General features: G+C 35.8%; 1 long non-coding RNA gene across 1 annotated transcript; it reads left to right on the top strand.

Moving 5' to 3' along the window:
- The first annotated feature begins 11661 nt into the window (after window positions 1–11661).
- Window positions 11662–39995, top strand: LOC141423857 (uncharacterized). Its single transcript, XR_012448627.1, has 4 exons — window positions 11662–11712; window positions 32734–32821; window positions 39237–39326; window positions 39753–39995. It is a non-coding gene; the product is annotated as an uncharacterized lncRNA (long non-coding RNA).
- Window positions 39996–72089: the final 32094 nt, after the last annotated feature.

Here is a 72089-nt window from a genome sequence, read left to right as displayed (position 1 = left end):
GGATTTGGGAAAAAAAATGGAAGGGATTTTGTTTGTGAGAAAGTGGGTAGGATACCAATTAATGAACTTTTGCACTAAGGACTTGTGAGCTGAGGAAGAAAAAATAAAATATAATTAGAAAGGAAAAAAAAGACTGAGAAAAGGAGGGGCTCCAAAGACTGGCCATCTTGAAAAAGGATTTTCTTATCTGAATTTACACATTAAATGGAAAGGGGAAATAGTAAATTGGTGAGATAAAATTAACAAGATTTGGGAAGTGATTGAAAGAAGCAAATGAAAAATAGGGAGAAATTCAAAATGACTTTCAGATTCTCATGTAGGATAGTAGGCAGCAATCAATAGGACATGGGAAAGCTTTTATTTTTTTCCTTTTTCTTTCTCCCCCAAGTCTAGTGTTGCATGATGCTTTCCCTAAAGTAGATGTAGCCTGGGAGAGGTGATTAGGATTAAGAACCAGGTTGGATAATAAGTGTCAAGGGGTAGAATTTATAGAGTAGGGACAATTGCCCTAGAGGGCAGAGTTCAATGATACACCATCATTTCAGGGAGAATTTCACTGTTTTTGATCTCACATCAAAGGAGGCAATTCTTCCCTCCTTAGCTCAAGTCTCTATTGTCATGGAGCCATCATGTGTGTTGGTAAGAATCTCTACCCACAGGCAGTTTTTGTTACTTGGCTAGAGAAATTTCCAACTCTACAGTGCAAACTCAGAGTGGAGACTGACACTTTTGGACCCTGAAGGTCTAACCTCTATCAACTGGATATGACTCATTTTAACGCTGGGCAATTTGACTGTTATCACAAATACCAGGGCAAAAGATTGGACCCAAACACCATGCAGCTGACTTTCAAAGATTGTAATTAACTAGTCTGACTTAACACTCCCAACAACATAACTAACAAAGCATGATCAACCTCCTAAAGGTAGTTTAATTTATATATTTTACTAAGAGTTTGAAGCTTTGACAACCTTGATGCCTCCAGCAACCATACATAAGCCCATGGCACTGTATAGAAGGAGAAACCGTACCTGGAGTCTAGACCAAGGACACAGGCTGGAGCAGAACTGCATTTCCTAACCTCCTTCCTCAAGTTCTTGGTTTCTGATTTCTAGAGGTATTGAATGAAAGTCACATCTGTGATGCATCCAGCACAGTGAATACGCAGTGCGTACTCAGTGAATATAATGTCTTCTTTCCTTTTCCTTTCTCTCTCTACCACTTTTAAACATCATTTCTATAATACATGTACACATATTAAATTTGCTAACTAATATCTCAGCTCTTTTGTTCATATTTACTGTTTAGGAAATGTTCATAACTAATATGTATACTATAGTGAGGAATGCTCACATGCGTATGTATACATGCATACAAATGTATGGCTTTATGCAGAGTGAATACTTCTTCGTTATAGCTATGGGCTTTTAGATGGTAAACTGCTGTGTAAATCCAAGACAATATTTCTATTGAATGTAGTTTTGCTTTTAATTTGATTTGTAGTTGCTGATTTTTTTTCTTGAACTATTGATAAATAAGAATCATTAAGAGATTTATACCTAAATACTCACTATGCTCTTTTTATTACTACAATATATTTTAGAATTGAAGATTTTTTATTTTAATATAGTTTCTTGTGTCTTATGCAGTAGCATACAGTTAAAATCTTTAGCTCGACCATTAGGGATCCTCTCTTTCCAGAGGCAACTCAATTTCTGATTTCCTCTCCAAATACACCTTCTATTTCTCTGTTTTGTGTTTCAGATTTTGCTCTTTCCTAGTACATGAAGTTTTCTCCTCTCACTTTCTGTCTTTCTGAAACTATCATTCTGCTACCTTCCTATTGGCAGCCATAAATTCTATCACTTAGCTGTCTACTAATTTGCTGTTATGGTTAATTCATACTCTGGAGATAATTAGAAATTTCCCATACAGAGAATGAGCTATAGTTTTGAATGATAATGTCCTGTTCTTTATGTGACTCCTTACACATAGTAGGTACTTAATAAACATTGTGGATTATCTTTCTTTCAAATGATAAAAGGTAAAAATAATCTCAAAACAGATCATTTCAAGGATACTTAAAAATGGTAGTAGCTGATAGAAGAAAAATTGGCAATGTGAAAAGCTACTTAAATATTGATTAAAAGTAGTAGTAAAACAAACTTGCTAGACTAGATCTACTTAGTATATTATATTTCATATTACTAATGTGTTTGTTATACATCTCAAAAATCCAAAAGCAGATTAGGAGGTCACTAACTACAGTAGTTCCTCTATATCTAAGGGGGATATGTTGCAAGATCCCCCAATGGATGCCCAAAATCATGGAAAAAACTAAATCATATGTATATCATATGTATATCATATGGTTGACCCCAGGTAACTGAAAGTGTGGAATGTAAAACTGTGGATAAAGCAGGAATGTTCTTTCTGAGCCTGGTGGTACATACCTGTGCTCCCAGTATCTGGGAAGCCAAGGCAGAAAAATCATGAGTTGTAGGCCATCACGAACTACATAGTGAGACACTTTCTCAAAATGAGCAACAAAAGAAAACAAAAGTGGTATTATTGGAATTCATTTTCCCCAAACTTATTAATATTAATGTATTTATGCAAATTTACTCTGTAAATGTTGTTTAGTGCATGAATTAATCTGTACCCTTCTTAGTTAGGACAACTGTATAGGTATGAACATTTTGAGAAAAACATTTACCATCTATTGTTACTAACAAGACTGGCCAACTACACGTTAAAAATTACTTAAAAATTGTATTCTGAAATTCCTTCCATCATGATTTCAATTCCAGTAGGTTCTGTCACTTGAAGTTAAATACAGTCTAAAAATGTGGAAGGGGAATTCCCAGAAATAAACAATTCATAGTTATTTCATGCTGTTACAAAGGGCATGATGAAATCTGGTGCCATCCTGCTCAGGACCTAGGGTCATTTATTGCATGCCACTCACCTCTTAGTCATTTAGTAGACACTTTAGTTATCAGATTGACTGATATTGACAGTGGTATTCCAGTGTTTGTGGTCAAGCAACCCTTATAATAAAGGCCCCAAAACACTAGGGCATTGGTCCTGGCAATTAGGATATGGCAAAGGGATGCTATAAACTGCTTTCTTTAACTGAAAAGGTAAAAGTTATAAACTTGATAAAGTACAGAAGATGTTGTTTGTCGAGGTTGTTATGGTCCATGATCAGAATGAAATACTAGAGGGTTTGGTAATGTGGTTTCAGGCATCCACTGAGCATCTTGGAACATATATCCTTGTGGATGAAGGGGAAGATTACACTTTCACTGACGTCTTGAGCAAATTTCAACATAGTTTACAAAGAATATATGTCTCCTAAGACAGGTATGTTGTTGACTTTTTGTTCTTATAGCTCTTCTTCCCTCCTCCCTCCCTCTATCCCTCCATCCCTCCATCCCTCCCTCCCTCCCTTCCTTCCTTCCTTCCTTCCTTCCTTCCTCCCTTTCTTCCTTCCTTCTTTCCATCTCTCCCCTTTATTTTATCCTTCCAGATGCATTCCTACTGTGTGCAAAGCTCTTAGAGCCTAGGGTTTAACGTAGACAGGACCCATTCTCTCATAATACTTCCAGGAACACAAATATTCTAATACACATGTAAAAAGTGAAGACAGAGATAATTTCAGATTTTGATGAGAAATATGAAGGAACAAGATATGGGGATGTAGCAGAGCTGTTCATACTCTTAGCATCCAATGAATTCTCCACGATTTAAACAAGGAAGTAGAGGAGAAAAGGGGTATCCCAGAACTTGACAGTAACATGAATTGAGCCTGGTCATTCTTTGCCTGATAGGCAGTAAATAATCAAAAAAGAAGAAGAAACAAGTGATTTTGGGTGGTGGCATCTTAATTATATATTAATATATATGATTTATAAAAATAAAAATTAGGCTATAAATAGATTATTATATCGAGTATATAAAATATAACAATTTTCAGAAAAATAATTAATGGTGATGAGAAACTGGGTTGGAGGAAGAATTACTGTGTTTGTGTCTATGTGGTTCATTTTTTTTCTTTTCCTTTCTTTTCTCTTTGTTGCTTTTTATGAACTTTTAATATGGCAGGCCCTGGGACAAATTTTGAGGATAGAGAGTGTGAATAAGACATAGTTCCCAGCATCAAGGAGTTTATAGTTGACAGAATTTATATATTACTTCACATATCTAATTTTAGCTCTCTTGAGAGAAAAGAACTGAACTTGAGAGAAAAGAAATGTCTTTGGGTAAAGTAACTTTGAATAATGTAATCATAAATAAATAAATAAATAAATAAATAATCTGCCTGTCATCCTGTTCTCTAGGGAACTTACTGGGTCTTTCTCTTATCTCCATCATATCTGTGATCAATGTTACCTTCTCAGTAAGTTCTTTCTTTGCCTATCCTTAACAATGCATCACACGTTCCCCAAATCACACTGTTGTGTCCCTTTCCTGCTTCATTTTTCCTCCCTCAGCACTCATCACCTTACTAAATACCCTGTGATTTACTTATTTATTTATCCTTAAAAAATAGCTGTCTTCCTCCTTTAAAATGTAAGTTCCAAGAAATAAGAAGTTTGGGTTCATTTTGTTCACTCATGCATTTACAGTACCTAGAAAAGTAGCTGTTATATGCAAAATGTTCTATTTCATTTGATATTTATCAAATGGAAGAATGAAGGAATAAATAAATGAATGAATATTGGCATAATGGAAAAACAAAATGTGCTTTGTTTTTTGGATGATTTAGCAGACAAGAAGCAGAACCTGTTATAATTAAGGTGTTATTCTAAACCCTTCAAAGGTAGCTCTGTTTATCTAGGTACCCATTTGCTATTTATTTCTTCCTAAACCTTGGGAAAGTGTTTTCTACTCAAAGAAAAAAAATGAATAATTTACCACCAATAAATAAAGGGCAATTATCTAGCTACAGCTCAAACTCATTATGGACAATTCTATCAAGTCATTTCTTTATGCTCTGGAAGATAGCTGACTAAGATACCCAGTTTTTCTCAAAAAATTGCTATTTAAACATTTATTATACACATACAATGTAATTTATAATTCATCAATTAATAAAATAAGCTTTTTCTTTACCTTATCTTCAGGAAAATAGCATTACTCTTCTTAGAAAGGGGGATGCAGTTTGGATCCTAAAGGATATTGCACTGTTTTAAAAATAACACTTAACAGATTTTAAATTTTCCCAAAATGTACTTACAAAAATAAGGACTTTCTAGCATCAAAAAAGTCCAAAGGACTTTATATTAAAGTGCAGCCAGTTGATTATCATGTCCTATTTTCCAAAAAAAAAGTACAATTTGAGGTCTTGAATACTCTTAAAGGCTAGCGTAGCTTGTACATCTACAATAATATTGAAACTAATTATTACCTTTAAGCAAAATTTGCAATAACATAATAGTAGGAGTTTAAAAGTGGTGAACTTTCCTCCCGCAGGGCAGACATATTTTCACAGAACAGGTTTGAACATATAGGAGAAAATGACAGTGGTTGAAGCCATGCAACACCTGGTGGTCAGAGTCCATAAGAATGGAGCTGGGTGTGTTGTCTCATACCTGTAATCCTAGCTACTCAGAAGGCATTGATCAGAAGGATCATAGGTCAAGGCCAATTGGGCCTCAAGGTTGCTATGACCCCCCATCTCAATCCATGAGCCAGGCCTGGTGGTGCATACCTAGCATACCACCTATGCAGGTAGTGTAAATAGAAGAATCACAGTTCAGACATCCCTGAGCATGAAAGTGAGATTCAATTCAATAAATAAATAAAGGAAAAATGGCTTTGCAGTGTGGCTTAAGTTGTGGATCACCTGCCTAGCATGTGCAAGGTCCTCAGTTCAAATCTCAATACTGCCAAAAAAAAAGGATGGAACTGAGTAGGCTTAGTTTGGTGGCACATATCTATAATTCCAGCAGCTACTTGAGGAGAAAGAACTGGGAGGATATCAGTTTCAGGCTAACTGGAGCAAAGTGAAGTTATTCTGAGACCCTATAAGTAAAAAAAACTAAAACCCAAAAGATTGGGAGCACAGCTCAAATGATAGAGTTCTTGCTAGGTGAGGTTCTGAGTTCATCCAGGATACCATATAATAAAAACAAAACAAAAAACAAAAAGAATGGAACCCTGAGTGGCTTGATCAGGGGTTTTTCAAACAAACCAAGACACACAAAAGTACAGCATCACTTCAGGCTTAAGATAAGAAGTATAGTTTGTAGGCATAAACGTAAAGGAAAAAGATGTTCTTATTTCACAAACTTTTACAACTAGAGTTCTGGGGAGAAATGTTTCATTAGAAAGTTACTGTAATTATTTCCTCTTAGCTTGACTAGCATAAAGCATTTAATCAAATTACATTTGGTACACAAGTGATTCAAAACATTTGAATGATAAACCGATTTGGCTAGCAAGAAAGTAGGTGAAGTTAGGGGCCTGTATGTTAAATCCCTTAGGCATCAAGGCTAATTCCACCATGTGGGTGACTTGGAAAATCATAAATCTATTCCATTAAATTTACAATCCATGTAACATTTCTTAATGTAATGCATGGTACATAAGGAAGGCAGAACAGGTCTTGCCTGGGGGGTTGGTATCAGTGGAAGGGAGAAGGATGTGGGGAAAGGGTGTAGTAGGGTGACTATGGTGCAAATACTGTGTACAGATGTATGTAAATGGAAAAATGAGAACTGTTGAAACTATTCCAGGAATGGGGATTGAATGGAGGACAAAGGAGAATGGTGGAAGGGGTGAATTCAAGTATGATATATTTAGTATATTGTAAGAACTTTTGTAAATGCCACAATGTACCCCCACCCAGCACAACAATTTTTTAAAAAGATACAATAACTATTAGCTATTGTCATCATCATTTTTCTTAGTCAAATTCATCCTAAAAATATGTGGCTTGTCCAAAACACTTAGAAATTTTAAAGGGGAATATTTTGAATTTTCTTACTTGCTATTATAAGATATTTTAAGCAGAGAAATCTTGTGAAAGGGTTTATTTGTTGTTGTTATTGATGTTTGGAAGATTCATTGATGAATGCATTTTCAGCATTACTTGTTTTTGCAATTTTGGTGGGAATGAGTTATTACAATATTGAGGACAAAATGTGGTTGGCCATGTAACTAAAGACTTCTGGTTATACTCAGGAACTAAAATAGAAAACAAAGCAAAGCAGAAAGAATGGTTGAGTTGTTTTGAAAATTTTTAGCTGTGCATTAAGATTGCAAAGGTATTTATAGCACAAAAGTGTTTCAGTTTTCAGACAGGTTACACTTTATATTTATGCTTATAACTTTAAATTATAGTCACCATTTGATTCCTGGGATTTTCACTACAAAGAAACAGAGGATGTAGTCTTCTTTCTTCTCCTCCTCCTCCTCCTCCTCCTCCTCTTCCTCCTCTTCCTCCTCTTCCTTCTCCTTCTGAACTCAGGGCTTTGTGCTTGCAAAGCAGGTGCTCTAATGCTTGAGCCATGCCTCCAGTCCATTTTGCTCTGGCTATTTTGGAGACGGGAGTCTCATGAACTACTTGCCTGGGCTGGTCTCAAACCATGATCTCCCCAGTCTCAGCCTCCAAAGTAATTAGGATTGCAGGTGTGAGCCACTGGTGCCCAGCTTGTCTATTTCTTTTTTAATAAGACTGAATATGCATGTAGCCTTTCTGCTTGAATTCTACTATATTTTCTAGGATAGACTCTTTCCTTTTTATTGGTGTTTTGTCTTGCTGATTTCATTTTGAACAGTAGAAAAATGTTTCCAAGTAAAATTTCATTACAATTAAATTTGAGGACCCTCTGGCACTGATTAGATCCCAACTGATCTTGTTAGGGAACACAGAGTCTTCAAAGCTTACAGTGGACCATTCTCAATGTAGAGTCCTTCACTACTTAAGCTTGTATTAAATCAGTTATTTCTGAAAAAAGATTTCCCTTGAGCAAGATAGCCCTTCATTAGATATATCCAAATGGTTCTAGGAATACATTATATTTCTTTAAATCATTGTAAAATCTGAAGATTAACAGATGTAGTAATAGATTAAAATTCCATACTGCCATTACCATAAAAGTTTGCCAAGGAGATTACCAATATTAGAATTTTAAATAGAAAACAAAATAAATCAAACATATTAAACAATGACAACACAGAATTAAGATCCATTTGTCTGTAATCTAGAATCTTTTTCTTCCTCCCTCCCTCCTTCTCTCCCTTCCTTCCTTTTCTCTCTCTCTCTCTTTCCCTCTCTCTCCCTCTTTTTCCTTAAACACTTAAACAGTTTTTTAGGCTGTTAAAAGGTGATCAGTATCAATAAAGGTGACCTCTATAAACCTTTGTTCAATATGGAAAGTTTTAGTTTCACTATAACACTTGCTATTACGAAAACACATTTGTCTATTGGAAAGATTGATCTTCAGAAATACAAATACAAAGTTCAGTGGTAATGATCTATAAACTAGAGCTCCCAGTGGACCTATGGTCCCAGACTTCCAGGATATAAGTACTGCACAGTTAAACTCACAAATGAGCTGGAGCCTTTGAGTCTTTGGAGACAATCCACCTGGGGTTCCTAGTAAGAGTTAAAATGCATTACAAGGGGTACCAATGGGCACTGCAGGCCTAGGCCAAGGCTAATTGGCTGATCTCCAAGCAGTGTCACTTGTAAGGCTCCTACATTCCTTTCTCACAAATACCCCTTAGACTTACTTCTACCTCTTTCTTTCTTTAATTGCAAAAATACATTGACAAATACAAAGAGCAATATGATAAGCATCTATTTTCCAAGAAGATCAATTCCCTTTTTCATACTTGCATCATTTCTCTACTTCTTGCACATCTCTCTCAACCTTGTATTTTGCTGATCTCAGTAAAGTGGGAATGTTTAGAAAAAATAGCCTGCATGTGCAATCGCAGACTATAATCGTCCTTATGGGGAAACTTCATGAAAGTGGACCGTGTCAGAATTATAGAAATGCTTGTATTTTCAGCATTTTTAAGGATGAAAATGTGGTATTTTTCCATTTATGACTTTGTCTCAGATAAATAATATGTTTATCTCAAAAAAATCAGCTTTGAAACATAATGTTCAGCTAAAATAATCCACACTAATCTCAACTGTCTTGATAAAAATATGTAGGCCTATTGAAGAGAAGAAATATCCTGGAGCTTGATGTAATCCTAAATTATAATGATTGAGAAGTAATACATAAGGTAGATGTATTCCTTGCCTGTAAAATGAAAGTTAGGACAACAATAAAACTTTATACACTTTACAAAGGACTTACTGATATAGGTGAGAGGTAAGCACTGAGCTTAAAATTTGAGTCAAGATGAATTCTCTTTTCTATTAGATACAGACTTGGATTTTTTTCCTGGAAAACAGGGTTTAATGATGTTTTCGCAATGTTGGAAATCCAATCAATTATATATTATCTTGAAACTTTAATAACTCATGTGTAAAGAAATCAACCTTACCTTGAGAATTGTTGTTGGGGCTATGTGGACTCATAGAGACTTTTAAATAAAGGAATTTCATTAATTATTGTTCTATAATGATATTACCAATTAAACCAAATTAAAAAATTTGGTCTCAATTTTCAACTTATTTTTGTTATTATTTGATTTTAGAAAGGCAACATTTTTTAAAGCAGTAACTCTCCATGTTTAGTTATGTAGAATAAAGTGAGAGAGGGGGAGAGAGAGAGAGAGAAAAGGAAAGAAGGAAAGAAGGAAGGAAGGAAGGGAAAGAATGGTGAAAACAGGAAAAGACAAGATTTCCTAATTCAATCAAGTGTCATAGACATATAATGTGCAAAATTACATGCTCCAACTTTACAATATAGAAAAATTTCAGGAACTACAACACTGAGCTTATTAGAAAATTAACTTTGTTCAGGAACTGATCTCTTTTCAACTGGGTTTCTTCTAAAAGGTCAAGAGATATGGAAACACTGAGTATGATCTGCTTTAATTTGTCAGTTTTTCTCATCAAGGCCCAGAATTTAGAAGATGTCAGTATTCACATCAGTGTCAGCAACTGCATGTGTGACTGCCCAAAATGCAAATATCCATATGGTCAATAATTTAGAAGTAAAACAATAGACACATACAAGCACAAAAGGAATAAGGACAAGAATAATAATTTGAGGAGTTTTAGTCTTTGTCAAGTGTACCGTAATATTCTATACCTATGACTTTTTTTGATGATACTGGGTTTAAAGTTAGGGCCTTGTGCTTGCTAGGCAGTCACTCTGACACTTGAGCCATGCCCCAGCCCCTTTTAACTAAGCTAACTTTTGAATAAGGTCTCATGTAGCTAGGATGACAGATGTATCCCACCAGACTCAATTTTATTGGATGTGATGGAGTCTCACTAGCTTTTTTCCTCCAATCTCAATCTTCCTGATCTTTGCCCTCCAAGTAGCTAGAATTAGAGGCATGAGCCACTGTACCTGGCTTCTATACCTTTTAAATATAAAAAAATTGAAAAAATAATCATTTAAATGAATGTATTTATTTTAGGCATAAATGATAATTAAGCTGATAGGAAGTTATGAATACTACATTTGTCAATAATAAGTGCGATTAGTCATGCCATCAAACTGAAACTTCTCCCAGGTCTGAGTTTGTGTCTGCAGGAGAAGTAAGATTCTTCTTAGTTTTCAAAGAAAATTTAAAGAAAGTGAAGTTTAAAAAATATATATGTTAATGATAAACACATATTTTCATTTCATTAGAGTGCAAAAGTGTTTTGTGTTTTAACATATTATATATTCACAAGCACATATTTATAAATAAATTAATACACAATAATTTATTTTATAAAAGTTATTTTACATTGGAAAAAATTGACCTTCTTGTGAAACACATTCTTAGCTGCTAATCAGATAAAAGTATCTGACCTCAATGTATTGGGAGATGTCACTCATGTGAAAATGATAATCTCATCAGGTAAACACTGCAATGAAGGTATACATAGCGTGGAAGAGAACTCAGATTTTCTGATGGTGCAACTGAGAGCTGAACAGGAGTCAGGTGGTAAACATGTCAGTATTTGTGTAAATGGGAGACAACTTTCCAAGCAGAGAGAAAAGCAAGTGTAAACTTTTATACTGTGTGAACACGCTTTTGATTTCTACTTACCTAGCTAAATGTGAACATTCCTGCCTTTAGACCTCAGCTGTGCAGGATTCGTTCTTTTTGAACACAGATTTCATTTCTGTGCTCCAATGCCCAGTACAGGGGTTGTCATTTGATACACAATAAAGAAGCAATCTGATATAATGGAACAAATATCCAGTTTAAATTTCATATCTGATACTGACTAGTATGACATAGGGTGAGTTATATAATATAGACTCATTTTTGTCATCTACAATGTAGATATGTTAGCTACTTTCTTCATAACTATGACAAAATACATGACATAAACAACTTCAGGGGAGGAAGGATTGATTTAAGTCATTGTTTCAGAGTTTTCAGTCCATCATGGTGGCAAGGGTGTGGAGGAATACAGCAGGTCCATCAGGGCAGTCAGTAAGGAGACAAAATCCTAGTGCTGTGGGCTTTCTTATTTTCCCCTTTTGTTCCATCTAGGCTCTCAACCTATGGAATCATGCTATCCACATCCATGGAAAATCTTTTCTGGAAACACCCTCAGAGACATACCCAGAGGTGGGTGTTTTTTTTTTTTATGACTTTCCTATGTGCTTCTCAATCAAATCAACTTGATGATCAAAATTATCCATTAGAGTGGGGATAATAGTACTGACTTTTGGAAGATGTTATGAGCACTAAATGGTATAATGAAAATTAAGTACTCATTAAAGTGCCAATTGTATACTAAGTATTCAATATGTAATAGCTGCAGGAGAGATTTCTACTTATCTATTAGTAAGGATAGATTGCTCCACAATTACCAGTTGAGCACAGTATTTACTGAAATTATGCTCACACTTCCCAGTCTACCTGGAGTAATAAAAAAGTTCTGGATAGTAAAAACTAGTGTAAAATTGTGTTTCTTTCTGCTCATTGAAATGTGAGCATGGTGCCTGGAAGTTGAGGAGGAATTTGAAATCAGGAGAAAGATGGTGGAGTGTTAAGAAAAGAAGGGCGTGGACCCTTCATTCCATGGTTCACCTGAGTAGTTCTGGAGCACTTACTTCTGAACTTATTGCATGACAGAACAAAGCTGTGCTAATCTGTCTTTTCTGACATGAAAACAGCACAGTGGTGACCATAAGGAACAGTAGTATTGGCAGCAATTGAAAGTTCAAGTTCATAGGATTCTGAAGAGTACAGTACATCTGGGTAACTGGATTTGCAAAGGCTAGAGTGAGGTAAGGAAAGAGGGAGAGAGTCAAATGAGGACTGGTCACTCATGTTAAGGACTGTGGATTTTAACTGTTGATTCATTTTTAGCAGAAGTGTGAGATGATTAGATTTCATTTTAGATACCTCACTCTGCCCAGGGATGAAAAAGATTAATAGGTGTTTTGATCTAGGATGGGGAGATTGGATTCAGGGAGTATAGATGAAGTCATACATAAGGCAGAAGCTGATGACTAACTAGAGACAGTGGGACATAGGCATGGATCTGAGCAGGACATCCCAGATGAGTTTAAAAAAAAACACTGTGGCCATTTGGACCCCAAGGACAAGTAAAGCAAAGGACACAAGAACAGTGTGCAGCTTCTGAGTTTGGCAATTATAGGCATTGTGTGTCAGAGATGGAAAATTATTTCTGCTTTGGAAATGACAAGTGATGGGCCCGAACAACACTCCTTTTAAGATGTCTAGCAGGCATGTATGCATTCATACTCCTCCTCATCCTCATTATGGCCAAACCAAATTATTAGGGGACTCTTGAGTGAATCTCTTGGATATATATAAGAAATAGAAATGTTTTCTAGAGACTTGTGCCATCATTATTTTTCTAGCACTACTTATAGTATGTTTGATTTGTTTTGGAAAGATAACATGCAACAATAACAGAATATACTATACTGTCAACATGCCTAGCATTGACTTATTTTATTCAGAGTTTTATTTCGTTAGAGAAAGGATTTCCATCTTTTGTACATATTAGCAATGTAATCTTGGGCAAAACACTTCATTTTCTCATCTGTAAAATATACATTTTGATGCCTACAGTAGTAAAGATATGAGTAAAACTCATTAAAATGTCTAATAAACTGCAAATCACCTATATACATTTGTAATATGATGTTTACCAAGTCATTTTAAGTATGTTTGTCATTTAAAAAATTTTATTGGAGTATATTAATTATACAAAGGATTTCATTGTGATATTTCCATTTATGCACATAATGTGATTTGTCACATTCTTTCCTGTTACCCTTTCTGATCCCCTTCCCCCTTTAGTTTTTGCAAATGTAAAATATTTCATGATTCTATTTTCACATGAGTAAAACGTATTTCAATCATATAAACTCATCCTCACCCGACCTTTGCAATCCCCCTCTCACTAGTCCTTCCCTGTACTAAACAGTCCCCTTTTTACAACCATATCATTTTGTTTAAGGTGCAGATTCTACATATAAAAGGATATATGTGATATTTATCTTTCTGAGTCTGGCTTATTTAACTTAATATGATGATCTCCAGTTCACTGTATTTTCCTGCAAAAACCCACAATTTTGTTCTGCTTTATAGTTGAATAACACTCTATTGTGTATATATACCACATTCTCCTTATTTATTCATTGGTTGGTGGGCACCTAGGCTGATTCCTTGTTTTTGCTATTGTGAATAGTGCTGCTATAAACATAGTGTGTGAGTATCTTTAGTGTGTATTTGCTCACCTTATTCAGACATGTGCCCAGGAGTGGTATAACTGGATCATGTGGTATTTTAGTTTTTTGAGGAACCTCCATACCGATTTCCATAGTGGCTACACTAATTTACAACAAAACTATGCTTATTAATGATTACTTATAACTTGAGATCAACAGCGTTTTCTTGCCATTTATGTAATTGGGCTACATGATTTTCCCAAAGAGCCCTCCAGAACTAATAACTTACACTTTGGAAATACCACATTGAAGAGTTATATAGTTAATTTGTTCAGAGATTAAAATTAAGTATCAGACACATCTCCAGTTACTTTCATTTCCCTTTCCTCCCTCTTAAGTGTTTGTAGTAAATCATTAAATAACACATTTTGTCTTTAAAAATCCAGTTAATATTTCAACAAAGATTTACATGTTTCGCTGGCATTTTGGTGGCTGCTTCTTAAGTTTATGGAGGTTAGAATTCAAGATGAAATTATTGCATATAGTAAACAACTGTATTATTCATCATTTTATTACATATTATCAGTAGCTTATTAGCCATTAATATGTCAGAATTCATCTCTTACTTAGAAATCCAACTTGTATGTAGCTTTAGAGTGACCTTTAGCCTAATACAGATTACTCAAAAAATCTAATCCAAGTCAACAGGAACAATAAAGAAAATCAGCACCAATGTACAACTAATAAATACATGACTCTTGCCATGTTAACAAAATGCAAAATATAAAAATCATAAAGAAAAATTTATTGGTTTTATTTTATAAAACTTAAGCTTCCAGAGGACAAGAATGTTGTCTAATGTGTGTAAAACATTGTGGACTGCTGGCACTTTGATATTAAAATTCAATATTTACAAGTGGAACATAATTTACTGAGCCATTCCAATGCAAAAGCAAATGGAATGCATCGAATATCTTGGGATTACTGAAATGCACTTTGATTTTATGCAACATCTTGTTAACTTTATCTCTTTTTCATAGCTCTTTTCCATTAGAGGGAGGGCAAGGGGAAAATTGGATCAAGGTCTTGGTTTTTAATACTAGGCATCAACACTATGAAAAAAAATCAAAGAGACATTAATAAACTAAATATTACCTCCCACTGCTCTCTGGCTACAAGGCACACACAGTTCTTTTCAGTTGACTCCTAAGAGGGCCTTCAATAAAGTAAAACTGTGAGTTTGACGTTTCTCAAGCTCACTGCCAGAAAATTCTAAATTGAGTCCCAGTTGTCCTTTAGATTAATCCATTGGAGAGAACAGAATCTGAACACAGTGTTTTATAACTTTTTAAAAAAATCACTTAGTCTAAATTTAGGTTTGGCTATATGTATATATATATAATTTTACATGTAGATACATATATATACAAATTTGTATATATGCATATATATGTATATGTACAAATATACAAATGTATATGTGTATGCATATATATAAATATATCCCTAATTACAAAATTCTCCTCTTGCTTCAATGACATGTAGCATGGTTGTTAAAAAAAATCTAGGTAAAGTATGTCTAATCTGTAAGAGCAAATTTTCTGTGAATAATAGGAACCCAATGTTTATTAAAAAGTATATTTCAACCATAATATATTTTTTAAAAAGTCAGATTTCAGAAATTGACCCATTTCTTCTACTAAAATCATGAAACAGAGCAGAAAACATCTCATAATTGCTTAGCTATTTGTGTTATCTCTGGGGGAAAAATAGTACTTTTCATGAAAATTTCCTCAATGAGTCTTGGTGTTTTGTTTGAGTTCTTCATTCTCACAACACACAAGAAGGCACATTTTAAAATCAAAAGATGCTAGTAATTTCCATATTTGCTTTCTGATCTTTTCCAACACACTATGGGAACAGCACTTGAGGAGGGACACCATCAAGCCATCAGTGGCTAAGAATTTGGTGGGCTCATCCCTGAATACGTACATTACACCTAGTGAGTCCTATTGATAGAAACTGAATGGAATTGCACTTCCAGGCTTTTCAAGAGCTTATTTGGAGTTTCACATGAGACTTTATTAAAAATAGCACAGCTTTCAAAAACCTTTTAAGGCCCTGCATGCTTTTTAAAAATCTAATAAATATGGATGGCTGATTAAGGAATGTATTTTATATACTATATGTTAATGCTGTTTTTTTCTCTTCATTTTGCATCTTTCTTTTCCCTTGCCTTCTCTGAGAGTCTCAAGTAATAAACTGACTTTCTTTTTTTATGAGGATCTACCATTTTCTAAATCACAAATTCTTTCATAGTAATGGCAATTGTAGTCTAACCTTGGTCCTACTCTAACCATAAATAAATAGCAGCTTTCCCAAAACAGTCAAATTCATTTCCCCAAAGTTAATTTCAAATCCCTAATAAAACAGATAATATCCCCACTTTACAGAGTAGAAAGTGAGCCTCAGAGAGAATTAGGAAGTTGCCTAATATCACAAATCTGATAAGTGGCAAGGTCAATATGTAAAATAGGGCTTTTGATTGTTTTGACTGTTATGGGATGTGGTACCCTATATCACTTCCTTCAATCCTGACTTGATTGTGTGAGTTTTATATTTTCACTCCAAAGTTGAATTCCCCTCTACACAGGAGCAAAGTTGACCAATGAAGTGTTTTTGTTGTGCAACCCTGATGGTACCTAAAAGTGGAGTAATTGATAGGGATTTTGACTACCCCCTGAGTGTTTTATTTCAGGCTCTAAAAACAAATTCTCCCCAAATAATAATTCCTGAAGATCTGACATCATTATTTACTGTAACTGCCATTTCCAAGTTTTAAAGTTTATAAAAAGAAAATTCCTTGGAAAACTATTGTCTTTAGAAAACATTTGTTTTTGTCTTTAACTCAGGAAACGTTAGCAGAAAATAGGAGTCTGTAATTTGTCTTGGGCAGATAGTCCCTGAGGTGCTTGGAAACCTATATTCTGGCAGTCCAGAGGGAGCCCATGCAGGCTCCCCAGTAGGGTTCAAGGCCTGATTACTAAAAGTGGCTTTCCTGTGGAGGGGCAATGGGAGCCCAGGAAGGAAGATTTCTCAGTTTTTCTGTTTATTATAGGGCTGTGGAGGCTGTTTCTTCAAAGTCTTAAAATGTCTACATAGGCGATGGACTAATTGTCTTAGAAAGCACTGAAACACAAACTTTACTATAATCCTTGATGATTTCTTCTTAACTGAAGATAATCAGGGATGATTTCCAAAGTGCTTCTGCTGTGGTCTTTTCTTCTCCTCAGTGTCTCTTCTCTTTTTCTACCAATGTGAAGAAGAGGCTCAATCATTCTCATCACTGTGTTACAGGCAAAAAGCAATGTATTTTTCCAGATCTCATCTGTTCAGACCCTCTCAGAAGATATACTCTTCACCTTTTGTTTTTATTTTATTTCATTTTGTTAAATACTATAGTTTCTTTTTTCCTTTCTTTCTTTCTGCTTCATATTTGTAGTGCTGGGGATGGAACCCAGGGCCATCTGCAGGCTAGGCAAGTGCTCTACCACTGGCCTACATCCCTACCCTATTGTCTAGTTTTTAATGTTCCTATAAATGTGGGTTCCAAAATCATAAAGTTTGTTTCACTTATATTCCATAGAAAAGTGATTATCTTTTAAAGAAATATTCTTTATAGATCACTATTTGGTAAACTAATAAATGTGGTTTAAACTAAAAGTTTATATTTTCCTGTTTAAAACAAAGCAAGAAAAAGAAAACTTAAATATTAGTCCTTTAAAAAGAGAAACGTTTTTGTAATTTTAGAAGCAATAGAACAACTCCTATAGAAAAATCCAAATTGCATAAGTTAGGATTTATGACTCAGTAAATTCTTTTCATAAATAGAATGAGCGTTTATTCAGAAAAGGCAATTAGTTTATTCTAAAATGAAAGGAATTAGCCATGAGTATATATATATAATTTGTTAAGTGATTCTTTATAGGTCACCCAAAAGTAGTTTAAAAGACCTTTCTGGAGAAAGATTTTTTTTTAAGATAGACTTTTTCATTCTGTGGTGACCCGGTCTCATGTGGTTGCAGAATTCATACCTCTTATGTCTTTGGCTATATCCATGGGATAAAAGGATGGTTTCTACATCTTACAAGGGATGCTCCATTAAATGCTTTACTGCCTCACAGAGGGACAATTGTATAAAGCAGGATGGTAACCTAATCTTTGGAAGATTGGACCTTGTTATCTGTTTTACAAAGGCCCTTTTGAAAATTATTTTGGTCAATTCTTTGTCCTTATTAGGTCACTGAATAAAAGGGTAACATCCTCTTGCTGTGCACATTTCTCATTATAAATGAAGGGTTTATGTAGATGACTATTTCATTAGAAGGATATACTAAAATGTGTTAAAATTTATTGATAAATTACTTTTCTAACTAGTTAAATTTAATTGTATTAAATTATTTTTATTTCCTGTTCTATTCCAGTATCATTTTTTTCACTGAGACCAATAAGAAAAGTAAAACTGTGTTAGCTATGTCATATCAGATAAATTTCTTCTAACTTTTTTTTGAACAACAAAAAGCCTTGCTAACATGTACCAATTTCAGAGACAATTGGAGAGAAACTTTTGAATTTGTGAAATATATGAATTATGGAATAATTTCAAAGACAGCACAATACCAAAAGCCATGGTGTACTCTAGAGAGAACAATGAGCAAATATCTGTATAATTTTATCAGGTATACTAGAAACAATGTAACCAGCAGAAATATTGCATTTATGCATACTAATAAAAACTGCATTTAAAACACAAGATTTCTCAACTTTTCTATTCCCGTTATTTCTCTAGTTTCTACATTATATCATCAGCTACTGGCAAATAAAATTTATAGGGAAAAGTCATAAAAATTAGGAAAGTATTTTACTTTTTCTGGGTATCGGAAAATTAAGAAACAATTATTTCAATTTTATGTCAGACTAATTCACTTCACTTCACTTCTTAGAAAATTTGTATCTCATGCCAGTATAGATTTAAAAGAATGAGGTCAAAAGTTAGTTATATTTATGTTGTAAAGTAGAAACTCCTTTGTGGATGAGATTTAAAGTATAGATAAAGAGAACCAGGAAATGTCTGAAGAATAGTCATTATGTTTACCTGAATGCTCACAGTTTAATTATAATATCTCAATATATCCATCCAATTATCCAGCAAGGTGGGCATTAGGGAAAAACATTTACAGTTAGGTAAACTGAGACACAAATAAATAAAAAAAATTTTTAAAGGTCACTCAAACACTAAGTGGCAGAAAGAGAATTTGAACAGATTTCAGGTAGGAAAAATGTGAAGATTGGCATATATTTTATAGGCAAAATAGAATTGATGGTGTTTCAAACAGGTAGAACTAAAAATTATTTATGGGCTGCATAAGTGAGAATTCCAGTGAATTTCCAAAATATCTGTTTAAAATCTCCCCACTGAAAACCTTCCTAACTGTAGTTGACAAAAAAAGATCCTTAGAGGTCTGGTGACACTATTAATGAAATGTTAACTGCTCATTCTCTGCTTCTAGCAGGTCAATTCATTTCCCATCTGAAACTGAATAGTTCGCCATTAAGTCTGGGATCAGACTTTTAGATTCTGGTTATCTTCTTAGTGTGGAGTTGTTGAAATGGCAATACTGTAGATTGGAACCACCACCCTGCTTTATATATTTCCTTTACCTATGATAATTTTAAAAGCAGGCAATAAGAGACACATTAAATTTTGAATAGAGGGAAAAAAGGAATTCGTTTCTTAGTTGCTTGGAATTCATTTGGGTGGCCAGTTAAAAACTTCCTTGATGTTATTCTTTTAACCCAGGTACTCACTAACAGACTATGTTCTGACAAAGACTTAATATAGCAATTAAAGTTGATTAAAATTTAAAGTGTTCCTTGTTATATTAAATTTTTTCATGGGTAGAAATACACTTTGAAGAGGCCATACAATGTTTGGATGAGCAAGTATATGTCACTCCATTACATTTCTGCATATCAAAAATAATCTTGGATTTTTTGTCCTTGGGATTTGAAATTAAATATGCAAATGAAAATGAAATTAGAGAAAGAAAATGGTAGGGATTACACAGTGACAAGAAAACTCTGCTTTTGGTCCAGTTGTCTAGAGATGAGTCTTAGGTCTCCGCTCTAGCTCCAGAGCAGTACTGAGTATGTGAAGCTTTTGAGATTCTACCAGCATCATATGAGTATAGGAAAGACAATTGTGTGGACACCCATATCATCAGAAGAATGCTTGCTGCCGTGACAAATAAATCCAGTGGCTCAGACATGATCAAAGCTTGTTTCTCGCTCATGAGAAATCAAAAGAGTTATTCTTTGCAAGTATTCAGCTCTCTTCCTAAGTAACAGTGCAGAGAACTGGGTTTTTTTCTTACTATGATTCATCTAATGTCAACCAGGTTCACTATACTGGTTTGTATTAAGTCAGCTGAAGGAGAAAATGTGGAGAAAAAATACTTGCTCAGGAAGGCTCCTAGCTTGGAAGTCATGCTTACCACTTTGAAATTAATTCCATTGGAATGAGCTCTCCACCCATATGTCAAGGAACCAAGAAATATAAGCAAGCCCTAACTAAACTGAACTTCCCAGCAGCAACCAAGAGACTATATGAACAGGGTAATCAAATTGTTTGGTGCTGGTTGATTGCATTTTAAGTGTTCTGATTATGAACACACTGTGACCCCAGAGGAATATTTCTAACAGGGTGATGCAGGCTACAGCTGGCTTCTAACTAAAAACTTCATCATGAACACATTGAAGGGCGGGCTGCAGGAGGTCCCAAAAGGTGATAATTGGCCACGCAGACACTCCTCCTTCCCAGGAAATGTCTGTTTGCACCTGAGAGACATCTCTGCCCTTGGGTAATACAAAAAAAGGCTATACAAACCCACAGGACATGGGACTACCGGTTTCCAGTCCTGCTGCATGCCCCCATGCAGCCTTTCTCTTCTCTTCTCTACAAATAAAATCTTTTTCACCTCTGTTGCTCGAGTCTACCTCTGCTTTCAATCTCAGAGCGGACCCAAGAACCTTCAACAGCTGAAAATTCCTGGCTGTCATCTGTGTATCAATATGTTAATCAAATTTCAGATAGCTTGAAGTTGAGAGGAAGAGCACAGACATTGATGAAAGTTCCATGATACTTCCAAAATCTTAGAAGATATGAATGAAGGGTCAAATTGGGGATGAAATTGCCAGGAATAAATATCAATTCCTGCTGTTAGGTTTACATATTCAAGCAGAACAATTTATTATTTAGCAAATACTTATCTATCTTCTTTTAGTTTCAGGTATGTTCCAGGATAAGTATAGAACACAAGAAATAAGGGCTAACAGCAAAACAAAGGAGAAATAAAAGGTCAGTCTTAGTTGATTGAAAAATGAATATAATCCTATTGTCATAGGATCTGTCCTGTTTCTCATCTCCCTGTGTGTGCACATGTGTGTATACATGTACATATACGGCCTAGGTTAAATCAGAAGATTTTAAATATGTAGAAAATCCTATATTCTTTGTTTTTCAGATATTTGTCTTGGGTTCTTGGTATAACAATTTTAGGAGAAAAATTGTTCTTGAGAGAACAATTAAGAAAAATAACAAATCTGGATTATTTCTATGAGAGTGTGACTAAGATGAAGTCATTCTATGTATTCACTCAGTCACTTATTTATTTATGACTAAGTTTCTATTAGTTTCTTTTCAAGGAAGTATGTTATGTGTATGAATAACTGTAGTATAAGGTGAATCACGAGCAATGAATATGAGAAAAGTGAGACACTTATTTCAGCAAAAGAGACAAAAATGAGATTTGTAGGATGGGAGATAGTTTGAGTTGTCCTTTAAAGCAGATAAACTGGTACATAGTCAAAAAGGAAGAGAGTTGGAATTGTATTCCAAGGAAGAAAAAAAACCTTGAAAACAGAGATGTCAGAACTGTAAACTATGTTTAGCTGCAGCTTGAATAGCTTGAGGGATACAATAGGGGAGAAGGCTGTCAAATTACTTTGAGATAAAATTGTGGGCGATCATTGATTCGGGTTGAAATGTTTGAATTGTTTTCAAGAGACAGGAAATCAACACATATTTATTAAATTCTTGTTATGTACAGCAATGGCCATATAAGCTATAAAAGTTTTACATATGTTCATATGAGGAACAAAACACCACCACCACCACCACAAAGACCTGAAGGCATTTAACCAACAGCAGAGAAATTTTATGGTCTGAAGGACTGTCATGGTGAGGAGGAATTGACCTTAACCTTACTCTATTCATCTTCTTTTAAAACTCCTATTCCATACTATTCAATACACTGAACAAGAAAAAAGAGAAATCGAAGGAAGGTTATTTTAGAAGCATGGGTCTCATTAAAGGGAAAAAAAATGCATTAGGTGTATAAGAAATTCACTTCAAAGTATTTAAAAGTAAATCTACGACCATTTGCATAGGAAATGTAGAGGGATTAAATCATATGGTACAAAGTGAGAACAGGATTGCTAATGTCTCAGTTCTAATACAGAAGAACTGCAATTTCATAAAATATTAAAATCATATCTTTAGTAAATTTAAATTTTCCTTCAAATTTAGCATTTATTCTATAAAAATGATTGATTGAATATTAGCTATGAACTGAGAGAAGTATCTTTAAAGAGTTAATAGGAATATGAATGAAGACCTTTATGGACTGTTTATGTGTTAACTTTCCAATATGAATTTAAAAATATCAATAATTATAAAACAAAACAGAAATATAGTATTCAAACCTAAGCTATACAGGACATTTTTATAGGGTAGAAAACAAACAGTCACCTTATTACAAATTTACTCAAGAAACAAATGTTTGGAATCATTTCATCGAACCATTCTTATTTTCATTCTAGCTCATTCATTGTTACTCCAAATCAAGACAAGCTTCACATGGCTCCTAAGTAGACACCTTAAAACTGGCCCCAGCTTATAAGACCAATTTTGAAATCTTCATTGTATTATTGAAGGAGCTCTATAACTGGAGATTTTTGTCTATCAAGTATTCTGTCAAGCAAATATTATTCCCTCAAACCCTCAAACATAAAATTCTCCTCTCACATCAAGGCTGCCCAACATTCATACATTTTTGCCTCTCAACGTATTCTTGGAATTTTTGTCCTCTTATTTCATAACTACAAGAATCTGCTCATCTTGGGCTGAGGGTGTGGCTCAGTGGTAGAGCACTGGCCTAGCATGCATGACATCCATGGCTCAATTCCCAGCACCACAAACCAAACAAAACATAATAAAAATGTACTGGACTGTAAATTTTCCCAGTCTTCCCAACTACTCTTATTTAGGCCAACTTTATCTGTCATAGACCTTGGTGCAGTAATTATTATTCATACTCAATACCTTGCATTTAATCATACCTAGACTTATGCCATTTTATTTGTTCCATATTGCTTTATTTTTCTTTCCACTGAAAATATATGATCTATAAGGACAGATGACACCTTACACATTAACTTTTCATTCCCTGGGATATGTAGATTGGTTTAAGGAGTTAAGGAAGTGACTTAGGAGTACTTATGAAGTAGAATTAGGTCAATTGGACTTTAATAAGGTCTCTAATATTTTTCATTTGAAAATAAATATTATCATCAAAAATTATTTTTATTACCAAGTTATTCAAACTAAAACACAGTTCAAGTTTTTTATTTGATATGTATATCAAATAATACAATATGCATGTATAATTTAGCTGTCATCACTGTTGCCTTACTGTATTCTTGCTTTTGTAGTAGATTACCTCATAGAATACTAGGATTTGTAAGAGGGAAGAAGGATGGGAATGTATTCCAAAAAAAGTGTATGATATATAAGTGATGTATATATAATATCAGGTATTTAATTTTTGAATATATTAGTAACATTCTCACTTATTTTATTTACACCTATAAAAACTACCAAAGAAATTGTTTTTCATGGATCTATCTAAAAATTGAATGTTAAACCTTTGTTCAGGTGTATCAAAAAAAGCTTTAAAATCATATAATGCAAGTCAATAGTTTGGCTCTGATAACTGAACTTAAGCTTCCATGACTTAAAACTCCCTGGCATTACATGAGAGCTATTTCAAACTTAATAGCAAGAGACTCGAACATCACTTTAACAACCTTGTTTCCTGAGAACAACAAGGTACTTACTGTATAGTAGTTTTTCAAAAGATGTATTTGTTGAGTGAGTAGTGTTTATTATTGCCATGATCATTGCAATTGATCTGTTAGATCATATTCTCTTTTCTTCCATTGGTTATTTGTCTTTCTCTTATTGGTTTTCTATTTGTTTCCCTATCAGAAAAATCTAAAACCTCCTTGTGGAAAGGTTTTGTGACTACCTTCAAAATCAAATTCTTAGTACATTCTTTGTACATTTCTTATAAATGTGACTGGATGGAGGATTCCTTGAAGACAATGACATAGATGTCATTCATTTTTTGCAGTTCCAGCTCCTAGTCTAGAATAAGGCATTAACTGGAGCCTCGTAATGGTATGGAGTGAAATAAATATTAAACAAGTCTCTATTTTCCCAACATTATCAATGAGAAGTAATAATGGATGGTGTGTCTATTTTACAATAGAAATATGATATTGTGGAAGGTGTAACCCCAAATATTATAATTCTTATCAGAAGATACATTGGACTGAGAGAAGATTTTACATTAAAATCCTGGCTCTGACACTACAAGCTATGTGACACTGGGTGAGTTACCTAACTTGTAGTTTCTCCAATTGTAAAATAAGGACAAGAACACCAACTTCATAGAATGCTTACAAACATCAAAGAAGGTAATGCATATAAAGCTTGTCACACACTTACAGTTTACTAAACCATAGTTATTTTTACTAGTGTTTAGTTCCTATAAAACAGACTCAAAGTGCAGAAAAAACATAGCATTTGAATTCATTCATGTACCAGTCACCTATAATCTGCGTATTTTCTCTACCCTCAGTGATGGAATTTGACCAAAAGATCCTTATCTCAGCTTTTTCAGGTTCTAATCTCTGTCTTGAAACATGCTAGTAGTAACATGATCAAACAACTTATTAAGCAACTAACATAAGTCAACCATTATTTTAAACACATTTTACCCATAGTCCCATGAACTTTTTCAACATGCTATGAGAGAAGCCCTATAATTCCAATTTTGGAGGTCATGATGCTTATCATTTTCTCATAACATATTATAGTTTTCCTCTTAGCCTACATGACATATACATATTTATTTAAGTAATTTTTGTGGTTTACAAAAGGCTTTTGTACTGTGACACAGGTTACTCCAGAGGCACCTGCACACCCATGTTTATTGTGGAACTATTCACAATAGCCAAGTTATGGAAACAGCCAAGATGCCCCACCACCGACGAATGGATTAAGAAAATGTGGTATCTTTACCATATGGAAATTTTATGCAGCCATGAAGAAGAATGAAATGTTATCATTCGCTGGTAAATGGATGGAATTGGAGAACATCATTCTGAGTGAGGTTAGCCTGGCCCAAAAGACCAGAAATCATATGTTCTCCCTCATATGTGGACATTAGATCAAGGGCAAACACAACAATGGGATTGGACTTTGAGCACACGATAAAAGTGAGAGCACACAAGGGAGGGGTGAGGATAGGTAAGACAACTAAAAAATTAGCTAGCATTTGTTGCCCTTAATGCAGAGAAACTAAAGCAGATACCTTAAAAGCAACTGAGGCCAATAGGAAAAGGGGACCAGGAACTAGAGAAAAGGTTAGATCAAAAAGAATTAACCTAGAAGTTAACACCCACGCACAGGAAATCAATGTGAGTCAACTCCCTGTATAGCTATCCTTATCTCAACCAGCAAAAACCCTTGTTCCTTCCTATTATTGCTTATACTCTCTCTACAACAAAATTCGAAATAAGGGCAAAATAGTTTCTGCTGGGTATTGAGGGTGTGGGGGGGAGAGAGAGGGGGCGGAGTGGGTGGTAAGGGAGGGGGGTGGGGGCAGGGGGGAGAAATGACCCAAGCCTTGTATGCACATATGAGTAATAAAATAAAAAAAATAAATAAAAGGCTTTTGTTTCACCATTAATGTCTAATATTAAGTGTGTATACACCACAGCTTACTATTTTTGTTTTTAAAATTACCATATCCCTAAAGTCTGCACAGTTGTTAGTATTAATCACTGAATTTTTGTTGAGCTAATGAATGAAAGAATAATATATCCAAGATGGTACAATACTACAGGGGTTGAAGACAGGTTCTAATCCAGAGCTGTCCGATTGTGGAGCCTGTGCTCTTCACTATACACTGATTCTTTATCTTAAATTTGATGGTTTAAGATGTACCCGTACTTTACCTATCTCTCTGAGAGAGGTACCTGGCCTAGTAGTAGTAGATTTTCTAACCTACCTCCCTGGCCATTACCTCTCAATTTGCTATGTAGGCCTTTTTCTACTCTTCTGATACCTTACTTTCATTGGAGTTTCTCCAGCGTCTGGTCCCAGTTTCATTTTAGTCATTATCATACCTCATCAAGATCCCTGGATTCATTTACCACCCACATTCTGATGACTTTCCATGTGGATTTGTAGCCCTGACTTGTCTTTAAGACCCTGTATTTCTATATTTTACATATTAGACGTCTTTATTTGATGCTTCATTTCTTGTCAGCCTGTATGCAATTGTATTATGTGTCCCTGAAAACTTTCATCATTCCTTGCTGTCTACTTTTATGAATGGTCCCACACGATCCAGAAGCTTTTCTTCTTACTAAGAATATTTCCATTTCTCAGTGCCATTTCTTTAGTTCAGCTACTTGTTATTTCTCTCAGAGTTAATTGTATTGTCATGTCTCATGTAGACACCTAAATTTTCTCCCAGTATCCATTTTGCCCTCCTGGTTTCACAGGTAATTGGTCAACTCTCTTGGAGGGTCATGAGACTTCAGTTGGCCATGAAACCAAGATCAAGTCAATAGCCTGTGAGCAAGAGATGATGTGTATAAATTCCTAGTCATCTCTTAAGGGAGAAATCTATTTTTTAAAGGCTGATTTGTTTCCCCCTACTTCTCAGAAATAGTAAAAAAAAAGGACCCTTATGGGTTTTTGGATGCCTTTGTGGAACATGGCTTCCTCATGCTTTAGATAACCGCCTTGCTTTTAGCTTGTCAGCTAAAAGAGAAATACTCTTCTAACTCACTTAGAACATAGCAATTTAATGTCTTTTATGATAACTTATTGTATACCCTAAAAACTTCATAAAATTAATTTTTCTAACTCTAGTCTCACTCAAATCCATCTTTCATGCTTTTAAATTAGTATATGTTTTCTGAAATGCAAATGTGGTCAGGCCAATTCCCTGTTTAAAATTTAGAAGTGGGATTGCTTTGCTTGATTTCCAAATTTTTCATATAAGCATAAATTGATTTTGTAATCATGAGGAAATACATTAAATACATTCGTGATTGACTCTCTTAGGCTTCCAGAGTAAAGATCAAGTGCTTAACAGAAGATAAAATTACCATTATTTTCTCCCATTTCTAGAGTCTTAACTTTTGCCACACTATCACAGGCCTCCATATCTGTGAATTTTTTCAATCCTTGGGTAGTGGCAGATGCTTGGGTGTACATCTGTGCCCTTACACATTCTTGCTCTTTGTCTGGATGCATTCATTTCCCATGTTGTCTGCCAGGTCATGGCTATTCATCCTTCAAGACATAGAGCCGGACACAGTTCAAGTATTGAATCCTCTTGTTTCAATATCAGTTAAATGCTGTCATCTGTGTCTCCACAGAATCCTCTTTATCTGAGCAGTTTTCACTACACTCAATCTGTATCTCCAATAGAGTTTATATGTTTTCCACAAAAGTGCTCTTGTTTTATGCTATTTATTTTCAGATCCATGTAGAGCTAGAGTTCAAAAGTAAATTTTTGTAAACAAAAAGGACACACACTTTCTCTTCTATCCGCATAGTCAAAATGACTTCATCACCCATCTATTATAATTTCCAAATTTATTCACATCTCCTTATAAAGATGGAAAATGGTAAAAATAAACTGAAGTGGAGTTTATAATTAAGGTAGTTAGAAAAAGACTAGGAATGAATATTTTCTCTCAATGTCAGCTTTCTCTAGTGACCTTTAAAACTTCAATATTTTGTGAGAATTAAAAATTTTTTCTAGGAATATTATTTTTGCTATTGATGTGATAACATGTTGAAAAGAAATGGAGATTACAAAAACTTGCAGTGTTTCACATAACATGATGAATATTGAATGAGTTAATAGTGACTCAACTATTATAAATATGCAATTTATCAAACATTGAAAAACTGGAAATGGTTTATAAATATGCTCAAAAATCAATGTTTAGGTTTTTGGACATAAACAAAATCTATTTTTTGGTTTTCTGTTGTTTTGAGACAGGATTTCACTATGTAGCCCAGGCTGGCCTCAAATTGAAAACTGTCCTGCAGACACATTTTCTCTCATATGTGGAAGCTAAAATAAAATTTAAAAATAAGATAGCCTAAAAAATAGAGGGACTTAAGGAGGGAGGAGAAAGAGAGGGGAGGGCAAGAGATGGTAGTTGGGAGGGTGAATTCAACCAGAGCACAATATGTGCATGTGTGAAAATGTTACAGGGAAATCAACTGACGTGTACAATCAACATGCATTGATAATTATACTAATAAATAAGTTGTTTTCAAAAAAAAAAAAGAAAACTGTCCTGTCTTAGCCTCTGAGTGCTGGGATTATAGTATGTACCACCATACCTAGCAGTACTATAGCCTTAAAAATTCGCTCAGCTTTTAGTTTTCTTCAATGGGGACAAATTTGACTAACCATCTCTATTATGGGCTGGCATTTTAAAATTTTTAAAAAGTTCTTTATAATCTAGGTCCTTTATATTTGTCGTAGGCCTGGTTTGAACAAAAGGAAAAGTTCATCAAAAGTAAGTTCATTCTGTGTACTTCACACATATTCATCTGTTAAGCTATTAGCACAATCTGATTGATATGCTTTCTGCTGCAAATATATTAGCGTATATCGATCAAAGAGCAATTGTATAATCAAAGCTAATTACAAAGATCCAGGTGTTTAGAAGGTCCTTAACTTGGTTAATGTTCTGCTAATACTGCTTTGAAATTCTTAAGTTTTGAAGCAAGGACCATAGACTTTCATTTTATACCAGGCTCTGCAAATTATATATTGGTCCTACCAACAATTTAAAAAAATTCCCCTGATTTTACACAAATTGTCAGGGAATGCATGACTAACATGCAAATTACTAAACAGCAACCTACGAACAAGAAACCAAGGGTCCTAGCTGTCTGCCAGGTGCTATTCGCCCAGCTTAGCTGTCAGGAGCAGCATGCAGGTTAAAAGAGAAAGATTCTCCTAAGTGTCAATCCCTCCTGCTGGCTGGAGAGAACAAAGCTGGCAGGCAAAGTGAATCAGATATCGTATTGTGCACGCCCAAGCTTCAAAATAAAGCCCATAGGTCTAATTTCAGCTTTACCAGCCTTGCCAATGTTCCTTTAAGTTTACTAAGTCGGATATACCTGTAAGCAAGCAGCCTAATGTTTTTGTGATCTTGCTGCTGTGAAAGTATTTAATAATAAGCCTCAGAAGTTAGTAGGTAAGAAGGAAATCTATGATGTTTAATGCCAAGGTGGTGTTCAATGTGTTGAAAGTTGATTAAATTTCCTTTTAACACACCTTGAAACTGACATTTTGTTACCGTTTAAATTTTTTTCCCTCCAAACTATTTTTTATACCCATGATGTAGGGTGATATACAGCAAAGCAGTGGCTATGAATTGGCTCAAAATGATTCCAGAGGTAATGAGCAGGGATTGAAAAAACTCTGCTTCTGTTCATTTAAGGAAAGTAAAGCTAAGTTTATCCTGCATCTGTATGCCAAGGCAGGTCAAAGATTTGAGATTACTCAAATAGTACCATCGAAATTTTATCAGTTCAGAGTGATAAGCAGGTTCCAGAGTCCCATAGATTGATAAAAGGAAAATATATTTAAATAGATGAGTGCATCCTTAGCTATCAGCTGCAAGATTGCTTGCTATTTTCACATGCTTCCAATTTTAAACTTACATCTGTTTTAATAAAGCTAGTCATTCTGAAAATTAAGAACTGCAGCATACTTCTATATTTGATATTGTAAGTATCAGAGTTTTAAAAGATGATGATCATTTCTGTACGTATATATCATAGGAAAAATGCAGAAGCCAAACTTGAAACCCAATAAAACACTACTGGTGATATGGTTTGGATATGAAATGTCTTGCCCAAAGACTCATGAGCTAAAGACTTGCTCCCAATTCAAGGTTCAGAGTTGGGGCTTCAGGGAAATGATTGGATCGTGAGAGTTCTGACTTAATCAGTGGATTAGTGCATTCACGGATTCATAATTTAGTGGCATGATTGGCCAGGGGTGAAAAATAGAAGGTGGGGACTAGTTGAAGGAAGTAGATCACTGAGAGCATGTCTGAAGGGTATGTCTTTTCCCTTGCCCAGGACCCTTCCTCTGTCTGTCTGTGTGTCTATGGGTCCATCTGTCTGTCTGTCTCTCTCTCTGCTTCCTGGCTAGCATGAGAGGAGCATCTTTGCTCTCTTATGCCTTTCCACCATGATGTTTTGCTTCCCTACACCCAGAAATAGTGGAGCAGCCTGACCACAGCTTGAAACCTCTGAAACTGTGAAGCAAAAGAAATCTTCCCCTTAAGTTGTTTTCTCAGGTTTTTTTTTTTGTCACAGTGACATGAAAACTAAAATACTAGAATACTTGTTAATGTGTAATGTAAAGTCTTGCAATTAGTACTTAAATGCTCAACTAATGCAAAACATAATAGCTTATAAATGGAGTAATGTAGTATCTTCTATATAATTGACTACCAACTGTGACCAATACATGGGCATTTTTTTAGTACAAACTGCCTATTTTTTTCTATATCATTCTAATTTTCTCTATATTAATGGTTAAAAAGAAGAAATCCACAAGATTGTGTTTAATAAGAGTCTCTAATATTAATTATCTATTTTCTTTTCTTTTTGAATATAACTTCATGGTTTAGCCTCATTCAACCCAATATGTTTTTTATTTTGTAATAGATATTTTCAAAAAGCACTCTATGCAAAATTTAAAAATAAACATAACATTATGTAGGCACTAGAAGTTTTATAAAACTTAGGATCAACACTAATAAGCAAGAAGTACTTATATGTGGTAAGAGAAAATGGGAAACTACCTTACCTTATGGAAGTATGATATTCTTGCAAAATAATTCACCATATTAAAATACAGGATGGAGTCATGTTATAGAATCAGAGGAAACATACCACCCACCTTGACTTCTCACTATATATCAAGATAGATAGTCAGACTCTACTTGTACAAGCCATGAGAAACCTGGTCTTTGACAAGTGATAGTCGATGCTTAGAATAAGACAGAGTGATACAAAAGGATGTATCTGTGCCATAGACCTCTATGGACAGACAGTACCAGAATAAGAGTGGAAGACCTCTTGCAACACAAGAATAAGCAAGTAAGCCCAACACATAAGATTCACAACATTTATCATTGCATATAAATGGATTTAAGTATAAATATGTATTATAGCTATTCTTGCACTTCATGTATCTTAGCCATTTAGTAATAGTTTCTTATGATATATCTTAGAGGAGCCTCAAAAAAATCGTTTTTTTTAAGACAGCTAAAAATGTGATACAAATGAGGACTGGTAATTTAAACATATGGCAAGCAGTGAAATAGGTGAAATAATTTTCAAAAATGCTGAACAGTGCTTGACAAAATTCCAAATTAAATAAAGTAAAAAAGTATACATTTTCACCATATTACATACCTAGAGAATTGGGTATATGTAAAAATTTGTGTGTGTCAAATAGTGGTAAGTTCTAGGCTCAGCTAATTATTCATAATTATTTTCTTATGAGAATTTCTCATAGTACATTCAAAACTTGTGACATGTAAGACAGTCTATGCGACTGTGTGGAACTATCCTGCTCATCCAGATGTGTAACAACCTGGTCTTCTTTCCTTTAAAGTCAGTACTGTCCCTCAGTCACTATGGCAAAACCACCCGTGCAAATTTCTAAAATGACCTCTAGGGGCGGCACCATTTCCATCAGGAAAACTATGCTTTCATCTATGTTTTTAAGCAGACTTGTGATAAGTAATATATATAGGCTTTCTAGTTAAGGAATTATTTTTCAGACATGTTACTTTTTTCTATAAATCAATAGGATATTTACTCACTTATGAAAATCCAACTTTACTGCTAATAACTAAAAGTAACTTTAAATTGGAGATGTTAACCCTGACTTACTCTTTTATGTGATCTGAGTTAGTACATTAATTAGTTAAATTGTACAATTTCAACTCAGAGAGAGCTGGCTCATGTCTCACTCGTGTTTTTCTTTCTTTCTTTTTTTTTTTTTAACAAGTTGTGAAACCTAGTGCAAAGCATTTAAACTTCCTAATCTTTCATTACTTCATCTGTCAGGAGAAGATACTGTACCTCACATTATTGTTTTATAGAGGCAACATAGATTTCAAAAAGCCAACATAACAATATGTTAGTTTTTTGCTCCTATAAAAGCAGTTTTGAATTTGGGCTAAGTATTTCTTGACTTTTGGCTAATTTATGAAAAATAGATATAAGGGGATATTAAAGTAGATAAAAAGCTATGGGCTTTATTAAAGTAGGTAATTCAAAAACAGATAAAATGTGCATTAGAACAAAATGTGATTGAAAAATGTGTGACCAATAAATAAGCAAATTTCTATTGCAGAAATAAATTTTTCTAGTTGTTAAAGTCTTTTCTCTTCCTTTTAGTGTCATGAAAGAGTTGAATTTCATGATTCCCAACAGAGGCTGAGAGGTGCCACAGCTGCTCAGTCTTCTTTCCTCTCATCACTACCAGGTAACCATTGGACTCAGTCATTGGTCACATGATTTTCAAGAGTAAGCAAGTTGTTTTAGCTTCTTCAGAGCCCAGATGGTGTTTTAAAAACATTTTTGAGCTAGATTAAACACCTTTTTTCTCTCCTGTAAATATCTCAAAACCCAAACCAATGCTAATCTACTTTATAATAATGTTTCTAGTGTAAAGAACCACACACATATAACATGTGAATCTTTGCTTCCTTTTTCTTTATCCCACAGCATCTGAAACTTGTTTCACAACACAGAGTCATTTGGATAGTGGAAGTAAAAAAACAAAGTAAATTTTCCAAATCATAGATGTGATGTAAACACAGGTCATCTTTGTCCTGGACCCCTTGTCTGCCCTTAATGGACTGCAAAGCAGCTGGCCCTCAGGATGCTTGATGTTTAAATTTTAGAGAGTGGTAATAGCAATGTATTCTTTTTAACAAAATCTATTTCAATAATATTGGAGGGTCCTTTACCTATAACCTAAAGCTAAAATAAGTATTTTAAAACCTCGTTTTTTTGATGGACCAGTATACCTCCTGATCTTACCATTTTACATGATTAATGACTACATGGGGAAAAGTATAACCCAAGTAAACTGGTTTGGTCCAAATGTTTCCTTTAAATAATGCTGATTTCACATAGGCAGTTCTCTTGATAGGTTTGGGATTTTACTAAAAATGGGATTACTGAAAGGATCCTGCAGATGAGATGAATTTTTTCATCTCTCTCTCTTTTCTCTCTCTCTCTCTCTCTCTCTCTCTCTCTCTCTCTCTCTCTCTCAGTAAATAACGTAACTCTTGGATTTTTGTTTTGTACCCCACACAACCTGACCCTGCTCTCTGTATCCTGCTTTATTTGCTCATTTATTCTTCATAGCTTATTTTACCACCTGGAAATGTGCATTAACTTATTTATCTGGATTACTGTGAGTCTTCAGTAGAACAAGAACAAATATATAGTTCCTTTGGGGCAAGCTTTGTTTTAGTCAGTCTTCTAACCCATTCCTGGGAAACAAAATAATACATATTTGTTGAGTGAATAAAAAAGCAAAATTTTTCTTGGTTTCTATTCATGCAATCAATTATGAGAATTTTTCATGGTTGTTGCTTCAACTGGGCCAGTCTAAAATTATACTTAAATATACTATAATTATAATATAAAGATAAATATACTTAAATGTAAGTATACATTGAGACTTAAATATAATAGAGTTGATCAAATTAGAGATTAACTATAGAGCTGAGTTACTATGTTACTTAACCCTACATGGATGTCTGGGGCGAACTCTTAGGAGACTGGTTAAGGACAGTCCTTAGGAGCGTCCAGTGCACTTTTCCTTCATGCCAAAGAACAAAGACTTAGAGTCCTAGAAAAACAATATTCATGTTTGTATTTACGTCAAATAACTTCCTTCCTCCCTTCCTTCCTTTTGGCAGTACTAGGGTTTGAACTCAGGGCTTTGCATCTGCTAGGCAAGTGCTCTAACACTTGAGCCACACGCCTAACCTCTTTTGCTTTAGTTATTTTTCAGATAGGATGTCATGCTTTATGCCCAGTTGGCTTTGGACTATGATTCTCCAACCTATACCTCCCTTGTAGCTGGGAATACAGATGTGGAACACCACACCTGCTTGTTTATTGGGATGGAGTTTCTCTAACTTTTTGCCTCTGCTGTCCTTGAATTGTGATCCAACTCCTGAGTAGTTGGGATTACAGGCATGCATCACCATGCCTGCTAATAACTTTCTTCAATAGTAATGTCAATCCTATTCATGATCAAAGATATCTCTTTTTTATGCTACCTACATCACTTTCCAGTGAGTTTGCATAATTAAGAAGAATCAGTCTATTTGATGTTGCCTAGAGTAGCTAAGGAATAGATTTTTCTTCTCACAAATTTATCACTTAATTTTATTCCCAAGTCATTAAAACCTGCCTGAGAAGAACAAATCATGAATATTAGCTCCCACTTGGTACATTTTGGTGGTGAATAAGTGACCAGTGAACAGAAATCACATATTTCAGGACTTGGTACCTTGCCCAGTGCAACATATCTTGTCAAAATCTACTGATGCATATTTCCAAGGAGTCTGAGAATTCACAATTGCATAATCATCTATATGGTGGACATATATTTGCATACCATACTCAAAACTCTTCCAACAGTTATGTTTGTGAGAATTAAGTATCTAATGCAAATCTTACAGTACTTGCAGTCAGGCCAAATCTTCGGAAATTCTGGAAGATATTAAGGGCAGGATGGTCAGTGGAGCAATGGACCAAATTTTCTGATTTTGTCCCTCACATTAGGGACAGTACCAGAGTGAGACCAAGAACATAACTAGAAAGAAAGAGGATCAAAATGAAGATTGTTCTTGAAAACAGTTATGTCAGCTAATGCTAATATATTGAACACTTAATTGGTTTACAGTACCATGCTGGCTCCAACAGGAATTGCTATTGAGATCGTAGATGGGGTTGAAGTAGATTTCTGTCTCCACATGGCATGTTGGTGCCAGAATCTTTAGACAAATGAACTGATTTTTTATTTTTTCCATTGCCTTCTTTCTCTTCCAAATAGCACTCACATATATACTTAATTAAGGAATGCATGCTTCAGTTCAAGTTCCCATTTTATTAACGCTTAGAAAAATTTACTAGTATATGATTCGTGAGGTTCATAATTTCCCTTTATATAAGTTATAGGTTAATGTGTAAAAGCCTGTGGATTTTCCTCTTTGTTTAAATAATATCATGTAATTCAAGCCGATATACTTTACAATGGAATGTTAAAAGCAAATAGGGAAGCAGTTTAGCTCTAAATTAAGGTTTCTCCATCAGCATTTCTACTCACTCTGGATATTTTCTGATACAAAGCTTTGGTCTCTCCTTTCATGATGCTGTTCTGCAGTAGTAAAGTAAGTAACTACAGCTACATAATGCTAAGCACTCCAGTGGGAAACACAAACAGAGTGCATAAGCCAAAGTATTCATTTCATGAGGTTTTATTAAAAGGCTTCACCTCTAAATTGAGCTGTCATAACTGTTGGGAAACTTTTTACCACAGTTTATTTTAGCTATGTAAAACGTTCCAGGAATGGAATTTCTTCAGCTTTTCATATAATGGGCATGACCTCTCTTATACACCACAAACAATCTATACCACATTTAATCAAATTGGCTGGAGAGTAAAATCTGGCCAATGTGTTTTCCCACTTCCCCCAATTTTCAGAAGTGACCCCAACCTCGTTAACATGCTGTAGTTTTCATGTACACCCAGCAAGTTCTTAGGCATACTCACTGAGAAATTATGCTGTATGATTAAAAGACATCTTTCAGATGAGAAGGACATTGGGTAATTTATAAATCATTCATTTGTGACACAGCTTTATACTGTATTTCAAGGAATCGCATTAACTGCCTCTGCATTTTCCTCAAATGTTGCTTTCAGTTGACAGTGCCATAGGTCATCACTGATTTTTTTCCTTACGTAAGCAATACCAACTTGCTGTTAAAAATACTAATTTCCACCCTATTTCAGTGTCTTCTGAAGTAGCATGTATATTTAAAAAATCAAGTTGCTTTGAAATATTAAAGGAATATATTTAACTGAAGGGTTTTCAGACAGGTTGTTTTTCTGTATTCCTGATGACAGAAAGATTTTAGCCTACAAAGTCAATAGTAAATTTTATTAAAGTCATTATTTTCCTGTTACAGGCCTTGTGCTTTAAATAAACTACAGCTGACAACGCTGTCTTACATACTGTCATACTGTAAAATGTCCCCTCTTTATTACCGCAGGGACGACTCATTTAGAACTTTGGAAGTGTTTTTACATTGGAGTTGCTCATTTGCAGAGCTGGCCTATGGCTGTGTTTAAAGAATGTGGTTGATACTTCTCTTTTCCCTCTAAATATTCTAGGGAAAAATATAAACTTGCCAACACAACATTTTTAGATAAAGATTAATGTCCCTTCTCCATAGATAAAATACATCTTAATCTTTACATATTAGTGTCCTCTGACTACTTATGACATTATTTTCCCTCCTACTCCACTGAATATTATTAAGCACTTGATGTGTGTATGACATGCTTTGTTTCAGGAACTTTTATTTTCTCCCAAATTGTGTTCAATAATGAATAACCTACTTCCTCTTTATCATCTGCTTGGTCAACACAATTTTGGTTGTAGGAAAACATGATACTAGGAAATTGAATGATTACCCAGAAAACATTTGTATTAAGACCAACAGGAATACATCTCTTATTTTGAAGTCACAGGGTGTCCTCCCAAGTTGTGCCCAAGTAACACTTTGTATAATGTTTATCTTGTCACATGTTGCCTAATTCTAAATACAGGTTTTTCCCTCCACAGGCACCCAAACCCCTACTCATAGAAAGTGTTATAAAGAGAACAGAAATAGAGGGAAAAATTAAATAATGCCTTACATTTGGAGCAGGATTTAACTAATGCCACAAATCTAGATGTATGACCCAATATTACATACTCCCCACACACATTTTAAGGTACTTCTTAGTAGTATATCTATACTGCTCAGGATTATGAAAACTAGATGAAAGTCTACACGGTCTTCAAACTCACATGGTCAGAATTGCTGGACTCATCTTTCTTCCCTTTGCAAAGAAGAGCAGGAAAGGAGAAACAGGTGCATAGTAAATTCTAGGAAAAGATTCAGCTGGTCCTTTCCTCCACCCTTCTAATGTAGCATTTTATTTCAGCTTAGACTACACTGAGATCCACAGGAAAAATGAGAAGATGTTTATAAAAACCCTTATCCTAAACCAACAGAGACTTGATCAATGGCGAGTCTTTGATTTCAAACCCAGTTCCCCCCGTTCGATCTTGAGACAGTGATCTTTGCTGCCTGGTTTCAGATCTTGTTCGTATCTATTCCTGTGGCTTTTATGCTAAGCAAAGTAGATTGGAGATCACAAAAATGCTCTCCCTTGGAAACAAAATGATTTATTTCACTAATATGCTATATATGAATAGGTAGTCATCCCTGTGAAAGGAGAAATATATTTAACATACACTTATAATTCTGGCTTATTTCTTCAGCATAATACTACAATTAAGATACATTTGACTATTTGGTATTTAAATCTCTCATGCACCATACACCACACACACGCACACACAACAGATTAACACTTCACAAACAACACAACCCTTGACCTATTCAGTAACTACAACAATCTTAAATTTTCCTGACATTTCTTCCATACTGCTTAGAATCCCAGCTATATCACCATCACTGGAGTTCCTGATACCACCTGGTGTGAACCTAGATGGTATCAAAATGCCCGATTTGTGATGTGTGTGTGTGTTGCTGTTCACTTAAAAGTGCTTTTACTACCTTTTCTTATCAATGGAAAACTTTCAAGATATTTAAAAGCAATGCCTTTCAACCTTCTAGCTGCAATAAAGAAAAAATGGCAGGTGGCCATATGAAAGCAGTAAAATACATTTAAAGAAATCACTCAGGGAAAAGTATAACATTGCTTAGAGCCCATTTATCTACTTTCTATTGGGAAGAATGTGTTTTGGGGTGATGTGGGATTCTTTCCATTTGCTCAGTGAGAACATTAGCCATTTTGTAAAGCAATGTTGGTATTTTTAAGAAAGATGGAGAAATAAAACTTAGAAAAATTTTCCTAGCAAACAGAAGAGCTGAGTTCAGCAATGATAAATAAAGAGGCCAGCAGGCTAAATTTAAAACCACAAATTCTTTAAAAAGAAAAGATTAAAATTCTTCACTGCTAGCCAACTTTTTGGGGGAGCAGAGGGGAAGCAACCTAATGTTTATGAGGCTAGACTCCTGAACAATTAAGGAAAGTGAAAGAGGCAGATTGCATTCCCTATTCTGAACAGGTTATCTGTCATAACTAATGAATACTGTTAGAAGATGTGGGGCAGAGGTGATGTTTTGGTATTATTGGAAAGAAAAGATGAATATTCTTCATATAGGTCATCAAGGCAAGTCTAACACCAATTTCACTGAGAAGTTAAGCTCAGAACAGAACTAAGCAAATAGTTTTTTTAGTCTCTGGAGGTTCCATTTTGTTTCCTTCATGGTAAGTGACTGAAATGCCCCCTTTTTACTTTCACTCTTGCATTCACAGCCTTCACTGGCAGCTGGGGTGCTTTTGAAGTTCACATGTCATCAATGGATAGGTTTTACAACTCCACTCATAAAGATAAAACTTCTTAAAATGTATCACTGTCTAATACAGAAATTACTTATTTTTAACACTAGTCATAATTGTTGTGATAGGTAGAATAGTGAAACTTAAATGATTGACTTTTTCAACTTGTGTCTGTTAGAGAACACTAAAAACTTGGACTGAAAAATGTTGATCCATTGTCACTGTGTCACAGATACTGAGAACCACAGAGCTGGAGGGGAAGTCCCAGAATTTCATTCATGAAGAATCAAAATCCTGGCTGAAAGAGGGACTTATCTCAGAGGTTGGTGCCCATACACAGGGAACTAGATGGGGAAAGTACTGGACAGATTTGAATCTCACTTCAGGCTCCAAGTTGTAGGAATTAATATGGACTTCTAAAAAGGTCTGTTGTTTCAACCTAAGCACATTCTGAAGGTGGGAAGTACACTTGGTCCAGGGGAAGAAGGAGAAGAATGAATGCTTTCAGGTGTCTTTAACATAATGAATATTGAATGCTGGTATCCAGGAATGAAGACTAGCTCCTCCTTGAATTTTTTTTTTAAATTATGAAATGACACACAGAATCAGGAGAAGCTCTCCCATACCTGTGCTTGCTAATACTGTATTTAGTTATCATCTGTTACCATTGACAGCTGCCTTTGGTCCTGGGAAACAATTGATCTGTATTAATTTCTAACTGTGAACACCTCTTTCACTTACTCTTCAGGGTATCTTTGGGAGTAAAGAAAAGAAGATTGAATTGGATTGACTATACAGTGGACCCTTGGTATCCATAGGCATCTGGTTCCAAGAAGATCATCAAGAGAAAACTCACAAAGGGTCAGGATGCCTAGAGTTCAGTGCTGTACTGCAGATGCTTGATTCATTTTTTCCCATAACGTCACCCAAGTTCTGCTAAAGATAGATTGTCTTCTAACAAATCTCAAATTTTCATTTTATCATTTCAAGTAAGCACATTTACTTTTACCTTGCTTTTTTGGGCACCATTTGCTTTTAGGGAGTCAGATTTTCACAAAATGAGGCCAGGGAGGCACCAGATCACACAGAAATTTAAACATAACTGATGATAATGCAAGACTGCCTGGGAGCACCCCCATTAGGTGAGCTGTGGAATATACCCTTGGAAACTTAATACTTTTGTTTTAAAATTTTCTTCTTATTTATTTATTTTTTAACCACTTAGTTAAAACTATATATAAAAATCCATGAATAAGGTGGTCTTGCTGTAGAACAGATTTGATTAATTGGTACAAAATATTCATTAAAAGAACAATGAAAAAAGAGAAGAATGTAGTTTATAGACAAGTGACTTTTCAAATTATCATTGAAATCCTTTGCTATATAGGGCTCTATAATTAATTACTGTGATATATTGAAGTATATAAGTATTATATAATATATGTATTTGAGAATATATGTTTTTTAAGTTCTATAAGTACTACTCACTGGGTTACATAGAGATACAAATTCTAAAAGACAATTCTAACACAGTATTATACTGAAAGACTGTTTTTATGTAGGAGTAAACATGTCCTGATGTGGAATGAAAATAAACAGCCAAGGGGATGTGGCCATCCAAGACCTGTACCCACGCTTCTACGCCATAATCTAGATATTCGTCAGCCAAGAATTTCTTGCCCAAATGGTCCTAACTCTGCTTTCAGGAATAGCAAATTCTGGTCCCTCAGCTCAACCTCGTACTCCTGGTCCATGTACCTCCAGACCTGTGAAAGTGTGCAAGGAGTTACTGTCAGTGTGAGATGTACACAGAGTGAGGACGTGGGTGGAGGGCCCAAGTATGTGTGCATGAAACTCCTTAAGAGACACAGGTTATGATAAGGGCCAGTTCATAATAAGCGGGAGACCTTCCTTTATTAGACTTCTTAATTTAACTAAACAAGGGGTTTCATTATGACATTTTCATACATACAAGTAATGTACTTTGATTATTTTTAAGCCCCTTTCATTACTCACACTTACCCCACTTTCTGCTGCTCCATTTATTCTTCCCAAATAGTTCCTGTTCTACTTTGTTTTGCATCATGTGGGTAATCTCAAATTCCATTTATTTTCCCACAAATTACATGAATTCCTTCTTCTTAGTGGCTGAATATTACTCATATATATATACAAACATAAAGAAAATGTGACATATATTTTTTCTTTATCCATTCATCTGTTTCTTTATCTAGTCATCTGTTGGTATGCCCTGTGACTGATACGGCTATTGTGAATATTACCTCAGTAAACCTGCATTTGCAGATATCTCTGTTGTATGTTGCTTTTGATTCCTTTGGGTATATATCTGGGAGTGCTAATGCTGTGTCATATGGTGGTTTTGTTAATTTTTTGAGGTACCTCCATACTGATTTCCATAGTGGCTGCACTGGTTTACATTCATTGTGGGTAGCTCTTTATCTTCTGTGTTAACATGGAAACTTCTCTTTTAATAGTTTAAACATGACAGATGGACATTAAAATTTAGACATAGAAGAGGTGAAGGAAATAATTGTTATTCTTGCAAAAGAATTAGAGATAATATTATCTGATATTCACACAGGATTGGAAACAGATCCTGTTCTTATCCACAGACTGAAAAACCTCATAAGAAAACAGGGAGTTTTGACTAGCAAACATAGAAAGGTCTTGACTCTAGCAGAAATTAATGAGCCCCAAACTAAATGTTGTTTCTGCCTCACCAAACAATTTCCCAAAGCCAGCTATGATAGTTATAAAACTATTCATTAATTAATTGCACCCTCAAAGAAAGCTAAAGAATATGGAAATAATATACCACTTAAAGTTAAAAACTCCATAATGCATGGCATACAGTCATCACTTACTAGGCATACAAAATGTACACACATGAAAATATGGTAGATGAAAAAGAGTAAATGAGTTATTTGAAACTGATTCATAACCAACATAAGAATCAGCAGATAAGGACAACTGCTATTACTAAAATATATTACTATTAATAATAATGTTTATAGATATGCATGTATATCTACTAATTATTGAAGCAACTATTATACCTGAATTCTACATCTTTAAAAAATTAACTAGAGATATGGAGATCACACTTATAGAGATGAAAATTAACTGGATGGAATTAACAGCTGATTGAAAACTGGAGAAGCAAACATTAGTGATGCAGAAGACATACCACTAGAAACTTCCTACAACAAAATTCAAAAGAAACAGGAACTTTCAAAATTAGATAGGTCGTCAGTGAGCTAAGGAACAGTGTCAAGCAGTCTATCACACACATAATCTAATATCAAACAGGAAGAACATAAAAATATATTTGAAGAAATAACAAGAAGTAATGTCCAAGTGTGATTAGGACTATCAACCCACAGACCCAAGAGTTCAGTGAACCCCAAGCACAAGAATGGTGAAGATAGGACTGGTGGAATGGCTCAAGTGGTAGACTGCTTGCCTTGCAAGTATGAGGCTCTGAGTTCAAATCCTAGTACTGCCAAAAAAAAAGTTAAAAAAAAATGATGACAAAAACCATAAAAATCAAATTGCTCAAGCCCAGTAATAGAATCTTAAAACCATCTCAAGGATATATATTATATACAAATATATAACACTGCTTGTGTAAGATAACTATACAAGCAGAAAGACCATTGAAAAAACATCCTTGAAGTGCTAATAAAAATCCTCCAAAACAAAAACAAAAGAGCTGTCAACCTAGAATTCTATACCCAACAGGCAAAAGTCTTTTGCATGTGTAAAAAGGCAGAATGACTACATCACTAGCACTTTGGCCATGCATGAAATTTCAAAGATGTTCTCTCAGGAAGGAAGAAAATAATCTGTGAGGGAAATGTGGACATCCACAAATAAACAAAGAAGGAAATATGCAGATAACATGGGAAAATCTATAAAACTTCCCTTCTTACTGCTTACATATCTTGGAAAAAAGAATTCACTTAAATAAAACTAAGTACATTGCTAAATAATTCTTCTGAAAAAATCTGGAAGAAATTAGAAAAGGTTTTAGTGAAATGAAAATGAAAAAGCAATGTATCAACATTAATTGGATTCCTTGGATGCAGATTCAGTAGAAAATTTAGAGCCAGAAATGTCTTCATTAAAGAAATCTCATAACATAAATGAAATTTAAAGTAAGCACAGAAAAAAAGTGAATGTGGAAGACAGTGAAATAGAAAGCAGAGAAATAATAGAAAAAAATCAACTAAACCACAAGCTAATCCTTCTAGAAGATCTATTAAATTAATAAACCTGTAGTTAACTGGATCATGAAAATAAGAGAAAAGAAACAAATTACTAATATTATGGATGAAAGATTACACCAAAGCACATTATACAGAAATTAAAAGGATAAAAGGCAATATTTTCAACAAGTATATGCTAAACAAAAATAAAACAGAAAATTGCTTGAGTCAAATTTCATTCAGGAAAAAATAAAACAGATAACCATACATCTGCTAAAATTTAGAAGTTACACTGAAATACTTCACCACAAAGAAATTCCAATTCCAAATGTCTTCAATTGTGATTTCCACCCAACACTTCAAGAAGAAATAATATTAATTTCACATGACATCTTAAAGAAAATTGAACAAGACTGAATATATTCAACTAAATGAGGTAGTATCGCTCTGGTAAAATATCTGATGAAAAGATTGCATTAAAAATGGAAGTACAGAATAATATCCTTGATATGTGAAAATTTTAAAAAACAAAATTCACTATTATATAAGAATATAAATATCTCAGAACAAAATGGGTTTTATGCCATGGACGAATTAACATTTGAAAACAATCCATGTAAATCAATGTATTTCACCAAGTGAACAGTTTGAAAAGGAAAAAAAAGTACAGATGGGCATCTTAATAGATGAGGAAATAGCATTTGACAAACTCCAACATTTGTTTCCAAAAAAAACCAAGTAAAGTAGAAATACAAATAACTTCTTATCCTCACAAGGATTGTCTACAAACTCTTATAGCTAGCATCAAACTTAATAGTGAAAGATTAAATAAATTTTTCCTAAGATTGATAAGGCCAGGTTGTTCACTCTTAATACTTGTACTGAATTTTGCAAGGATATTCTACTCTACATTTTAAATTAACTTTAAAAATACAAGGAATCCAGATTAGAAAGGAAGAGGTAACACCATCTTACACTGTAACCAGCATGATTATCTACGTAGAAATCTGATGGAATAGACCATCAGACTTGCTAATAGAACTACTAAGCCGGTTTAGCAAATTTGGAGAACACAAGCTTGGTATATACGCATCAGTGTTATTTCTCTACATAAGCAATAGACAATCAGAACATGAACATTTAAAAGTACTGCTTAAAATACCATAAAAATGAAATACTTAGGAGTAAACCTAACAACATATGTGTCAGACCTGATCACTAAAAACTACAAAACGTTGCTGAAAGAAATTAAAGAAAACCTAAATAATTAGATAAATATATCATATCCATGGGTCAGGAGATACAACATAGTAAAGATTTCAATTTACCTCTGATATTTATTTATTTAAAGAGAGAGTCTCACTATGCAGCCCAGTCTGAACTTGAACTACTCTTTCCTCCTGTCTCTCCCTTCCATGTGCTGAGATTATAAGCAGGGACCACCATGCTTGGATTCAATTTGCTTGGAAATGATTGTTGATTCAGCACAATTCCAATCAAAATCTGGCCAAGAATTTTTGGATAAGTTGATAAGATTTTAAATTTTATGTGGAGAAGATATAGAATAGTTGAAAGGAATTTGAAAAACAAAGTTAAAAGTCTAACAATGCTTGATTTCAAAGTTCATTATAAAGCTACTATAATTGAGATAGTATTACAGTGATATGGTGATAAACAGATTAGCAAGACAGATAAATTACATTAGTTATGTAAGAAGAGCTCATTTTATTCACAAAAAGGCAAAGGCAATTCTTAGGGAAAGGGTACTTTTTAACAAGTGGTACTAAAATAATTGGGTATTCATATTCAAAAACATGAAGTTGAATTCATACCTGGGCCACATATAAAAGTTAATTCACAATGAATGATAGACATAAATGTAAAATCAGAAGTTGTGGATATATCCAACAAAGCAGGAAATGTGGTTTATAAACACCAAATCGCATTTCATTAGCATTTAATGTGTTGTATGATACCCTAGCAAGTACTAAAAATGCCAGTGAATGATCTACTTTGCCTTCATCCCTCAAGTGCTGATGATAGTCATCAATTTAATAAAACACTCAATGCAATTTAATTCATATTTTTTTGCTATAATAATACAGAAAGTTTCATCACAGTTCTCTTAGCTTTTTAGAAGTGAGCATATGATTGGTGATTATTTCAAATCTCAAGGGATAAGTTTGACTAAAAAGAGCATTAATGACTTTATCTGGAAATGATCACTAAGTGAGTAACACATACAAACCCAACACATCCCCATAGTGTGCTCCTCATTTATCATCTAGACATCTTCATCATGGTTGATGCAGCATGTCAGAGTTACACCACATAATCTCGTAATTCTGATTCTGAAATAGGTTAAACTCAACCTGAAGTAACAACTCTCAAATCCCATTCATGGGAAGTTTCTTATAAATTATTTCTACAATTTTTATTTCATTCTAACATCAATCCATTTTGTAAATTCTCTTAGATTTGGAGTTCATGACAAATTCCATTTAAAAAGCTCAGCATAAAAATTTATGCAACAATGGTCTCAAAAGTCACTTAATCTCAACCAAAGTGACCTAGTGGATCACTTTGAATAAGCCAGCATGAATGATGAAGGTTACTAAGAAATTTATCTGAACATATGAGATGCTTACATAAAAAGTCCACTGAAACTCATATTTCTAGTAAGCGGTCTTTTTACTCACTAAACCTTCATTCATGTATGGCTTAATGCCAAATTGGACTGCATCATTGCTAGCCAATATATTATAGTAAGCTACTAGTTGGCTAATTTTTCTCTTTTTCATGGGACTAGGGTTTGGACTCAGGTCTTTGTGCTTGCAAAGCAGGTGCTCTACTGCTTGAGCTACACCTCCAGTCAAATTACTATGGTTATTTTGAAGAAGGAGTCTTGTGAACTATTTGCATGGGCTGGCATCAAACCATGATCTTCCTGATCTCAGCCTCCCAAGTAGCTAGCATTAAAGACCTGAGCCAATGGCATAAATTGGCTAATTTTTGAAGGCCTTAGATTAAAGCTTCTTGTGTATCTTTGCACACACTGAAAACTTACATAATTTTATTATTGATTTGGGGAATTTGTAGTTCTTCACTCACTCCTGTTTTTGGCCTGCATCTGTTTGTACATTGACAAAATTATGAATGAGAACTTCCATGTATAGATCAGACAGGGATCAATCTCAGTTTCTGTCACTTCAGAATCATCATTTGTAGGGTAATAAGTGGAGACATAATACAGCACTTTTTTATACTATTGAATTCTATTTAAGTCACATTTCTAGCTTTTTTTTGTCTGACACATTAATTGGAAAATTGTTTTTCTATGATGGACTGTTTTGATTAGGTGGGCTCACTTCATTTTTGATCTTGCCAAAAGGAGGTAGGGATATTACTATTTGCTTTCTTAGTCTACCTCATAATTAGAAGTAACCATGTTGCGTATTTTTAGGTAATGAGACATAAACAGAGATTGAGTTTTTGGAATGTCTTAATATAAGGGACCGATCTTACTTCTACGTTATTCTTCTTCCTACTTTGTACTTGCACATGCTAAATGGATCTGCAGCAATCATTTTGTGACTCTGAGGGTGAGAAATGAGATGCAAATGAAAGACCAGTGTGCTAAAGGTGGTAGAGCAGAAAAGGATGGATATTTTGTGCCATTGACAGCATCATTGAGCTGTCACCTTGACTGGCTCTTCCAGGATTCTTGCAATGTGAGAAACTTAAACATCCTTATTAAGCTTAATCCTTCTTTGAATGGTTCTTCCAATACTTTGAGGGAAATATATTCCTAGTTAAAAAAAACCATTTTAATTATTTTAAGTAGAGAAACTTCTCTACTTAGAAATTTCAACTAAGTAAATTTCTTTCTCTTGAACATGGTTCACACAAAACGAGTCCCCTATTTAAAAGATGGTGAGAATGGTCATTCATGTTGGGATGCACTCAGTTGTCATTGCTATGAAGTAAACACAATGGGGCACAGAAAGATTTATTACTCAGGAATGTGCTGCTCTGTTATGTTTAGTTTGATGTACGTAGTATTAGATAAGTGAAAAGGCAGAGTTATTTCAAGCACCGGTTAAAAAGGCATATTATTATGAGGAAGAAAAAGTTAGGATAATTAAAATCAATGAGAAAGTAGTGTTATATAGTACTATGGAAAAAATAGATATCCATCATTTGATTCTGAAGGACAAATGGTGAGTCATGAAAGAAAATAGAAAAACATTTTTAATTACACGAAAAAAATATTATAGATATGTGACCAGAGGTTCAGCACCAATGTTTGGTGTCAATTCAGTTGAACTGAATTCAGCAATCAGGTTTGGTACTGTATGAGGATGAAAAACATTGCTGTGGAAAATTTACTACAAGCCAGGGATGATTCACAAAGGCCCTTTGCCATGTTGACTATGTCAAAACATGGCAGACATGTAGCTGTGAAATAGTTTATATCAGCCTTGTAGAAATTATCAAGAATGAGAAGCTATGAAGCAGGGGTTGATAATTTTAGACTCATTATCTTCCTTCCTTAGTAACAGAACCCTAATTTTTAGTTCCAGCAAATGAGATCTCAGAATAAAGTCTATGTTGTCCCAGCTTCCCTGGCATATGTGATCATATGACTAAGTTTTAGTAAAGGGGCTTATGGAAGTCCCTGTTAAATGACAAAAGACAGTAACACAGTGGGTATGCATTATTTGCCCTTCTTTCATCCTTCATGGATATCATATGTGATAGCTGGAACTCCAGCAGCCTTATTAGAGCATTAAAATAAAGTCATACCCAAGGAATGACCATGTAAGTTTGCAATTTAAGCACAAACTCTCTCTCTCTCTTTGAACTCAAAATGAGAACAGTGTTGAATCTGTTTTTTTTTTTTTAAATATATAGTGGAAAAGGAACTCACTATGGCTTTATCTCAAATCACTGGTCTATTTAGAACAATTGAAGTTGTGGTAGATCTAAATTACATTATTATAGCTATTGTAATGTTGGGTGGAAGCCTTGCTAACTGAAGATTGACTGGTACCTAAAATTAGTGTCTGGCAACTAAAGACTAAGTAGCTATGAATGTTTGCCACTAAGGAAAGCAGCATTCGAGGTGAGGTGACAATGGGAATAGCTTTGCATACATTGAAGATGGTGAAGGAGGTAGCAGCATTACAGGTGTGCCAACTACCCATAAGCATACTACAAATAACCCATATTGTTATAAATATTATAGACCTTCTCAGAGAATCCTGGGAGTCCGCACAGTCAAATGGAGGTAGCTGAGAGAGGAGATAGTCAAACAGTTCCATGGTGTTATAGATGGTAAAATTCTTGGCAATAAAGTTTAATTTTAAATCCATTCTTATCATTCAGGGAAAGTATTCTTCTTAGGTTAGAATCATTCAAATTTTATTGCTTAGAGACCTTCTTCCAAATCACAAGATGTATAGGATTTAAGATTGCATATAACCCTTACATCCATAAGAATTTCATTCCTGCATCTATGAACTGTGACTCACATCTGTTGATGATAATTAGAAAATGAAAAGCGTTTAGAATCCAGATAAAACCAATAAAGCAAAGGAAGAAACAGAATAAGACTTTTAGGTGTAGAGCCTTGGGATAAAGCTAGTGGAGAGAGGTGCTACCATGTACTCCTATAGGATTTAGGGAGAGAGAGCTGAAGTGTCTAGGAGGGCTTCCTGAAGTGTGCTATAGCCTCAATAACTCAGCTAGCACAATCATTTTGGGTCCTGGGGGGGTGGAGGAAGAGAACTGAGAAATCCCAAATAACCTACTATGAAACCACTCTGGCTCTGGAAGGACAGTAGCATGGAAATGTGACTTTCAAATTCTGAAGTCAGGAGTCATTAAATATTAGATGAAGACAAAAGTGAGGAAAATGTCTACTGTTGTGAATATTACTTATAACGGATCTCAATATTTATGAATGAATTGTTGGAAAAGAGACAAAGCAAGATCCTAAATGAATTCAGCCTCAAATGAAGGTAAATTGAAATTGATTATACAGTATTCATTAAGATTAAGATGTATAAATTGGAATTTGACCATTGGTAGGCTCTTTCCTTAGAATACCTTCTTTACTGTGTTATATTAGTGAATAAAAACTTGTATTTATATTTTAAGCACTTGAATAGATTTTCACAGATATACATGTGACCCTTAATCTTTTAGCTCTGTTTTGCCATAGGGTAATAAATTCCTCACCCACAAATTCTCCTACTAAAGACTATTGGAAACTCAATTCTTATGGATGAGAAAAAGCTGAGATACTAACAATGCTGCAGTGTCATATATTCCTAATGTTGAAATATTAATTGCTGACATTCATTCCAACACACATATCATTTTTGCATTATTTCTTGCTCCAGATTATCCAACATTTTCTTTAATTAGTTCTGAAACAGGAGAGTTGAGTAAGCTAGGTCTGACCTGTGTGTGACACTTTCCAGTAAGATTTTGGAGGGTGCTTTCTTTAATAGCAAAAAATCCTCCCACTTAGGTCTTCTAAGATCAGAGTACTTAAGACTAGAACCTGTTTGCTTAATCAGTAGATAAAGTCTTAAGTGGCATTTTTTAAAAAGCCAGATTTTGTTTTGGTGGAGAGGAGGGGTAATGGAAGAGTAGCTTAATTAACCAGACTGACAGGCTCCATAGATCTCTCAAGTGTTTAAATTAAGGATTGCAAGTTCTTGAAACTTGACAAGCCAGGCAGGATTGTCACTGCTGCTGTCTGAAGCAGAGTAAGTACAGATTAGGCCTGTCCTATCTTTATCATAAGCATTTTGCCAGGATCTAAGAACTTCACACTGTGAGCAGACTTGAAGGTTTTCTTATTACTGCAGAATTAAAGCAATAATTAAATTCTCACATTCTTCAAATAAAAACGCTTTTTAGCAACACATGATTGTATCAAATGCACACCCAGAGATATATCCTTTTATTAAAGGAATACTCATTTGTACTGCATACTACAGCTCAGGTTTACTGTATTCACTTCAAACACAGATTGATGTGTGTTGAGTCACAGCATATAGTGCTTAAGGGATAGAGAATATTAGCTCCCACCCACCTGGCCAGACCTTTCCTGTGGAGTGAGATGTCTCCTTTCACTTATTTATTTGCACTGTGTGCATATATTCACAAGTATAAATATATACATATGCTTGGAGCATGTTCTACTGAATTTGACATCTGGCTAGTCTCTATTATGAGACTTTCAATGTTTCTGATGAGTAATAAAATGGAATTACATGAGAGGGGTGAGAATGGGGAGTAAATAATGCAAATCATGGCCCATGAGTCTCTTTCTTTGAATTTCAACATGTATTAAGTGAGTATCTTCCGTAAAGCATCTAATTCTAATCTATACCCAACTTCTGTTTACATGTTGAATCTTGGAGGATCAAAGGTATTTGGTTATTAGAAATCCACCTTTCAGATATTAGTCTGTTGTCATTTCCTTGCAAAGAAAGCCTTTTACCATGCTTCCATTAAACAATGGCCTAAGCACATTAAATATTTTGAGGTATTTGCAGAATGGGCACATACTTTATTCTTAAAAAAGAAAAAAAGTATTTTGAAGGAGAAAAATATTTTGGCTCTCTGTCACCTGGCTGAAGAATATAAAAAAAAAAAAAGGAAGAAGAAAAAAAGAGGTACTGTGTGCAGTTAATATCGAACAGCAGCCATCTCCAGATGATCCCTGCTGCATCCAATTTCTGCCAAAATGCTTTCTGTTAAACCTCCATCAAACAGACACACGGCGCACAAAAGAAAACCTCATCACCAAGGGAAACTAATCCACCGGTGCGCAATGTAAGCCTGTCAACTTTTTATTATAAGAAGTCATCACTCATTTCAGTGAAGATTAAAAGTATGACTAAATTGAGAAAATCCTCTTAGCCATTTGGAATTTTAATAGAGGAGAAAAGGGGGTGAGTAAAATTTAGACTCTGTATGTATGTGTGTGTGTGCATATATATATATTTATATATATATGTGAGTTGTATGCTTCTATATAAATATACACACAGTGTACTCATGCATTTGCCCATATGCACATTGTATACAATTCACATCTGCATTTCTCTCTACACATTATTTGGATGAAGTTAGTAATTATGTATATATCTTCTCCAGCCCCCTAAAAGGAAAAGCTACAAAAATTCATACATAAACATGTAGTCTTGTAGTAGGTTTTCTCAGTTACCACAGACAAACAGTTTCTGATTCAGAGCAGCTTAAGAGATAAGAATGGAAAATGAGTCCTCACAGCTTTAATTACATCGCCACTGGCAACAAGGCGTTACAGCGGCAGAATGACAATTGCTTTTACTCCAGTATAGATTCAGGGTCAATATGCTATTTCATCCTAGTGCACCAGAGCATATGAGCACCATGTTGTTGCTATATTGGCCTTGCAATACTTGATCCCTGCCAGTAAAGTTGGTCTGATGTGCAATTAGAATTACAGATGTATGCATCTGTAGTTAACTGGAGGTGAGTTTCACAGATACTGAAGGTTGTGTTTCACTTAAGCTGTCATTGAAAATGGGGGCAATCTTGTACATTTAAAGACCATAATCATCTTCCCATCCCAAAGATTTCACCTGTGTGAAAGCACAATTATTTCTCCAGTCAGCTTGAAGTTTGAAAACGATCAGCTGTTATGCCTGAAGTCCTAAGTTGCCTCTTTAAAATTCACAGAGAACTTTAAATTTGTATAACTCTTTCCATGCCTGGGTATGTTCTTTCTCCCTCTCTCTTCACAGCACTGCACAAGTCACACATTTGGTTACTAGTTTCTAGCAGTAATCCTCAACGTAAGTCCACATAATCATTGGAGAACAAACAAGTAAGTCCCGTCACTTGCCAAGAAGATAAACTACAACTGTATCTTACCTTTATGCAGTTGCACAGGCGCCAACTGGCAGTGAAGTGAGTTGAAATTCTTTCTGCAAATCACTAAAGACCATATACGACCAAGAAACCTGCCTCCCTGAGCATAGCAGAGTAGTGATGCTGACACCTTTGGGAGAGGCAGGGGAACCTGTCAGCAGTTTCAGCGTCTTCTGGCTCTTTGATTAAACTCTTCCCACCCACTGCCCTCACTCCCAAACCAACTAAACCCTTTTGCTATTCAAGTAGTGGTAGAGGACGACCACTGAACTGTTTCTGCTTTGAGAGTCTACTTACTTTCCATAACCTTCCCTTCTATCCAATGAAAAGCAACTGTGGCCTTTTACTAAGTAAATGAGCAAATATTTTCCCAGTGTTCACCAGGTTAGATCCCCATTTAATTAAACTGGCTCATTATGTCCCTATCTGATTAGCAGAGTAGAATCAATTATTCAATGCACAAACATGGCTGCAGGAGCTAGAGGTGTATACAGAGCTGTTCATTTAATTCCAAGGACACTAATTAGGTACAAAGCAAGCAATAACTTTAACAATTGCAGGCACAAGCATACATGCAGTACAGGACAAGGGGAAGAAAAAAAAAAAAACCAGGCCTTCATTTTCTTAATAAGCTGGATTCTCTTCCCCCTAACAGGGTCAAGAAAAAACAGAAAGCGAGGGAGGATGAAATGTAGATCAAGAAAGCTAAGCATCCAGGAAATAACCCTTGGGATTTGCATATGTAATGGTGTGCTGCTGCTTTTGTACTTTATAATCAAACAGTAGGCAATTATCCAAATTATTGACAGCAGATTTCTCATTTCAACTGCAAATTAAGGCCATTAATAAAGCTTTCTAATGCAAAAGTGACTAATTAACTAATGGAATGGAACTCTGAAGCTGTGATATCAAAACCAGTCCACCACATATTGTGGAAACACAGGGGAACTAATTAGTTTAATTATCAAAACAGCTAATTAAAATTACACAGTTGCCTAATTAGTTCTTTGCGTTTTTCCTCTGGTTTAATTGACAGGATGGAGTTAAATAGGTAACTGGTCTCAGAGAGGGAAAGGGAAAAAACCAGGAATAGCTCCTGCTGAATATTTTAGCTGATGTTATCTCATTCATGTGGCAGACCAGTAACAGGAAAATAAATGACTCTCATCCTTTTGGTAAGCAACTCCAAATTTTCCAGACATAAATCTGCCCTCGGAGTAAGCTATCTAAAGAGATTTTCATGAAGTTAAAGGGTGGTACGTCCTGATGCCTGCAAAGGTCAGGGCAAACACATATTTTGGAGGAGGACAGCTTGTGGTTTTTCTCCAGGAAGTTAATTTTTCACTTAGTTTAATTTATACTGTACTATGTGTGGTTCTGTAATCACTGCCCAGGGACATGTAAAAATGGCTTAGATAGCAGAGTCGCTTCTGAGGCTGAGTGTGTGGAAAAGTAAAGAGTGAATGGACATGTGAAATAGGTGTCTTTTTACAAGGTCTGAGGGCTTTCCTAAGTCACCTCCTTGTGATGAGAAAAAGGACTACTACAAATAGGACTGCTAGAAACTTCTTACTGTGCTCTGGGAGATTTTTCTTCCATGCTGCAAAGGAATCCAGAAAAGTCAGCTTTCTCTACTGTTTCAGCACTTTCTTGGTGGTCAGCACCCACAAAACCAAAGCCAGCTCAATGTTAGGTTGCAGTCAGTGGCCCTCAGACTATGGAAATCACAGAGCTTTTTGACTGCAAAGGACTTAAAGAAACTACAGCACCTGTTCTTCTAACTGAATTAATTGCATGAAAACCTACCCTGCTTTCTGATGTCTTCAGACAGTATATATCAGCTGCTGGTCACATATAACAAATATTTCAAAACAAAATCTAAAATACAGCTACAGTCTCATGTAGCTTTATCTCAATGAAGGAGAACAATAATCAGGTGAACACTATTGTTCAATGACTTTTGTGAAGCTTTTATTATTCTACATATGCATCATATTTTATGATCCCGCAAATAAATCATTGTAACTGTTTCCAACTCCATGATAGATTCATACCTAACATCATAAAACTTTTGGTGGAACGTGTCTTGAAACAGTGAGGTATAATTAAGTAAGGGGGTCTCCTCTTCCCAGGCTTCCTGTCTTCACTTTGATTGTTTTCATTTTTATTATTATTAATTTTTCAATTTATATTTTGGTTGTAAAAACCAATGACAAACTACATGTAATTGCAAAAGCTATGTTATATTTGATATATATATGATAAACATAAAACAAATCTTCCCAAACCTACACAATTAAGAGCAAAAATCAACCAGTCTCTTTGTTTCTTTTATTTTTTTTATCAATATAAATTAATTGTACAAAGGGGTTTCATTATGATATCTACAATATGCATTTAATGTACCATCCATCTATATTACTCTTCCTTAACCACTCTCCCTCCTCCTTTTAACAGTTTTGGTGGGTTTCATAGTGCTATTTGCGTTGTGCTATATATGCATAGATACATTATGCAAATATATATATTGTGCATATATATATGTATAGATACAGTACTTCTATTATATTCACTCCATGTCACTGTCTTCTTTCTCCCATCTACCTACCCACTGGTTAGCCCCCACCCAGATAGTTCCTCTTTTACAATCACACCACATCACCATTATTATTATTTTAATGATCAATACCTCTAATATTAATAGTAATAGTAATAGTAATTAATATTAATTAATTACTGTCCTCCTGCTTTCTGTTCCAATACAATGAGTTAAAAAGTACTCTAGATTTTATATTTATCATTTTTTTACTGTGTATGTATGCCCTACTAAATGGAACATTTAGCTTTGTATATTAGCTATATAAACACAGAGTAATTAAGTATATAGTCTTTGGGGGCTTGCCTTTTCTTACTTAATATAACTTTCCTAAGACTCATCTACATTGCTGCACATAGCACTTATGCATTTCCTCTAACCTTGACTAATATTCCCACACATGGATAAACTTCATTTATTCATTTTTTGTTGGTCACTTTGGAATTATTCCTAAGCAGAGCATGCACTTATTCCAAAACCCTGCAATTTCACTTCTGGCAAAAATTCTTGCATACTTATACCAGAAAAAATATTTTTAAAAGTTTATAGTAGAATGTTTATGAGGTTATTATTCCTTAATTATGACATAATTTGCAATTAACCTTTAATAATTATATATTTTTGTTACAATCAATAATGTGAATACAAGGGTTTAGAATGGTTTTAGAAATGCTCTGTAGATTGAAAAGAATTATTAGTTCAAGGTTATCTAAATTATTTGACACTCACCATTCAATAAATATCTTTTGAGTACTCCCATGTATCAACACTATTCTACATAAAGGGGATATAGCAGTGAATCAAACAAAATTGGCTGTTAACATGGTGTGTCCATTCTACTGTGCCATGTAGACATTAAACACATAAGTAAGTAACATGAGATTTCATAGTATTTCTGACTAACAGGGTTTCTAGTTTAAAAGCCACAGACAAGGGAGGTCTCACTGTAGAGGTGGAATAAATAGATACCTCAAGTGAAGGTGAAGAGGAAATCATGTACCCATCTTAAGGAAGAACTACAAAGTCCACAGGTGAAGTATATTTTTATTGGTTTAGAAAAGCAATAAACATATCATTGTAGGTGAAATGTAATTAGTGAGAGGAAGAAAGATCAGGTATTATGTTTGAGAATTAGGCCATGGCCTCATTTGTAGCATTCTGCAGGCCATCTGGACTTTGTCATTTATTCTGAGTGTGAATGAAAGGTTATTATCTGATGATTATGCACAGGGGAGTTAGTAAACTAATATGTTTTATGTTTAAAAAGTGTCATATTGTTTGATATATGGATGAAATCTAAGGCAGGGCAAGAGAAAAAGCAAGGCGGTAGATGAGGGAAGAAGGTGCTAGGCTAGGTGGTAACTGTGGAGTTGGTCGAACAATGATAAGAAAAATGGTATATTTTGACAATGTAGCCAAAAGGATTTGTTGATTTATTGCTGTGCACAAATGCATGGGAAGGGAATTCAAGAATGACTCCAATGTTTTAGCCTGAGCAAATAAAGTTGATGCCATGTTAGAGAGACTGAGAACATTGAAGTGGGGCAGGTTTGGTTAGACATATTCTGTGTGAGATATTAGACATCCCATTGGAGCAAGCTGTCAAGTATTAGAAAAGTTAGTCTGGAGTTCAGTGAAAATCTCAGGGATGGAGATTTGAAGCCAATAATAGAGTTGATATTTAAATTAATGGAATTAGATGGAATCACTTAAGAGATTAGTATAGATAAACAAGAAAAAGAGATGCAAAGAATGAGCCCTGGTGTCACTGACTAATCTCAGTAAAAGTCCCGGAACTCTATCCCTCCCTCTACCCACAGACTTTGCTACATCTTATGGGGCCTTCCCATCCTGATGCTGGGCTCAGTCCTATAGTTGCATTATGCAACAAAGGTTAAATGCAACAAAAGTTAGCAGTTGTGATGCAAGCAGAGCCTGGAAATAGTATGTATACTTGTTTCTACTTCTTACACCCTACCCTGATTGATACTGTGTTTTAGACTAGAGTTCAAGGACATCATTGTAGCAATTTGTAACTGATACAATTGCAGGCTCTAATCCTTAGAGATCTAGACAAGCAATCAACTGTGACAAATGCTACTGAGCATTAATGGAAGATGGAAGCCTAAGATTGATCACTACCTTTAGCAAAAAGACTTCATTAATTCCCTTGTTAAGGGTGGTGAAAGAAAAGCCTAATTTGCGTAAGTTCTACAGAGAGTGGCAGAGGAGCAGGTTGAGATAAATAAGATTAGTAAATTTTACTCTGGAAGTAGAGAAATAGGCTCATGGATGGAATAAGAGTCAAGAGAAATTGTATTTTTGGTTACATTAGATTGTTTACATATGAATAGGAATGGTTTATTTCAAGGGGCAAACAAAGAAGATGACATGGAAGAAAAGCAGGATAATAAGAATATCAAAGATCTTGAACAAATAAGTTGGTATAAGAGCTAGTGAACAAAAGATGAAGTTGCTTCAGATAGGAGAATGGGCAACTCATCCACAGTTACAAGGCAAAGTACATGATGGGTTGAGAGGAAGGTAAGTTGGTAAGCTTTCCAGAGGAGGGATAAAATGTTTCTCTGAGAGTTTATTATTCTTCAGTAGTGAATTAAGAAGTGAAATTGTCAGCTGAGAGTGATGAAGCAGTATGTGAAGACAGAATTCTAAAATAAAGTCCAGTGATGTCATATCCCATATAATACTCTGTCTTTGGGACTTCTGCGATGAGGAGGTAATAATCTTATGATTGTGTTTAAATATATTGCAAAAAATAGATTATCTTGACTGGATAATACAATGAGCCCTTAAAAAGCAGGATTTTTCTTTCTCCCACTCTAGTCACAGAAGAGGAAATGAGATGGCTGATGTAAGAAAAAATGAACTTCCATATTGTAAACTACCTAGAGGTGACATGGCATGGACATGTGAATGGCTTCTAGGGGCTTAGGGTGGACCATAGTCAACAGACAGTTTTAAAATAGTGACCTTCATTCTATAACTGCAAGGAAATGAATTCTGCCAAGCCCAGTGTGCCTTGAGGGTGCTTCCAGTCTCAGGTGAGAACCACAGCTCTGACTAACACCCTGATCTGATTCTGGTGAGATCCTGAGCCTAGAAACTATAAACACTATGCGATAAAAAGTATGTTGTTTTAAGCCAGGAGGGTTGTGGGAAAATTTAAACAGGTGTCAGAGGTCCGAATCTCAAGGGAAAAATATCCAAGAGACAAGAGAAAGCTGACTATGGAATATAGAGTGATTACTTGGCAGAACAGAGGGTCCATTTGAGGTTTTCAGTCATAAATTTACAATTAAGATGCATTAGAACTGGAAGCTTTGATGAAGACAGAATAGATTAGGAATCAGATTTAATTTGGGATGTGGATAAGCCAGTTGGATGAGTGTGAGAAGGGGGCAAGGAAGATAAGGTTATGTACAAAAGAGTGATTATTTTGTTAGAATGAGCACTTTCTGGTAAAGCCAGAAAGTGAGGATCAGCAGAAGATAAAACACAGTGAAAACCGATGTCCAATGGGTTGAATGTCTCAGTGGGATTTAAGCCCTGTAAGAAGAAGAGAATACAGTATTCATGGGAGTAAAATGATAAATCTGGGATTATAGTCAGCCCTTGGATATCATTTTCATAGGATATTTTGTGCTATTCTGCATGACTTATCAGTTTCCTGAGTTTGGGTCAAAGTGTATAATATATAGTCTTTGCTCATGAACCTCTCCTCAGGGAAGGACTCAGGCCTTCCTTCTCCTAACTTCTGGAGAGCTATTTTTCTGAGATTCATCCTCTTCTCAAATATGGAACTTTTCTTTCAGGAAAAGTTTGTGCATTATTCATATACCTCACTGTGAATATTAGAAATTCAAAATTACACATAATTTTGGAGTAATAGTTTTGTATTTGTTAAAGAAAATTTTGACCTCGATATATCAATTATGATATATTGTAAGAACTTTGGTAAATGTCATAATGTACCCCTGGTAGGAAAAACACCGCTCACAAAGAAAGACAACAAGAAAAGTCTCACGTCCAAGAGCAAGGTTTAATGGCAGGCTTGAACTGCCAGGCTGGCGGGGGAAAGATGGCACAGCACAGATTCTGGGCCAGGCGTGGCTTTTATAGAAGGGGGAGGTTAAGGAAGTTAGCACATGCAGGGTAGTCTCTGGTAGGGGTGGAGCTTGTCTTAGAGTGGGAATTTCTGTTAAGGATGGGGCTGTCCTTGGGAGTTTCTCAAGTGAGGTCTGAGGATAAAATGGCCACCAATTTACAAATATCGACATTATTGTTCTATCATTCCCCCATTTTTTCTTTAATAATTATGATGGTAGGGGCTGAGGATCAGGAATTGGGGTGAAGCATCAGCCTCTTAGCTGCTTCCTGCTGGCAAGGGGCACTTTATGGGGCAAGATCTTCAGACTCCTGTGGCGTCCTGGTAGGGGCCCTCACAGCAGTCCTCTGGATGGTTTTGGAGAGGTTGGTATCCCTGGAGGTACAACTGGTTAATTTTTTGATTAGCAAGAGCAGACATGTGGTATGACACAAGGGAGGAAGCTTAAGAATAGGAGAGCAAGAACATAGGCATTAGGATGGGCATTGGCCAGGAGAACCACTTGTTGCTCCCTAGAGGATTCCAAGAGTCTTCCAACTCCCTTCTCCATTTTTCTAACTGTTCCTTGAGAGGTGCCACCACCGGGGATCCCATTAAGCTCGACAGCAGTGGGTGTTGTGAGAATGACCAAATGAGGGCTGGTCCACTGAAGTCCCAATGGAGAGGGTAGAAGATCCTTTAGGAGAAAAAGATCCTCTAGTTTAACAGAAATTGTTATAGAGTGGGGCAGGATCTGGTCTGCATGCTCTCTGAGAAGTTTCCTGAGAAGGTTAAGGTAAGGTAGATAGTCAGCTAGAAGAGCAGAGTCTGTAAGAGGCAAGTTTTCTAAGAGAAATGGGTGGCCATACATTATTTAAGACCCAAATAGGAATATCAGGAGGAGCATCAAAAGGTGTCTGCTAAGGGACTGCATACCTAGGAATATAGATTCTTCAAAATCCCGTAACTCCCAAGAAAGCCCTAGGCTGCCTTATGGTATAAGGGAGAGGGAAACGGAAGATTGGGTTGATGCACTCATGACCCAGGGAGTGAGTCTGTCTCTTTAAGGCCACACTTAGGTTGGTGACCTGTGGGAGGCAGGGGCTGTCAGGATTTAAATGTTACCCTCTTGGATAAAAGAGAGCTTTAGCTCATTATTTTATGTAAATTGACACTTTTTACCTTTTAAATGTTTGTACCATATTTAGATAAAGTATAACATAACACTGTTACAAGGTGGTCATTTAAGACACGTAACAAATATGTAAATAAACTGATTTAGTAGTACTTAAAGCTTGACAAGATCAGTAGAAAACACAAATAATTTCATTGATAAAATCTTTCTCTGTAAGGTTTTTTGTAGATGTTACTCAGAGCAGAACAATATTAAGATAACCTTGTTATTTTATAGACACAGAGAATTTGATTTTAGTTTGACATGACCCTAAAAGTCTTTTAGGCAACTCTTAGATTATAGTCAACCTCAACTTTACCACACACTGAAGCTTTTATTATATACTTTTAAAACTTACTCAGACCTTTATACAACATACTAAACCCTTTTATGGTTTGTCCTTATCCTTTCTATTTGAAACAATCTTTAAGACAAACCGTTCTTTACAAAATCCTTTCTCATCCAAAAAACATTCCTTTTTCGTTTAACTTCTCAAAAAATATATTCACTTCCTATTTATATCTTTCCAGTTGTTTACTTTGTAACTTGTATTTTAAAATTAACTTTTATAAGAATTTTGAATTTAGTATAGGGGCTTAAGCAACTAATTAGTAGCCCTTGTTGTTTTAAGGAATTTATGATAGGCTTAAGGCCTTATCATCCCTCAGGTTTGAGAGGATATTGTTTTGGGTGTGGAAACTGTGAGGGATTTTTGAGTTTTATTTGAATAGGGAGGGCCATCCTGGCTCACCCTACACTCATCTCATCAGTCCACACTGTGGAATCTATTTGTTCCTGAAAGAGAGGGTAGTAGAAATAACTGCCTGGAGGGAGGAGAATTTGAGCTTTTAGTTGAGATAGTAAATCCCATCCCAGCAGAGGCACTAGAGTTTCAGGAACTATGAAGAATGACAGAAGAAGAGGTCTCACCAAAAGCAGGCCAGAGGCTGGGTAAAATAGAGCTCTAGGGGCTGGCCAGATTTATCCCAAACAATAACTTTTGTCATTGGACTGGGGACCCAGAAAGAAAGGTAAAACAGAGAAATGAACTCCACTGTCTAGGAGGAAAATGATCTTTTGTTTTTCTGCCATCATGCCTACCCCGAGGCTCCTCAACATCGATGCCAAGAAGTGGAGCATGGACGGGGGGCCCAGACCCATCAATCCATAGGAGGTGGCACCTTGCCTTCCATCTGGAGGCAGGGGCACTTAGACCTCCAGTGGTTACCCTTGCAGAGAGGGCAGGGTCCTTGTTGGGGGTGGAGCTGTCTCCCGGGCTGTCTCCCTCTTAAGCATTCTTTGCAGAAGTGCCCCTCCTGTCCACCATGGTAGCAAGTTCAGGATACAGGCCCCAGTCAGGTGGGGCCCTCTCTGAGAGCAGCATGAGGCCATGGTGTCTCTTATCTTTTTCTCTTCTGTTAGTAAGGTCCCAGACATACAGACATAGCTATAAATACAGGCATAGCTAGCTGTATTACTTGGTTCAATGACTTTTCTCCTTTAGCCACAGACTTTGAGTTTTTTATGAATATCTGGGGCTTACTGTGTTAGAAATTTATCTTTGAAGAGAACCTCTCTCACCTGTGACTCAGGGTCCACTGTGGTATGCTTTCTGATAGCATCCTTAAGATGCTGCAGAAAGGTAAGGGGAGTTTCTTCAGGACCTTGCTATTAAGCAAAGTTGTTATTTCACATTGACACCTGATACTCTGGAGAGCAGGTCTCTGAACTGTTCTGGGCCTCAGTTTCCTCACTTGAAGAATGAGGGATCTGATCTAGGTTAAACTACTTTCTTCCACTATGAGATGGCTGAAGTGACATTAATGTCACTTATCTTCCCTATCATTTTTTTTTGATTTAGCAATGCTGGGGAATTGAACCCAGGGCCTTGCACATGCTGGGCAGACACTCTCCCACTGAGCTACATCCTTATTCCCAAATATTTTTTTTTTTCTTATCTTTGGCTGTACTGGGGCTTGAACTCAGGACTTTATGCCTGCAAAGCAACACTTCACTGCTTGAACCATATCACCAGCCCCTTTTGGTGTGGATCTGTCAAGGGGACTGCCTGTTCCCCTAAAGGTAGGCACATTTATTCCCTCATTTCCAGGTGCCACTAGTATTGGGGCTCATTGTAAATGGTAATCATTTTCAACCTTAGCAGCATGGGCCAGAACCCATTGCTTTTCTAATGAGAAAAGAGTCTGGTCTAGTAGAAGCAGAATATCCTTTTGTGTCAATTCAAAGGTTTGGATCACAGAGATAAAGGCTTGATTGTATTTGTCTGGGCATCAGTATAGCTGTCCAGATGTAATTTTTAATTTTCCTTGGATCTGATAGTTGGAAGGGAACATAGACTCGCCCTCTTCCTACCATTACCTATTGAAGGGGGAAGCACCCATTAGGAGGTTCTGAATATTGGGGTGGCTCAGAAGGTAGGGCAATTATGGAGCAGTAGGGGTGGGACTTGTCATTGATAAGGGGCTTTTCTGGTCCTTCTTTCCATGTTTATTCTGTGGCTTACAAAGAATGGCCAGCATTTGAGTATCTAAATGGCAATTGTGGAGCCAACCTGAGATGAAAGAAAATTTGTATAGGGGTCCTCAGTTTACTTTTTTCCCTTTTATAGAAAAGGTCTAATTGGAGTATGGTATTGTAATTTAAGGAACCCTGTGAAGGCCATTTCTCTTGGTCACCCAAGGCATACTGAGGCCAGGCCTCAGTACAAAGCTCCCAACATCTACAAGCTAGAAGACTGGAAGGTGCAGGTCCCATCTAAAAAGAACAAAATGTTAGGATCTTGTCTTTTAGTTAATAGCAGGCAGCCTCTTTAATAAAGGCTACTTTTTTAACAAAGGAATAAATCACCTGTAAAGTTAGAGAAGGCATTCAGAGGACATCCTAGGCCAATAACAGTACCATATGGGACAGCTAGTGTTAATATTTGGAGGGAAAAATTTATGATGAGGCTGAAAGTATAGAAAATTTTAAATGAGAAGTTTAGAGACCACAGTAATGTGCTATTTCTGGGTATAACCTTGAGCTAACAATTGGCTTACAAGGGCTAGGTCTGGTGCCCCGAGGTGTGAGGTGGGGCTAGGAGCAGAGTGTGTGCAAGGTACACAGGACACCCGGGACAAGCAAGCCTGACTGCCTATGCCTGATCCTGTGGCATGTTTCCCCTCCCCCCTTCCTGTGTACTCTGCATGTGTTTATTCCAGGGGAAGTGGTGGCAGGCCGCAGCCACCATCCTCTTAGCTATGGCAGGCATTACCGCTGTGCATGAGCACACCTATTTGCTTTCCCTCCTCCCCTTGTGGGGGTGGAGTTAGGGTGTTAGCGTGGCAGCTGCAGTTTTTTTTAAGTGCTTTTTGTAAAGCAGCTGATTTAAAGTTACTTTAGACGGAGAGGCCTGGCAAACTAGTTGGAATAACTTAAGTCATATGGTACCATGTTACAAGTTTTTCATGGGAGGCAGGGCCCCAGTAAGCCCAGGGTGGGGAAGGCAGACAGAGACAAAGGACACATGGTGAGACCATGGAGGAAGCAGAAAAGGTGCGCTGACATCTTAGGTAAGGGAGGGAAAGGCAGAGCCTGGAGGCATGACACATGCCTGAGGGATTATCCATCACCTGTGCCTCTAGGTTGTTCCCATTGACTGGTACTGGAACATTTTCAGCAACATGAAACCTCCACTCTCTGGTCACTGTCTCAGGAAAAAGGGACATTAGAGGTGGGAAAAGAGAAGCAGACATTAGGTGCCATAATTAAACAGGACTCCCCCAACGTAGCATGAGGCATACACAAATAAACCCTAGGCTTGCTGTCAGCCCACAGGTAGGAAGCATGAGCTCTCCCAGAGCTGGAATCACCTTGAGGCCAGAGTTGGCAAGGAGTGGCTTGATACCATGACAGGAAAGTCCCTCAGGAAGATAGGAAGAGACAAGAAACTTGAGCAGTGCAAGAAGTCTGCTTACGTGGGGAAGGAGGATGTTCAGGAGAGGATTTGGTTCATTTAGAAGCTGGTTTAGAGGCTAATAGAACCTGTGCAGGGGAACAGGAAGTACAGAGGGAGGCTTTGGTGTGGAGATAGGAAAAGGATTGGACATAGGGAAGTTCCTTCCATTTACCAGCACACTCACAGAAATTGTACAAATCCCTTAAAATATCGGGATTGAAAGTGCCATTAAGTGGCCATTTGGAGACATTGTTTAATGGCTATGGGGGCCATGTCTGATTATAGAGAAAAATAAACTTTTGTGGCTTAAGATCAAGTGTGAGGCATAGGGGCCCACGATTGGCTAGAAGACATCCTAATGGGGAGTCTGAAGGAATTTTGGATGGTCCAACTCCTATGGTGAGGCCTGACCTTAGGAGAGATATGGTGGGCATCCCTGAAATATCAGTTCCTCAGGAGAGAGAGAGAGATGTGTAATACCCAGAGGGAACATCTTCACCATGGGGTTCCGCAGTTCCTAGTGGGGAACCTGGTTCCCAAACACAGGATCGAGCTGAGACCTAATGCTAGGATTTCAAGGAAATGGAGAGAGAGATCATGGCTCTGCATGCAGGAAGGACTCACTGAGAGAGGACCTTGAGGGAAGATTGGCTGGTGGTGGATGGCAATTGGAAGCATGCTGGGGCAGAGGATATTCCCTGTGAGCTGTGAAGAGTGGTGTTTTCTAGGATTGGGGGTTCCGGCAAAGCAGCTCAGATCCTGGAGGAAGAGAATGGGAGTTGAGAGAGAGAGTATGGAATGGGGTGGAGTAGGCTGGGAGAGCAAGGTCAGTGCCCAGAGCACACCCAATCCAAGTCATGGCACCAAAATGTTAGGAAAAATGTTGCTCACAAAGAAAGCTCATGAGAAAAGTCTCATGTCCAAGAGCAAAGTTTAATGGCAGGCTTGAACTGCCAGGCTGGCTGGGAAAAGATGGTATAGCCCAGATTCTGGGCGAGGCATGGCTTTTATAGAAGAGGGAGGTTAAGGAAGTTAGCACATGTATGGTAGTCTCTGGTAGGGGTGGGGCTGTCTTAGAGCATGGGAGTTCTGCTAAGGGCAGGACTGTCCTTGGGAGTTTCTCAAGTGAGGTCTAAGGATAAAATGACCATCAATTTACAAATGGCAGCATTATTGTTCTATTACCCCCAGTATAACAATAATTTTAAAAAAGGAAAAAAATACTTTAACAGTCACACCAATTAGTTTACTATTGTCCAGAGCTGCTTTGCACTAAAAGTCAGATCTGAAATCATGCAATGAAGACTGTATGACACATGAAGACTAAATAATTTACAAACTGGTCTTTCTCAAAAAACATTGGTCACCCTCATCCCAAAATCTCCTTGATTACATGGGTTTTTCCCTTCTTTCTCAGACTCTATATTATAAATTCTTAGAAGTGGAGAAGTAGGACGTTGGAAAAGTTAAAAGTAAAGGAAGAAGAGATAGAAATTCTAAGTGATTTTTGTCTATAGCTTTGATAAAGTGAGAAAAGCTAAAGCAAGTCAGTATGGGTATCTGAACAATGATATTCTTTGCTCTAGGTTGTGTTTTAAGAGAAGAAAGGGAGCTAGATATGTGCAAGAAAAGGTGATTTAATTCTACAGTTAATTTGCAGATACTTTTATGATCTGGGATGCTAAAGTTTTTTTTTTTTAACCCTTTGTACGTGGGAGATGAAACTCTGTTTTTTATTTATTTAATTTTTTAAAGAGATTCACTTCTCCCTGTTAACTAAGTAAGTAGCCAAATATAATTCTCTTACAATTTTTCTGTATCTATTGAACTATGGGTTCTACACTGAAAGGTAAGAAGGAGAACAAATATTGTTTTCCACTATAAGAATATAAACACTAAGGAGTCAATCTCTTTAAACAGGTCCAAGTACAGTTAATTTACACAGAAACTCTTCAAAGTCCTATCACATTATCTTTTTTAAAATGAAGCAAAGGAAGCATTGAGATTCATAATTAATGTTAGTGTTTCTTTCTTTCTCTTTTATTTTTGAATCAGTCTTTTTAGATTTTAAGATTGAATGTGCTTTTTTGGCAGTACTGGGGTTTGAATTCTAGACCTCATGCTTGCTAGGCAGGCACTCTACCACTTGAGCCATTCTACCAGCCCTAAAAGTTTTTTTTTTTTTATGAAGTATGTTATATTTATCTATTTTTTGTTTTTAAAAATTTTTTTATTATTTATTTATTCACATGTGCTTACATTGTTTGGGTCATTTCCCCCCCACCCCCATCCCCCACCTTCTTCCCTTCTCCCCCCTCACTTCCAGGCAGAACCTGTTTCTGCCCTTATCTCTAATTTTGTTGAAGAGAAGACATAAGCATAATGATGAAGACAAAGCATTTTTGCTAGTTGAGTTAAGGATAGCTATACAGAAAAATTCCTAGCATTGCTTTCATGTACAAATGTGTTACAATCCAAGTTGATTGATCTCTATAGCTAACAACCCAAGTTGACTCATCTCTAACTGATCTTAACACTAGTTCCTGATCACCTTCTCATATTACCTCTGTCACTTTAAGGTTTCTGTATTAGTTCCTCTGGAGTGGGGACATAAAACGCTTTCATGTTTTAGGTTTTCTACCTATTCCCATATCTCCCATATGTGTTCTCCCCTTGTCATGTGATCCAAGTCCAACCACATTGCTGCATTTGTCCTAGATCTAAAGTTTGCATATGAGGGAGAACATATGATTTTTGGTCTTCTGAGCCTGGCTAACCTCACTCAGAATGATCTTCTCCAGTTCCATCCATTTACCTGCAAATGATAAGATTTCATTCTTCTTCATGGCTGAGTAAAAGTTAAAAAGCTTCTGCACAGCAAAAGAAATGGTCTCTAAACTGAAGAGACCACCCATAGAGTGGGAGAAAATATTTGCCAACTATACATCAGACAAATGACTGAATATACAGGGAACTTAAGAAACTAAAATCACCTAAAATCAATGAATCAATTAAGAAATGGGCAACTGGGCTAAAAAGAACTTTCTCAAAAGAAGAAATTTAAATGGCCAAAAAACACATGAAAAAATGCTCACCATCTCTAGCCATAAAGGAAATGCAAATCAAAACTACACTAAGATTCCACCTTACCCTTGTTAGAATAGCCATCATCAAAAACACCACCAACAACAGGTGTTGGCAAGGATGTGGGGCAAAAGGAACCCTCGTATACTGCTGGTGGGAATGCAAGCTAGTGCAACCACTCTGGAAAAAAATTTGGAGGCTTCTTAAAAATCTAAACATAGACCTGCCATATGATCCAGCAATCCCACTCCTGGGGATATACCCAAAGGAATGCAACACAGGTTACTCCAGAGGCACCTGCACACCCATGTTTATTGCAGTGCTATTCACAATAGCCAAGTTATGGAAACAACCAAGATGCCCCACTACTGATGAGTAGATCAAGAAAATACGGTATTTATACACAATGAATTTTACTCAGCCATGAAGAAGTTTCTTTTTTTTTAAATTGTACTAATAATTTCAAAAAGCATCTTTTAGTTTTGATAGTCATTTTCATTGATTTTTGCCTATTTCAACATGTTTCTATTTCATGATTTTCTAGTCTAAATCTTGGTGATTTCATTTTTTCAGTATTGGGCTTAATATGCTAAGTCTTTGAACTCATTTTAGGCATTCTGATGCATTTTCATAGCAGATGGTAAATTTTCATGAATGTTAAATCTATATTGAAAAGAACTTATAAGCTTTATTTTTGTAGTGAAAACAGCAATTTGACTACATATGTACATTAATTATGTCTTGAAATTTAATTATTATATTTCTGTTATCTTAATGCTACTTTTTATATTTTAAGCTCTATTCTCATCCAAATAGTGTTAAATCCTTAATTATTTTAATACTACATCCTTCCTTCCATGTTCCATCTTTTTGCCTAACATTTTAATTTCTTCTTGTCTTCTAAACTACACAAAACCTACTTTCATTAGTTAGTATTTCAATTAATGTTTTCTTAATCAAACTGGAAGCTTCTCTTTTTTTTTCATAGTCATTTATTCTGTTGGAAATGGAAGTGGGAATTTTCTGTGCTTTCTCATTTTAATTCATTCTTACTTAAGATCAGTCAGCCAAGAGAAAAAAACAAAATCAGAAATGCAAAAGGGGCAATAACAAACACCACAGAAAACCAGGGAATCCTCAGACACTACTTTGAGAAACTGGATTCCAATAAATTTGAAAATCTTGAAGAAACGGGCAAATTTCTAGATACTTATGACTATCCAAAATTGAACCAACAGGATATTAGCCACCTAAATAGATGTATAACACAAAATGAAATTGAAGCAGCAATAGTCTCCCAAAAAAGAATAGTCCAGGACCTGATGAATTCTCTGCTGAATTCTATCAGACTTTAAAAGAAGAACTAATACCAACTCTCCTTACACTTTTCCATGAATTAGAAAGGGAAGTAGCACTGCCTAACTCATTCTATGAAGCCAGTATTACACTGATCCCAAAACCAGACAAAGACACCTCCAAAAAGGAGAACTATAGGCCAATCTCCTTAACGAACATCGATGCAAAAATCCTCAATAAAAGAATGGCAAACTGAATCCTACCACATATCAGAAAGATCATTCACCAGGGATACAGAGGGTGGTTCAACGTATGCAAATCTATAAATGTAATACAGCACATTAATAGAAGCAAAGTAAAAAAAACACTCGATCATCTCAATAGATGCTTAAAAAGCCTTTGATAAGATCCAACACCATTTTATGATAAAAGCTCTAAGATAACTAGGAATAGAAGGAATGCACCTCAACATTGTAAAGGCTATATATGACAAACTTATAGCCAACATCATACTTAATGGAGAAAAACTGAAATCATTTTCCCTAAAATAAGGAATGAGAGAAGGGAGCCAACTATCCCCACTCCTATTCAACCTAGTCCTGGAATTCCTAGCCAGAGCAATTAGGCAAGAAGAAGAAATAAGAAGAATACAAATAAGTAAAGAAACTGTTAAAATATCCTTATTTGCTGAGGACATGATCCTATATCTTAAAGACCAAAAAAACTTTACCCAAAAAACTCCTAGACATCATGAACAGCTATAGCAATGTGGCAGGATACAAAATCAACTTACAGAAATCATTAGCTTTTCTATACACCAACAATGAACAAACTGAGAAAGACTATATGGAAAAAATTTCATCTACTACAGCTTCAAAAAAAATCAAATACCTAGGAGTAAACTTAACAAAGGATGTGAATGACTTCTACAAGGATAACTACAAACCCCTGAAGAAAGAGATTGAGGAAGACTACAGAAGGTGGAAAGATCTCCCGTGCTCATGGATTTATAGAATCAACACAGTAAAAATGGTTATACTACCAAAATCAATCTACATGCTTAATGCAATTCCCATCAAAATCCCAATGACATTCATCACAGAGATGAAAAAAATCTACCCTAAAATTCATTTGGATACACAAGAGACCACGAATAGCCAAGGCAATACTCAGCAAAAAGAACAATGCTGGAGGTATCACAATACGTGACTTCAAACTATATTATAAAGCAATAGCAGTAAAAACAGCATGGTACTGGCACAAAAATAGATATGAAGACCAGTGGAACAGAATAGAGGACCCAGATGTGAATCCACACAGCTATGCCCACTTTGTTTTTGACAAAGGTGCCAAAAACATATGATGGAGAAAAGACAGCCTCTTCAACAAATGTTGCTGGAAAAAGTGGTTACCTGCCTGCAGAAAACTGAAACTAGATCCATTTTTATCACTCTGTACTAGTATCAACTCAAAATGGATCAAGTACCTTAATATCAGACCTGAAACTCTGAAGTTTCAGGAAGTTTCAGGGAATACTCTGGAAGCAATAGGTATAGGAAAGGACTTCCTCAATAGAAACCCAGCAGCTCAGCAACTAAGAGAAAGGATGGACAAATGGGACTACATAAAATTAAAAAGCTTCTGTACAACAAAAAAAATGGTCTCTGAACTGAAGAGAGTAGGAGAAAACATTTGCCAACTGTACATCAGACAAAGGACTGATAACCAGAATATACAGGGACCTCAAAAAACTACACTCCCCCCAGATCAATGAACCAATAAAGAAATGGGCAACTGAACTAAACGGAACTTAAAAAGAAGGAATTTAAATGGCCAAGACACACATGAAAAAATGATCACCATCCCTGGCCATAAAGGAAATGCAAATCAAAACCATACTAACATTCCACCTCACTCCTATTTGAATAGCTGTCAACAATAATACCACCAACAATAAATGTTGGTGAAGATGTGGAGAAAAAGGAACCCTCATACACTGCTGGTGGGAATGCAAGCTAGTACAACCACTTTGAAAAACAATGTGGAGGCTTCTTAAAAAACTAAACAGATCTGCTCTATGATCCAGCAATCCCACTCCTAGGGATATACCCAAAGGAATGCGATTCAGGTTACTCCAGAGGCAACTGCACACCCATGTTTATTACAATACTATTCACATGGAAATAGCCAAGATGCCCCACTACTGACGAATGGATAAAAAAAATGTGGTATTTACACACAATGGAATTTTATTCAGCCATAAAGAAGAATGAAATTTTGTCATTCACAAGTAAATGGATGGAACTGGAGAACATCATCTTAAGTGAAGTTAGTCAGGCTCAGAAAGCTAAAAATCGTATGTTCTCCTTCATATGTGGACGTTAGATCTAAAATAAATGCAGTAATATTATTAGACTTTGGTCACACACTAAGAGGAAGACACATACAGGAGGAATAGGGAAAGGTAGGAAACCCAAAACGTGAAAGTGTTTGATGTGCCCACTGCAGAGGAGCTAATACAGTAACCTTAAAACAACAGAGGTCAATATGGGAAGGTGACAAGGAAGTAGTGAAGAGGTCAGATAGAGATGAATCAATTTGGGTTATAACACACTTGTGCATGGAAGCAATGCTAGGAATCTCTCTGTATAGCTATCCTTATCTCAACTAGCAAAAAATGCTATGTATTTCTTATTATTGCTTATGTCTACTCTTCAACAGAATTGGAGAAAAGGGCAGAACAGGTTCTGCCTGGAAGGGAGGAGGTTGCAGGAGAGAGACAGGAGGTGGGGGGGACAGGATGGAGAAATGGCCCAAACAATGTATGCACACATGAATAAATGAATAAAGAAAAAAGATCAGTCATCCAATTTTGTTTTTTATATCTCATGAATATATTCCCTTTACTTCACTCTCCTGTTGACCTCTTCCACAAATGTGCAGGTGACCGTTGTCTTCACCTGGACCACAGATAGGATTCTAAACCCATCCTCCTGTCCCTATCTGTTCATCTCTAACCCACTGTTCCCACAGCAGCCAGAAATGTCTTTCCTAACACAAACAGAACCTCTTGGTTGAAATCATGCTGAGATTCCCAGTGCCATTAGAAAAATCTAAATTCTTTAACATGGCTTCATCAGCTGTTACCTGTTAGCCTTCTTTCTACTGACCGTCTTCCTCTCATTTTCATTCTGTTTCTGAGTTATTCTGAGTGTCTTTCAGCTTCCTGAACTCAGAGCTGCCATTTGAATATGTCCTTAAAACCGAAGCACCCTTGTCCATCTTTGCTTTGATAATTTTTATTCATCCTTCAGACCTCAGCTTTAAAGTCATGCCCTCTGGAAAGAATATTCTGAAATAACTTCTAATGTAGGTGTGGTGTTCATTGGTGGGTGGTATTATTCTATCTCTTACTAGCCCTTAGATGACTTTATTGTAACTACTTTTTAATTTTTTCTTTGCTTCTTGATAGATACTAAAATATTTGAGGGGAGGAATTCAGTCTGTAGTGCTTTACTTAGTAAATATTTGATTAATTAAGTTAGAATGGATTTTTTTCAAAGCATAAACTGTTAAATATAGGAGATATTCTGGTAAGATGCTTGAATTGGAAAAACTTATTTGAGAAAAGCACTAGCAAATGAAAAGGGGATTTAGTAAGCAGTGAGTTTATGTTGTGTCCTACGAAAGGGGAAACCAATAGTTT

Source organism: Castor canadensis, chromosome 6, assembly GCF_047511655.1.
Source record: "Castor canadensis chromosome 6, mCasCan1.hap1v2, whole genome shotgun sequence".
NCBI classification, from domain to species: domain Eukaryota; kingdom Metazoa; phylum Chordata; class Mammalia; order Rodentia; family Castoridae; genus Castor; species Castor canadensis.
This window is presented reverse-complemented; position numbering and strand designations above follow the sequence as displayed.